Here is a 72,089-nt window from a genome sequence, read left to right on the forward strand (position 1 = left end):
GTGAGTACAGTCAAGCTCCCAGCCGACATCTCGCCTCTATCCAAACTCACCATAACCCTCATAACCCCCGCTCTCTCTATCTCCGTGTGCGCTCTAGTTGACTCTGGCTCAGCAGGGAACTTCATCTCTCAGGCCTGCCTCGACCGTGTACGGCTCCCCAGAGAGAGGAGCGCCCAGGACCTAGCGGTCCAAACCATCCAAGGGCGTCCACTGGGCCGGGGGTGGGTGAAGCACTGTGCACCAATCATCACGCTGCAGGTGGGATTGTTTCATCAAGAGGAGATCCGATTCTTGGTGCTAGAGAGCTCCACGGTCAGCGTGATCCTAGGGAGGCCTTGGCTACAACAACACGCCCCGAGGTGTTCCTGGGACCCCTGCGACATCCTTGAGTGGAGCCCTCACTGCAAGGAGCACTGCCTCACCCAGCTGCCATCCAGAAACCACAAGGCCACTGTGGGGGCCACTTGGGTGGAGGAAGCCACAGCCCCCTCATGGGTACAGGTCCCAGAATGCTACCAGGAGTTCCAGGACGTGTTTTGCTCACGGGCAGCCACTCGCCTCCCCCCTCACCGGCCCTGGGACTGCAGCATCGACCTGGTTCCTAACGCTAGGCTGCCCAAGGGTCGGGTGTATCCCCTGTCGGCACCTGAACAACGTGCGATGGAGCAATATATCCAGCAGGCACTCCACCAGGGGTTTATCACACACTCCTCCTCCCCGGCTGCCTCCAGCTTCTTTTTTGTAGGGAAGAAGGACTGTGGGCTTCGTCCCTGTATCGACTACAGGCAGCTGAACACTCAGGTCGTTCCTCTCCCTTACCCCCTCCCGCTGGTGCCATCTGTGCTGGAGGACCTAAGGGAGGCGAGGGTGTTCACAAAGCTCGACCTCCGCAGTGCATACAACCTGGTGCGATTCAGAAAGGGAGACGAGTGGAAGACCGCCTTCATCACGCCGTTGGTTCACTACCAGTACCGGGTCATGATGGATGAGGGGAAGGTAAAAGCCGTAAGGGACTGGCCGGTCCCTGAGTCCGTCAAGGAGCTCCAGCGGTTCCTGGGCTTCGCCAACTTCTACCGCCGGTTCATCAAGGGGTACAGCCAAGTCACCGCTCCCCTCACGTCTCTTCTCTGGGGGAAGGTGAAGACCCTGGGATGGACCCCAGAGGCCCAGGAGGCCTTTTCCGAGCTCCACCAGCGCTTCTGTCAGGCTCCCGTGCTGCGCCACCCGGATCCTCGGAAGCCGTTTGTGGTGGAGGTGGATGCATCCTCGACCGGCATCGGCGCCGCTCTCTCGCAGTGGTCAGGAACCCCTCGACAGCTACACCCCTGCGCCTTCTACTCTCACAAGCTCTCCGCCGCTGAACGGAACTATGACATCGGCAACCGGGAGCTCCTGGCCATCAAACTGGCCATAGAGGAGTGGAGACACTGGCTGGAGGGGGCCGAGCACCCGTTTACGGTGGTCACTGTCCACAAGAACCTGCAGTACCTGCGGGAGGCCCAGAGGCTCAATCCCAGACAGGCTCGCTGGGCCCTCTTTTTCACCCGGTTCCTCTTCCACATCACGTACCGGGCCGGAGCACAAAATGGCAAGGCCGACGCCCTCTCCCGGATGTTCGGACCCGAGGAGCCCAGTGACCCAGAACCCATCCTTCCCCCTGCACTCATTCTTGGTCCTATCCTCTGGGACCTCGACCAGGAGATCCGGGCGGCCACTCGCCAGGAGCCCGCTCCAAGGGGCTGCCCTGAGGGACGTGTCTACGTCCCCACCCCCTGTCGGAGTGAAGTCCGTATCACCAAGGTCACCGTTTTTGTATAGCGAAAACATATAGCACATATCCTGACAAACAGTGCATACGTATGATGGGGAATGCCCCTGTTATGTCCACCACCAATGATGATTCCGGTGCATTGTCCGAATCCACAGCGGCAGTGGGGCCCTGACTCGTTGGCCTGTACGCAGGGAACCCCAAATGTCTCTGAAACGGTGGGTAAGGTTACATTTGAGCATGTGAGATACGGCGTCCGAGGTACCTCCTCCCCTCCAGGTGGTGGGCCCTCTCCACGAGCGCATAAATGTGGGCTCCGGGGGCATGGTTTGCAGCCCCTGTTGTGTATGTTTGGTGTGGGATGTCCAGAGCTTATACCCACAAAAGAACAGAGTGAAGTACTGGCGTGTGGTAGCCTGTATTATGTGATTGGACAGAAGGTAAGCGTGTTCGGCTGAGTGTTTGCGTCTATGTCCGTATATTGAAGCAACACACAAAGACCAGCGTATCTCATAGTTGTGCACTCGCAGTAGGAACTGGTCATCAAGGAAGTAGTCCTGCTGGTGAACTACATGGAGCCATTGACCCTCCGGGAGGACAAGATCAACATGGTCCAAGATCACTTAGAGAGAGACACAGACGCACATACACACAAACAGGCAACAGGACCAAAGGCCCCAATAACTCTTCTCTCAAGCATACAGACAGCATAGTCACATAAAGACAGCATAGTCACATTTGCAGGCATGCAGTAATGTCGTACGAGTGTTCATGACTACGGCCACCACCAATAGTGGTTGTGGTGTACTGAGTACATCCATCGTGGCAGAGGAGCCTTAATCTGCTGTTTATTTTGCAGCGAGTACCAAATGTCCGAGAAGGTCTGAGCGTAATATGTCTTTGGCAGAATAGCTACTGCCTCCGAGTCATTGTTTTTCCGTAGTATCGGATGCAGCCAGGCAGGCTGTGGCGGGAGGCGTGCCAGGCTGTTTTGTGCCTCACTGGTGTGGGTGGTCCAGATTGGATATCCACAGAAAAATAGGGTAAAATATTGCCGAACCGTGCTTTGCTGAATATTGCGCGATATAAGGTATGCATGTCTTGTCTTAGGCCCGTACAGTGATGCCACCGAAACGCACCGTCGGAGTTCATAGGCGTGGACACGTAAGACCAGTCTGTCCGTGAGGTCGTAGTCCTCATCAGGTTGATGCCAAGCCCCCCATGACCCTTCCTCGAGCATGATATCTGCGTGCGAAAGTATCAGTGGAATAGGACGAGCTTCCTCTTGAAGAGTGACCCACTGATCCTGTGAGGCTCGGGACGGGTACGACCTCCAGGTTCGTTGTGGCTCTCTGTCAAGTCTAAGATATAGCCACCAACGATAAGCAGACAAGTCGATCTCCATAGCCAACCTGCGGCATGAGAAACAGCAAGGACGATAGGGGGCACTGGTTGCTTGGCAAAAGCGGTACGCAAGGCCGTTAGAATCAGGGTCCAGGCAGGCACATGAGTAGTGGCGGTGAGCTGGTTGGCGTGGAGGATGCCGGAACGGGAGACAATCCATTATTCTGTACAAACAGGGACATGGGGGACACGGACAAACAGGGACAGTAGACACGGGACATTATAACAACATACCACAGGTGTGTTCAAGCTCAATCAGTTCTCATATGGATTGTTTTCGTCCTCATCCAACAGCGGACACAGGTCCGGGTCTATATCTACGTCTATCATCTGCATTTGCATGTACTGTCCGAAGAGAGAGTGGACTGTTTTGTCAATCAGAGCGCGTAATAAAGGTATTCCACAGCAGGCAATAAAGGCTATGACTAATAATACTACGAGGATTATCATGCCTATACGCATTAGCCCTGCCATCCAATCTCCTGAGAGCAGCCATTTATACCATGCAGGATCCGGTGCACCCGAGTTCCGGACCATTTGGTCTCGGGCTGCCTTCATACGGGTTAATAGCGCGGACAATGGTCCCATAGGACCTGTGTGTAACGGGATGATAGTGCAACAGTCGGTACCAATCATATCACACACGCCTTGATCTGGCCCACGCATTTGATCTATAGCGAATCTGTTCTCTACAGTCATCAGTGTTGTGGCGTGCAATTGCTCCGAGATGAGCCCCAAGGCGGCAATCGTGTGGTTGATAAAGCGTTGCTGATTGTACCATATGTAATTTATCCACTTCATGTTTCTGTGTGCTTGTACATGCGGCAGCAGGACGGTCCACATGGTTGAGGTGCTCTCAGAAAGTGCTCTGTGTTCTTCTGGGACGCCTACTGGTTCTCCTTTCCAGTCTATATATATGTGTGCGTTCGCTGACCAGGCCGGGAGCACAGAGGAGTTGGTGTGCTCCAAATATTTCGAAGTGTCACGCCTAGCGCGTGAGGTATGAGAGGGGGCTTGAGTCATGAGGAGGTCCAAGAGAGAATCATTTAATGCCAGCACTGTAAGGCCCCCTTCTAGTACAACTGGGGCACATAGACCATGCCACATCCGGGGGAGCGTTTGGAGTGCTGTGCCATCCCCACAGTACCAAAAGATATCAGCCAATGGCAGTGTGCCGAATCTAAGACTGGGGACGGTCATTAACCCTGGGATGGCCGTCTCACACCCATATTCTGATGTGTTACATGGTGGGAGCACATTTACTATGGGATGATGAGCATCTAACGTATCTTTACAGGCCACCTTCGGAAGGAATCCCACCCACACCGCTCTCTTTGAACGAATACATAAGGGAAACTTTTGGTTAGGGCGCATTCTAACTGTCATATCTGTTGGGATTGGCGAGGCCACAGGTTGATATGTACAGGACCTACTTATATTGCCCATCCATCTCGGCCCATGTGTTGTGGCCGCTGACCCTAGCAGACAAAGCGCTGGGCATAAGTGTGTATCATTATACGGAGGCTTATCACATTCATCTACTCCCCTAACGGGCATCACGTAGGGAAGTTGTTTGGACCTATCATGGCACACCACACAAGTATCATTGGTGGTGACCTGATGGGCAGAGTCTATCAGCCACTGGCGGTATAGGTTGCCCCCGGCACCGTCGGCCGTCGTGTTGTACTGGGTAATACCTGTTACTGTGACGCAGCTCTGGAGTTCGTCCCTTTCACCTGACAAGGCGAGACCACGGTTCCCACATTTGGAGCCCGAGCTACCTTGGCATTTGGCCCATAAATATATACTGGCTTGACGAAACTGAAAGCCTGGGCTCCACGCTGGGACGTAAATTCGAGCTTTATAGGTTTTATTAAGAAATGTGGTTTTCTGCAACGAGGAAGGATGGGTAACTGAGGCATGGAAACTATAGTACCACAATGCATGGATCTGCCTGCAGTAACCGCCGTCTGCGTTGTCTGCAGGGCGGCCAGTTACAATAATACTAGTCAGTGGATCTGTTGTCATCTCACCTGCACGCCTTATTTGGATCTCTAGGGTCAGAGTGTAGAACATCGATGTTTGGTTTTTTGCCCACTCTGTTGGGTTGGGAACTGATGCTGGAAAGGGACCTGTGTAATCGAATGAATACATTACAAAATATACCGTGTTGTTTTGTACTTTCCTCCGTTTAGTAGCATGGGCGAGTAAGCCTAAAGCGCATTTCATGTGTCCGTCTATGGCTGCCTCGGCCGTGACGTTGTTAACTCCTGCCAGTGTGGGATAGGACCCTTTTCCCTGAAAGACCGTCCACCCATTAATGGTGGCGGAACCTGTACTTCTTCTGGGTCGTGTGCCTGTTTTGGAGGTGCTAGACGATATTAACTCATTTTGGGTGTGGTTATTCCCTAACTGTGAATCATAAGCCTGAGCATGTGCCGCCAGAAACCCTACTGCGATTGCCACATTTAAACATAATGCTATTACACAGGCTACATAGAAAAGTTGTGTCGTCAACTTGTCTTCATTTCGTTTGCCAGTTCCGTCAGATTTACCTGGCGGATTACTTTGTGTGTCTTTGCTACGGGGTGGGGATATTTGCACCATGATGTACACGGATACCGTTTACTCTCTAGTTGTTCAATATGGACTGGAGCTCTTCGAGATTTATGGTGTCAAATGGACCCCGGGGAATGTTCGGGTCACCTGCGTATGAGTGATCTGAGTGTACGTCGTCTAGTGAGGTGTCTGAGCCTCCTGCTGGGCCTGTGTAAACTCGCGGGTTTACATCAACTATGTCTTCTACGGGAACCGAGGGCGGTGTTAGGATATCTTCTAGGGACGGGATGGCAGCGGCTTCTTGTTGCACGCGGGCGGCCTCTCGTTGTGACCGTGCTCTAGCTTTGGCACGTGTTCCACCCGCTGGGCCTGTCACTGGTGTTGGTCCATAAGGGTCAAGCTCGTCCTCGTCGAATATGGTTGCCCTCGAGTTGATAAAAGGGTTTCCCAGTCTTTTCCCGACCTTGGCGTCTGTCTCGTTGGCTGTTGCCCTGCCCCAGACGTCGAGGGTTGCTCTTGGTCGATTGGTTGTTGCCCTTTTGACTTGGACGGTTGCTTTGCGGGCTTTTTCCTGGAAGAGGGCTGTTGGGCTTGGGGCTGTTGGGCTTGTGGTGTTTGCTCTGTGTCTGAGGCTGAGGGTTCTTCTTCTATGTCTGCAATGGCTGTCGCACGACAACAGTGATTGAGGTGATACCAATACTCCTTACCTTCAACCTTGACTGCTGTGGGAGTAGCTAACACTACTTTGAACGGTCCTTCTCTTCTTGGCTCCCTCCAATGTTTTCTCTTGAACACCCTGATGTATACGTAGTCTCCTGGCTCTACCTGGTTAAGCGGCTCTCTTACCGGTGTCCCGTGTGTTGCCGCACCCACCTGAGGATACAAGAGTCTGTGTATTTGGGTTAAGTGCTTTACATAACTTGACATTTCGCCTTCCATCTGCTCCAGTGAGGGACCCTTATAGGGCCCTCACGTATATGCCACAGGCATTGGCCTTCCTGTGAGCATCTCATGAGGTGTCAAGTGTGTTATGTGGTTTGTCTGAGAGCGCATTTTCATCAGTGCTAGTGGCAACGCTTGTACCCAATTCAAGTTAGTACTATGGCATATCTTGGCGATTTTCTCTTTTAGGGTTCCATTCGCTCTCTCTACTTTGCCTTGGGAGCTAGGGTGGTACACACATCCCAACTTTTGTTTAATGCACAATGCCTGTGCAAGGGACTTAATCACTTTGTTTACAAAGTGAGGTCCGTTGTCCGAGCTCAGTAAATCTGGGATTCCAAACCTAGGGATTACTTCTCTGCATAAGAACTTAGCCACTGTCTTGGCATCGTTTCTGGCGCAGGCCACTGCCTCAACCCATCTGCTGAACACGTCAATTACTACTAGAATATACTGCTTCCCTTCCGCCTTTTCTGCCATATCCACGAAGTCCATCATTAAGTGTCTGAAAGGGCCTCTAGGTTCTGGGATGTGACCTATTGGAGCGGTAAAATGCTTCCTAACATTTCTTTTCGCGCATAATTCACATGTTCTTAAAGCCTTGTCCACCATGCACGCCAAATACGGAGACCACCAATTCTTTCTGATGGTGTCTATTATTACCCTTCTATTACAGTGATCTATCCCGTGTGCTTCTTTTATCAGCATTGGTAGCAGCGCGGTGGGAGCTACCCACAACCCTTCTCCTCCTCTCCATACTCCTGTGTCTTTATCTTTGAAGGCACCTCGTTTTTCCCACAGTTCTACCTCCTCTGGGCTAGCTGTGTCCTGAGCGTCCCTTATGTCTTCAGCTGACATTATTTGTGGACGTCCTTCTGGCTCTTCCCCAACCAAGACAGCCATTAGACACCTCTCACCTACTGCTGCTCTCTTAGCTGCCTCATCTGCTGCAGTATTTCCCTTTGTTATAGTCGTGCCATCTGTCTTGTGGGCTCTGCATTTTACTATAGCCAGTTTCTTAGGTAACTGTATGGCTGCTAACAACTCTGATATGGCTGGCCCATGCGTAATGGTTGAGCCATCTGCTCTCTGGAAGCCGCGCTGTGCCCATATTGGCCCGAAAACATGACACACTCCATATGCATAGGCTGAACCAGTGTATACCGTACATGTCCTTCCTGCACCTAACTTGCAAGCTGCTGTCAGAGCTTTTATCTCTGTGCTGAGCATGGTTGAGGGACCGTCACCTCACTAACCGTTCGGTATACATTTTCAACTAGGTCATATTCTACTACTGCATATCCTGCTCTATTTCCGTCATTTGTGCGATAACATGATCCATCTACGAAAAAGATTTGTTGTGCTCCTAGAAGTGGTTGAGAGTCTAAATCTGGGCGGGCCTTTAGAAACTTTTCAGACTCTTCTGCGCAGTTATGAGGTGTCCCTTCTCCAGGCAGCACCATCCTTTCTGCTGGGTTTACTGTGTTACACCTCTTGATTGTCAATTCTGGTGCTGACAATATTACATCATATCCAGTGCGCCTGGCATTGGTTATTACAAATGCTTGGCTTGTCAGTAACGCGTGCAGTGCGTGTGACGTGTACAGGGTCACCGGGTGACCCATCGTAATGGTGGAAGCTTTTTGATACGCAAATGCGGCTGCTGATATGGCACGATAACAGGGCGGCATACCTTTTTCGACATTGTCTAGGGCTGTGCTGAAATATGCAATGGGTTGTTTTCCCATGCCTTGTTGTTGTTGCATCAGCACAGCAGATGCAAACCCTTGCCGTTCTGACACATATAGGTAAAATGGCTTACTGTAATCTGGACTAGCCAGCGCTGGGGCTGATGCTAGTGTGCATTTCAACATCTCAAATGCAGCCGATGCCTCTGGTGTCCATATCAGCTGTGCATTGGGTTTAGTCTGATCTGCTGTTTTTATCATGTCTCTAAGTGGTTGGACCTTTAGGGCAAAGTCACATACCCACGGTCTACTAAAGCCTGCCATGCCCAGGAATGACAACATCTGTCGTACGGTTTGAGGTCGTGGTGCCTCGCGTATAGCCTGCACATGAGCCGGTAGTATTTTTCGTGATGTCCCTTCTAGAACTCTTCCCAAATATTCCACCTTTTTCCGGCAGAATTGTAGTTTTTCCTTACTGACTTTATGCCCATTGTTTGCTAGGGCTTTTAGTACTTTTATTGAGTCCTTCAAGCACTGTTCCTTTGTTTGGCTACAGATCAGTAGATCGTCGACATATTGAACCATAAGACTTTCCATTTGTAAATTTACCAGATCTCTAGTCAGTACTTGATTGAATATTGATGGACTCTCACAGTATCCTTGGGGCAACCTCGTGTATGTATACTGTTGCCCCCTGTAAGTAAATGCAAACAAGTGCTGAGATTCAGGGTGCAGAGGGACGCTGAAAAACGCTGAACACAGATTGATTACTGTATACCACTTTGTTCCTTCTGGAATGTTTGATAACAGAGTGTGTGGATCTGGGACCACTGGGGTCTCGGCTACTACTATTTGATTAACTGGTCTCAAGTCGTGGACCAATCTCCATTTGTCTGAGTTAGGCTTTCTGACCGGAAAAATTGGAGTGTTGCACGGACTCCTTGTGGGGATCAGAACCCCTGCTTCCACTAGCCCTTTGATAGTTGGTCCTATCCCTTCTTCTGCCTGTTTGGACAATTGGTATTGTCTCTGATAAGGTAAAGGAGCGTTAGATCTAACCTGTATTTTTGCTAGCCCTGCTGATTTGACTAAGCCTACATCTGTTGAATGTTTAGTCCACAATTGCTCAGGGACTTTACTTAGTGCTTCTTCTACTTCTTTCTCTGTTAACTCTTCCTCATCTGCCACTTGGGGCATCTGTACCTCTACTTCTACTCTTACTTGTATTTTTGTCTGCTGACTTACTAGCATAGTAGTGGCTACTACCTGCTCTGTTCCTGCATAGTCTATTTTCATGAATTTTCTATCTTCCGACACACGCATCCTATGGTTCCTAGTTGCATTCCACTTTGTCACCTTTCCTGCTTCTCTCATCATGGGCCCTAAATCTTTTGATTCAAAACCTCGCCCGATCATTAGGGAGATGTGGGAGACCGCATCCCCAACTTGGTACCATCCTTGGATCTTTTCTGGGAGTATGACATACGCAGCTACTCCCTGTTGGCCAACTATTATGCTGCCTGTATTAATGTCGAACTTTCCTCCTTCTAGTCGCTCCTCCCATAGTGATGCATATTCCTCGTCTTTCCCCCCTTCATCATATTTTAGGGTACAATGCCATGGTCCTCTGGCCTCACAACAATCAGGACGGGTGTGATCCAACCATGGCTTCCATTCAGAGTATTCGTGCCATATTTTTGACCTATCTTTGTCTTTGACTTCCAACCAATATACCTTGTCCAATTCTGTTATTTCTTCTTCTTGGCTCTCTACTAGGTACTGTTGAGCTAACATCTCTGGGAGTGTTATCCACACCCCTGTTGGCCCACAGTGTATTTTGGCTCCTAACTTGCAGAGTACATCTCGTCCGAGAAGGTTAGCTGGAGTATCTGGAGAATAAAGTAATGGAGCTTGGACTACTATTCCTTCTACAGTAATCCATTGTGGCTTGGTAAATCGTAGAGTCTGTGTTTTTCCTGAGAAGCCCACTGTCTTTATTGCTCTACATGTGAGGGGAAGCTTTGAGCCTTCTTTTCCAATGCTTGTAAATGTTGCTCCTGTATCAATCAGGAATGGGGCCTGTACTTCATTTCCAATTCCCACCATAATTGTTGGTTCTTGTGCAGGGTGCAATGAGGTGGTACACTGCACCAGCTCCCCCTCTGGCTTCTCTAGGCCTCTTCACATTCCCCCAGGAGCTGGGCCCATCGGGCTTCCTCCAGGCGGGATTGGGGCCTGTCCTTGAAGTCCTGGACCCATCCATTGGCCAGCCCAGTTCCCAGCCCCTTGTTGTGCTGGCACAGGTGCCTGTTGCATTCCGGGTTGTCCGGTTCCTTGTTGAAACATTGGAGCAGGCATTTGTGCTGGAGTCTGTTGTCTCCCTTGATTCCCCATGGCTCCTCCTGGTGCCCCATACTGTAAATAGGGACAATCTCTCTTCAAATGGCCTGGGTTATTACAGTTCCAGCAGCTTCCTCCTTGTCCTCCTGTTCCCCAGGCTGGTCTTTGTGGAGGTTGTCTCCCTGGGCCTCCTCTTCCTCGACCTCTGCCTGGTCCCCAGCCACGCTGTTGAGGAACATACTGGGGATTCATGGGATAGTTCATCGGATATCCCATTGGGTATTGCATCATAGCTGGAGGCGGCGGCTGTGGTTGTGTCATCATTACTTGTGCTGCTCCTTCATTCTGAGGCGGTGCAGTCTGCATAACAGCTGGGGCCACCATAACTGCTGCCTGCTTTGAGGTGTATTCCTTCTATTCCTTTTTCTTTTTCTCATGGTTTTCTTGTTTATTTCTTGCCAGCTCTCCCAGCTGTGCTTTGTGGAGCTGCACCAGTAAATCTTCTGCAGCCTTCTTCGCCTCCCTTTTTCTTTTTCTGTGTAGTTCTGTGTGATGTATCACGTTGGCCTCGAACGTTGCCCATGGCATGGTGTTCAGTCCCACTACTGTTTCCAGCTGGTCTTGAACCTCAGCTGGGAGTGCTCTTTTCAACATGAGTTTGAACAGTGTCTCACTTGCTGGTGTCTCGTCCCATGAGGCTCCCATTTCCTCTCTCCAGGACTCCTGGAGTTTCAGAATGAACTGGGCCACTCCTTCTTCATCTTCCAGCTTTATTTTTTCCACCTTTTCTGGGTCTGCCTTTGTTGGGTAGGCATCCCTTAACTGATTCCACAGGCGGTTTCTGTATGGATTAAGACTCATTCTGTCTGCTCTTGAATCCTCTGCTTCCTTTTTTAGTCCTGCAAGATCGAATATGTCAGTCATTTTTGCCTTCCCGACTGTTTGACACAGGATCGCTTTGAGGTCACCCAGGGCCAAGTTCTGTCCCATTGTCTGCTCTTCAAACTTCGTGATCCATCTTTGCGCTCCTTCGCACACATTTGGCAATCTTTTTATTAGTCCAGTCATATCCATGAATGACCAAGGTACATAATGCACATCTCTACCTTTAACTATCAGAGGGCACTGCGTCACTTCTTCTGGTTCTGAGTGTTCATCCTCCCCGCGTAGATCCTCAGACCCGTCTTGTTCCCCTCCTTCTTCTTCAAGGTCTATGAGGTCGTCCGTATGTTCCTCCTCATCTCTGTTTTGATTCCGATTTCGCGATCGCGTGGTCATGTGACGCTGCCTCTGCAGTTGTTCCCACTTCATCTTATCTTTCTTTTTCCTCATAAAGGGGCTGGCTCCTTTTTCTTGGCCCATGTCCCTCATGACCTTATTCAACTTATCATCTTGGTCTGTCAACCTTTTTTCCAGACCTCTGCACATGGCCCGTGTGGCTTCTCCCCTCTCGTACTGTTGGCTTCGTAATCTCTGTTCAGCACGCCTTCTGTCCTCTCTCAACTCCTCTTTCAGCTCTTCCACCCTCATTTCTAACCGGGTTCTCAGTTCATGTGCCGTTTCCTCCGCTGCCTGGCTTCGTTCCAGGGCTTTTTCGAGTGCTCTGTCCTGTCTTCTGCCAAGCTGCAAGCCTTCTTCATCTAGAGGGGTCAGCTGCACTTCTCCTTCCAGCCTTACTTTCACCCTTCCCACTTCGTGCTGCTCTTCTTCCACTGAGGCTGCCCTTGGGGTCTCTTCAGTGCCTTTTTCTATGTCCATCGAGACGATCGTTCGTTGGCTGCTCTGTTTTCTCTCCCTCCAGGAGTTTCTTACCTTTGATGGCAGGGGTGCTGCTATGCGGCTGTAGGTGCTGCGGGCACTGGTACTCCCTCACCCATTGTGTATTGAAGTGCTCTGGGTCATTTTCCCAACACAATTGGTCATACCGATAATCCTTTTTTTCCTCCTTCAGCCTCTGTCTGGGAGCGCTCAGGGCTTTTGGGCTGTCCATCTTTCCGTCTTCCCCTCCTCTCTTCTTTTTGCTGTTCGCTCTCCCCTGAGGAGTAGGCATATGATTCTTCGCTTCCTCCCTCAGTTTCTCTTTCTCCCGTTGACATTTGTCTTATGATTCCTTTAACTTGTCCTCCGGTTATTTCCAGTTCTATTTCTTTGTCCCTCATTTCCTGTTGGTAACACTGGGTATACACCGTGATACTTGGGTTTGTATTGTTCATTGTAGGGTGGGGGTTGGAGCTGCTCCACACATTCACCTGATGGTGGGGCTGTTGCCTCTTCTTTCTTTTGTTCCCTCATCAACTCTTTTTCTTTCTCCTTTTCTTATCTCAATTTTTCCCTCCTTCTCTTTCCTTCCTGTTCAAACCAGTCCACTATCTCCCATTTCCTCATCGTCTTCTCTTTATTTTCTTTTTTCATATCTCCCCAACACTCTATTCTTTCTTTCATCTTCTTACTTTTTCCCTCTTCGAATGTTCCTCCCTCTGGCCAGTGCAGCTCTCCTTTTGTCCGGTCTCGCCACTTTTTCATGTACTTTTTGATTTCTTTCTCAGCCTCTTTGTGTTTTATTATTATGATCGCAGCTGGAGTGATCAGGCATTTCTCTTTCTCCATCATGCACCCCTGTCTCGCCCTCGCGGCACTATCCCGTGGTCTTGGGGCTACCGCTGTCCACGTTAATTGGACGTTTATTCTTTTCGCGTTCAGTCGCGGTTGAACTGGGTCTTTCCTAGTTCGGCTCTCAAGAGGATTTATTTTATCTACGAGAATGGATATTGCAAACCCTCTCTCCCACTGCACCAGACGTTTTTCCACCGACACCAGTGCCGTCAATCCTGAGCAATAGTTAAACTGTCTTGGACGTTCCTCAAATAGCTCTACCAATGACTCGTCGTCTTCGTCAACTGCCTCTGTTAAAAACTCACACAGCGGTACTTTTGCCTGTTGATCTCCTGGGGTGTCTACTAGGGCTCTCAATACTGGGCTTAACAGCCGAGGCTTCCAGATCGCTTTTATTCTTTCACGCCAATTGTTATATGGAAAAAGAGTTTCTAATGTCCACAACCCGTCAAACCTTGTCAGAGACCACAACTTGGTTGCTATTTGCTCGTCAGACTGGTGCCTCTCTACACCGTTCCTGTCTTTATACACTCGTTCGTCCCAGAAGTGTGTCCTTACCCCTCTAGTTTCTATTTCTAAATCTGTTTCTCCCTCGAAGTCTGAATCCGAACCTAATTCTTCATCACACCTTAAATCTATATCTCCCATTCACCAATATTTTTCCAGCGTGCCACCTAGTCCCCTATGTGTTTTGTTCTGTCTGTTGTGTTGTATTGTGTTACTTACCTCACTCCAACTTACTCCATAAGTCCCATAAAGCACTTAAGTGCCCACAATCCGATACCTAAATCCCACTCAATTTGTCCGCACACTACTCCTACAGCTATAATTACCTCTATCACAATGAGCAATTCTTCCTCCATTCGGGTTATGGGATCAACAATATTTCGCCACCACTTTCAGCACTTCAAACAGGATCTCTGCCATGCGACTCAGCACTTTATGTATACACAACAACAATTCCATACACATATACTTTTTTCCCGTATACTGTTCACCGTATACTGTTCACCGTATATTATTCACCGTATACTATTCACCGGGGGCCCCCCAGCCCTACCAAGCAGACCTGTCTCACCTGACAGCGGTGTGTATCTTTTTCCACACCTGCCCATGCAGCCACGATGTGTGAGTTTAATAGCACTCACACCCCGCCGGTACCCGCAGGAATTTTCACTTCAAGATCTTCTCTTATCCAGGCCTATTCACAACACTGTATATCCAATGTAAATGACAGTATTTACTCACGATATTTCGTTGCATACACACACAATCAACAACCCCCCTCGATCACTTGTGGGGATTTCCCTTTTTACTACTTCTCATCCAGCTCTCTTATCTCACCCTTAGGGGTTCTCGAGCTCAAGGGCAGCTGTCTACCTCCTTCACCAGGGCCACCCTTCCCCTGTTGGGCCACAGACACACTATACACAGACTTTTGAATATAACAGGCGTCTGCTTACCTTTTATTATGGCCGGCCTCTGTAGCCCCTCTGAGAGAGTGGTCCCAGCTCCGGACGCAGATCACGCTGTTCCTCTATCGAGCCCCACGTTGGGCGCCAATAAATATGTCGGAACTTAGAGCCCGCCTCCAAGCAGACATATCACAAGGGTGATTTATACTTATAACTATATCTGATTATATCTAAATCCTTCTATTAATACTATAATTAATATTGATAATATAATGAGAAACTTTTTCAGACCTGGATGAGAATGAGCAAAAACTTCTTTATTGCAGTCAATCGGTCATCCACTCCATTGAGCTCAAGAAAAATCGTTAAGTCACAAGTGACAAAAGAAAAACCCAACAGAAAACATCCACATGTAATCAAAAAGATTCTTCCCTGTAAAACAAAAGACTCAAAGTATCAAAGGAATAAAAGAGCTGCAGCTTCCAAAAGATGGCTTCACCGTCCAAAAGAGCTACTCTCCCACGAAAAAGAACTGCACTCTTCAGTGAAATTCCCCTCAATATATACCCTGGCGCCTCTAGGCGCCTCCTCTCTTCATCTGCATACTTTTGGGCAATTTCTCATAATATCCTGCCTTTCTGAATTCCCCTTATTTCCCGGAATCATCACCTGACCTTTACTCGTATGCCCATGTATGGATTTTCCTTTCTTCTTAATTTCCTATTATTTCCGGCCTTTTTCATCATTGTTATTAAAAAATATGCTCAAGAGAGCTCTACTTCCTAGTTGGTATCACACTTGTCGCTCAGCCCTTCACGACGGACGTCTCGTTGATTAATCCTTTTTTTCCGACCACAATGAGTAAGTCTTTCTTTTCGTACTTTTGTAAATTCTTACTGACTATGTGTTAACTACATAAGTTTTACCTATGTTAAAAGTTCCTACCTATACTTGGTTATACTGTAAATCTACTGTTGCTTAGCTGTATTGCTGTAATGCTATTGTGTATATGACTTGAGTCCTTAATGTTGACTCTCTCAAGCTTGGCTAAACTTGTGACCTTTATTATGATCTCAGTCTGGCCTTCAGACTGGGCTTGCTCATTGCATACTTTAAGCTTTTAGTTCCTCTATTTCTTAACACGGGCTACTCCCTTTTCCCTTAGGTTCTCAACCTCAGGGTCAGCCAATTCGTCCTGGTCACACCATCTGGATTTCTCGGCCTACTCCCTATAGGAGGCCAGTTCCTACTGAAGTGTTAACCACTTTCCGTCGCTATCACCTGAGTCATCTATCTCATGAGCTCTGCTCCCTCCTGGAACGATTATGTTCCCCTACACTTCCTGAGCAGCCTCTCACGCCTTTTCACATTGTGCAAACGCCTATGACTCGGTCTTTCTCTACTCAAACATTCCTGCCTCCTGTTCTGGTGGATCAAAGGACACAAACTGATGGTTGTCCTCATGCTGAACCCTGCTGCCCTAGGCTGACAACACCTGCCTCTCCTCCTCCTGCCTCATCTCCTCCCTTCGCCTATATTCGCCCTCTCTCTCCCACTTTGGCTTCTTCTCCCTCTAACTCTGAGCCTGGCTCCCCAGGTTATGTTCCTTCTTCCCCTTCTCCTAGGCCGGGGTCTCCAGACTACACTCCTACATCTCCCAGGCCTGATAGCTCTGGGTCTCACTATTATTATTAAGTTTATTTGTAATAAACTCCTTCTTTCCTTTTTATACCTTCTACGTCTTGTGTGGTTTATCTATTCATTAGTTATATATTACCTTAATCCTATTATAACATCTGGGACCTGTTCCCATGTATCTTATGATACCAATTATAATACTCTTAAAGCATGATCCCTACTTTGTCTTGGGGCACTTCATAATCTAATATGACCTCCTTTTTGGGGCACGTCTGATTTTCACAACATCACCTGCCCCGGTCGGAGGGGAACACCTGTATCCTGGTGGCAGTGGATCGGTTCTCCAAGGCCTGCCGCCTCGTGCCCTTGAAGGGCCTGCCAACCGCCCTCTTGACCGCGGAGACACTCTTCCATCATGTCTTCCGGAACTTCGGCCTCCCGGAGGAGATCGTGTCGGATCGTGGGCCCCAGTTCACCTCACGGGTCTGGCGGGCCTTCTTCCAGCTCCTGGGGGTTTCAGTGAACCTCTCGTCTGGCTATCACCCACAGTCCAATGGCCAGGCGGAGCGTAAGATCCAGGAGCTAAGCCGGTACCTCCGGACCTACTGCGGTCGGAGCCAGGAGGACTGGTGCCGTTTCCTGCCGTGGGCCGAGTACGCCCAAAACTCGCTCCGCCAAGACTCTACGGGCCTCATCCCCTTCCAGTGTGTGTTGGGATTCCAGCCTCCTCTGTTCCCGTGGTCCGACGAGCCGTGCGACATGCCCTCTGTGGACTACTGGTTCAGGGAGAGCCACAGGGTCTGGGTGTCGGCGCACACTCAGCTCCGCAGGGCCGTCCGCGAGACCCGCCGGCATGCCGACGCTCGGCGACTGGAGGCGCCGCATTATCACCCAGGGGATCTGGTGTGGCTGTCCATGAGGGACCTCAGGCTGAGGTTACCCTGCCGCAAGCTGAGACCTCGGTTCATCGGGCCATTCAAGGTGCTCAGTCAGATCAGCGACGTGGCATACCGGCTGGAGCTGCCACCCAGGTACCGCATTCACCCCACCTTTCATGTGTCTCTACTCAAGTCCTGTGTTTCGCCAGTGTCTCTCCCCCCAGGTGACCCCGCGGTGCCCGCCCAGCCGGACGTCGTAGACCAGCCCGGGGTTTACGTGGTTCGTGACATCTTGGACTCCCGTCGGCGCCGGGGTCGCCTCGAATACCTGGTGGACTGGGAGGGGTACGGCCCGGAGGAGCGTGCCTGGGTGGCCCGTCAGGACGTGCTGGACCCTGCGCTGCTGGCGGACTTCCACGCCGCGCACCCTGGCCGCCCAGCACCCCGTGCCAGGGGCAGGCCTCGTCGCTGCTTTGCCTCCCAGGGGTGGTGTCAGGGAGCACGCTGCTACGTCTGCCGTGCGCGCCCCGCCCACTAGGAGCTCCTCGCCAGCATACTAACCACACACACCTGACACTCATCTACACACTCATTTCACCGCCTATAAATACACTCACGTCACACACTCTCCCCGTCCTTTATTATCGGTATTGCTTCCGATGTTATGCCGAGTGGAGTACTTACCCCCGAATCCAGCCCAGCGCCGCGCTTCTCCTGAACGCGCACCTTCCCTTTCTTTCACGAACTGCCTCTCGTCAGTTCCGGATATTGTGGGCTATAATCCCCAAAGGGATTATATCCGGCAGTCCTTTAGTACTTGGGAAATGACCATTATAATTACAGCCTAATGTAATTGTCTGATTTATCTCTCCAACAATAAATATTTTCATCTTCATATACCAAGAATCAAGTAAGGATGACTTACTGTGAGAAATAACACTGGTAACTAAACTGTCATCCCAATGAGTCAGGAAGTTCCAATATCATGTGGTGACTCAGCTATAAAGATTTTGGGTTTTCCAACAGAAAGCCAATGATTTAAGCCCCAACACTATCATACTGCGTCTGCTGAGTTCTTAAGCAAGGCCCTTTCACTATTAATCAGATTATGGACTCATGCATACCTTTGTGTTTAAATGTGTGCACAAGCTCGACTTCCTGTCCCAGAATGTTTGTCCCATTTGTGCACAAACCCTTTAGCAGGTTGAGCATTCTCAGCCGGATGGGTTTCTCCAGGTCAAACTGGGCTGCATAGAATAGCTTGCTTGTCTGTACACCCTGGCACACATGAAGAAAAAAACACATAAACAAAAATCAGGCTATCATGAAAGATTAATATCAAAGATTAATATATTGCTGACAAAGCTGTTTCATTCTATTTTATTGCAAATCCCAGTAAACGTGCTATAGCTGATACACTTAACACAAACACGTATAGATATTTGTGAAAACATCAGAATTTTTGGCATCCAGTCTACATTAAATAGCATTTTGTTTCAGTTTATTGAAAAAACAAAAATGACTCCATCCAAGGAAAAGGTATAATTGTGTCCATTGTTATTCATGTGCAACAACTTGGTTTATAATGGTTGCTAAAATATATTTTTTTATTAGGACCTGTTATTTCTTATTAGCTTTGCTTTATTCTACAAATACAGTATTTTACATTAAAGTGAAAAAAGTAAAAATTTTTTACAAAGGTGTACAAACTGTCCAAAATCTGTGTGTATTTATGAAACCTTAGACCCACACCACATTGACTAATATCGTTTGAAATATTGCAAACCATATACTGTAGAGTTATATAGCTGAGATGGACATATTGTAAACCTAAAGTTTTTAGAGTATATTTATATTTTTTTTTTTATACATATTGCCTTTTTGCTGTTAGTCAAAGTAACAGATTTTGTCCTCCTGAAGGCTTCTTTTGAACAGAATCTTAATGGATTATAGACGACTCACAAGCTATAAACAGGGCCAAATAAACATAGATGATGTGAACAATTTGTTCAGAGTCTGCAGCACAAATGTGTCAAGAAACGCTTCATTGGTCAATCTTTGAACAAAAACTAAGGAGCATATTGTACATGTTTGGCATGAAGCTAGATAAATGACTCACAACATGACACAGCTTTCAAACATGCTATTCAGTCCACTAAAGGGAAAACAAAGCATGTTCCCAGCTGAGATAATGCCCCAAGGTACTAAGTTATATATGTCCAGCAAGTGCTCTCATATCTTGCAGATGCGCAAGATATTTCTTCAATCCCCATGGCATGTTAGAGAGCCAAGATTTTTATTTTTATTTATTTATTTATTTTTGCATTCGAGGTCATGTTTAGCATCCCTTACAGTATATACTGTAAGAAATTACAGAAATTGCACCCAAATTCCACTCCAAGGTACACATCTAAAAGAGGTCATTCCTAAAATGGCTTACTGTAAGTATCATAAGGTAATACGTTTAGGACTCTAAACGTATAAACTTGATTCAATTATAAATATGGGAACGGCAGCAGAACATTAAGCATCACCACGAACAAAGGGTCTACGTGACTGCGATTGCCATTTAAAGTGACCATTTGGTTGATAACAACTGTAACAATACCAAGCCAAGGTCTGCGTGACCGCGGTGACCGCGATTACCATTTAAAGGGACTGATAACAATTGTAACAATAACAAGACAAGGTATACGTGACCGTGATTAACATTTAAAGACATCTGGCTAAATAACAAGGTGTGACCCAGCCATTTGGGAGACACTCAGTTCTTACGCTCAATACACATTCAAAACAGAACTTCATTTCAACTACAAAGAGGAAAACTGTATAAAATGCGTGAGCAGGATTTGCTCTGGGTTTTTATTCACTCCGATGAACCCAAAGTACGTCATGTATTTTGTCACTGCTATGCTGGAATAAACTTCTTGTTCTTCATTAAGATCTTCAACATCATCGTCTTATTTTTACACTACGCATTTTTTATTTCTTACTTTCATACTTACAATCATGTTTTGTAGTAAAAATTAGTGCATTAGCTAGGATATTAGGTATTAACTAGGACAAAGTCATTATATTGTATTCTCTAGCAACTCTTGCTGGTGTTACAGCATCTAGTGATGTTTTCCTACTGTTTACAGTATTATATATACTGTCTATTGATGACACTTCTGCTTTAAATGTGAAGTTACTACATGTGAAGACAAAAGGCGATATAACAATACTCGACTGAAACTGGGGCTAATAATGGAAACTTTTGTGTATGTGGTTTCTTTAGCCACACCCTAGAACTGCTAAAAAATAAACAATTTTTATAACTTAATTCCTGGCAATGTCAAGGTCAGATTTCACTCTATGGCAGTTTGAAAAGTATCACAGATTGTAGATGATAAAGAAGGAATATACAGTATTGTAACTTGGAAAGTGAAATACTGTAAAAGAGGTGTGGCAAGTGATTGAAATGGAAAACAGGCATGAATTTGATTAGAACAGATGACAACAAACACTGATCTTATCACACAAGTTCAAGAGAAATGCCAAAAAGTCAAATCATCCAAGGCATATGACTTTCAAGGAAATGAACTTCTCTTTCAAGATTAGTTACCATGTAGTCATGAAAAAAAAGATTACATAATAGTTTTTATTTATTGATCATAGAGGTTCAGTAATATTGTTTAGTTGATTAAATTCAGCATTAATAAAGAAAATAACTATAGGCTGTATGCCTTTATTTCTAAAATTTGCACAGATAATATGTGTGTGTGTTAGTGTGTTTTGAGGCATACCTTCCATCTCTCTGTATATGTGTCATAAAAAGCGTAGCTGGTAGCGAATATCACAGTTTGAGAGGTTAAACAAGCTGCTCGGTTGACTCCACTCAATGTTCAAGTAACCCAGATGACCTGGATCAGTGATCGTTATGTTTTCTGGAGGATCCACTGGAGAAAAAGTGTTGTATGCAGTAAGAGAAAGTGATTGTTACTGGGTCATTATTAACTCTTTTTAAGTCAAAATGCAGACTCACACAGCACTGACAAATCACACAGCTCACCTGAGATGTCTGCTACGGTGGCTGAGTGTGACATATGCTTAGTCAACAAAGCAAAGTGACTAATTGCATCCAGGACAATGTTTGGTTCAAAATCATCCTTCAGTAATGCACTTGTGATCTCCTGAGATACACAGAAGAGCCAGTTAAATTGTAATGTGAAAGATGTGTTTTTGATAGTGAGTTTTTTAGGATTTGAAATTTAAAAAGGACGTCGTCGTCTAAAAAGCCGCTGAAGGAGAAGGTGGTGTTGATGTACGGTGAAATATTCACTAAAGTCGACTCTGCTAAGGCGAACAATTGCTTCTGGGACGAGCTGTTTTTAATGAAGGTGAACCTGGAATATCTAGAAAACAAGCTGGAGGCTCTGGATGGAGACGAAGTGATGATGATTAAGGAGAACATCAACAGCTTGTTCCATCACTGCATCCAGGCTTTGGAAGAAGATCACCAGATTAAAGTAGTAAATGCTCTGTAAATGCAGACGAACGAAGCCATTCTGCTTGCGCTCTATGAAGAAGTTCACCTGAACAGGAATTTCATTACTGTTCTCGCACAAAGTCATCCGGAGATTGACATTGCGACAACGCCGGTCACGCCCACCCCGACTACTCCTACAACCCCGCTTGGTATCACCCCTCCTTCTTTGGATGTGATGCACAACCCTGAGCTGCCGCTGGACCGCAACCTTCAAACGAACAACCTGCTGTTCACGTTTCTCAAATATTCCTCCATCATCATTCAAGACACCAAAGACGAACACCGACTCAACAGCGCCCGACTGTGCCTCATCATCCTCACGTGTATAGCCGAGGACCAGTACGCTGGCGCCTTCCTCCACGATGATAACATGAACTTTCGAGTAAACTTGCACCGAATGCCAATGAGGCACAGAAAGAAAGCGGCAGACAAGAACATCCCGTCTCGACCTCTCGCCTGCGCCGTCTTGGACCTGATGGTCGAGTTCATCGTCACTCACATGATGAAGGACTTTCCTATGGATCTCTACATGCGGTGTGTTCAGATCATTCACAAGCTCATCTGCTATCAGAAGAAGTGTAGGATTCGGCTGCACTACACTTGGAGGGAACTTTGGACAGCCCTCATTAACCTGCTGAAGTTCCTGCTGTCGAACGAAATCACCTTGTTGTCCAAACACAACATCTTCCAATTGGCTTTACAAGTTGTCCATCTCTTCAACATGTTCATTACGTATGGAGACACATTCCTGCCAACTGCCAGCAGTTATGATGAGCTGTATTACGAGATCATACGCATGCACCAGGTATTTGATAACCTGTATTGCATGGTGCTCAGAGTCTCCACCAACGTCGGCCAGTGGAAGGAACCGGCGAGCAGTCACGCACGCGCTGGTTAACTTCCGAGCCATCATCAACCATTTCAACCCGAAGATCGAGTCCTACGCCGCCGTTAACCACATATCACAACTGTCAGAAGATCAGGTGCTGGAAGTGGTACGCTCCAACTACGACACTCTGACTCTGAAGCTGCAGGATGGTTTGGACCAATTCGAGCGCTATTTGGAGCAGCCCAAAGAAACAGCCTTCTTCAAGGCGTTGGTACGCTCCATCAGTCTGAACGTGAGGAAGAACGTTTCTCTCAACACCCTGAGTCAGGATGTTCTATTGAAGGAGTTCTCATCGATATCTTGAGATCTTGACACAACCACACGTAACCTGTAACCAAGGGGGGAACAAGCAAGTCATTTCCAGCCTGTTCCCATCTCCACTGGCAAGTTTTGCTGGAAATCACACCTTGGAATTTCACACAGGGCTGAAAGTGTTTAAATCAGTTTAACACACATTTTCTTCTTCAGTATAGGTTTTTTTTTGTTGTTGTTGTTTTTATGGAATGTTTTTTTTCCAACAATGTATTTGATTCTAATTAAATCAGTGTAACACGAGACACATATGCCTTGATCCTGCTGTGAGGTTTTGTTTTCTCTCAGAACGTTAATTGAACAGATGAATCATCTCGAATAAGCATCCAGAGCGCATTAGCATTATGAGTTGAACTAATAAATCTTGCTAATAATCTTAAAGGTTCTTCAGTTCAGGTCTTCAGTGTTGTCTACATATTATTTTTAAAAGATGTGACATTTGATTGATAAAGAATCTAAGCAATGTTCGACGTATTCACATATAACACCCTTCAGCCACACCCACTACCCTTCTAGGCTTACTGTCCTAATTTGTTACCTTCTCTGGACATGATGCAAAGTCGTGGATACCAACCTGGTCACCACCCAGGAGTCACAATAGTTCTTGCCCGTATAACCAGAGGAGAACCCGGATGTGCACTTGCTTCTTGGCTAAACAGATCTTTCACTCAACTCCACCGGTCATCCATGTAAGTCTAAGCAGTTAAGATGACGAGATCAGATCTTTATCACTCGGTACTCTGAATCCTCACCAAATAGTAAATGCTAATTGACTCGATATCATCCAAATCATCGTTTACAAGTAAAAACACTTAAGAGCAGCCTAAAGTAAAGTAGACTTGAGACTTTTTCCTTTATCCAGACATGGCTAAAATAACCCGTAACCGTAACAACAAAAACATCAATCATCACTCATGTAACTACTGTTATTTTTTGGACTGGACTGTTCTTCCTGGAGTCATGATTTAACACCCCATCCTGAAATCCTGAATGTGTTTGAAGATCTTCAGTATATTTTTGGTTTGGTTTGGTTTTATAAAACATTATTTGATTATCTGTTGGTGTTGGTTCTTTTTTTTTTTTTGTTCCATGACTGTTTGTTACAAATCAGGTTTTGGGCATCATGCAGAACTGCTTGATTTTTAAAAGAAATCTGGATATTAAACACATTAACTGAGTTTATGTACATAGTCTGTTAGTGAACTACTCAATTTTGACAATATTTAAATTGGAATAATTTTGGATGAAAAATCAGTTCATATCGTCAGGGGATCCCAGGAATAAGGTTTGAACCTAAGGAACATCTAAATTTTTATCTAAAGGTCAAACCTCATTAAAGAAATGCTTAAACTTTAAGCAAGCATTCATTCAAAATGTGCATAGTGAGCTAAGTTAAGGAGCTGTGACACATTGTTATTATTATTATTATTTTGTCTGTGTGTTTGTGGGGGGGGGGGGAAGTACATGTAGTTAACCACATAGATAACCACATGCCACGCTAAGGAAATGGACCAAATTACACAAGAAAACGTTTTACAACACTTAGAAAAATCAGACAACTATCAACAAGTTATTGTACAAATCATTTATGCGTATTCTTGATTTAAAATCATCTCAGGGTACAACGAAGGTCTACATCATCACTCTAAACCGTCTAAAGACCTACCAGTTTCTGATGCTTTGGGAATTTTCTAAATGTATTTATTTTTTGTTTTTTTATCATTATTATTATAATTATTATTATAATACATGTATATAATAAGGCTGAACCCAGGGGCGTGGTTATCCGAGGCGAAGGGGCGGAGCTTTGTCTCAGAGTAACTGCGCCATTACACTTCCTGCTGTAACGGTTTGATACAGGAGGAATATATGTGTATATGTAGACAGGGGACATTTTAAACACGGTGTTTAAACCCTAATGAGTTAAATACCGAATATGTGGCGCTCTGAAATGTGGAAACACTTCAGTTAAAGTATCAGATGTGTTTATATGAGGAACAGGAAAGGTAAGAGGAGTTAGCATCATGATAAAGTACAAGCTAATCTCAAACTAATCCAATTGTGTGTAATTCCTTACCTTCTTATCATGTATTTGTGTTAAACACTCTCTCTCTCTCTCTCTCTCTCTCTCTCTCTCTCTCTCTCTCTCTCTCTCTCTCTCTCTGTCTATCTGTGTGTGTGATTGTGTGTGTGTGTTTGTGTGTGTTTAGGATTTTATTAGTCTGAATCTACAGAAAGATAAAGATGGCGACTGCAAGCAGTAAGTTATATTTCAAGGAACAATTTTATCAATATAATTTGAAGATTGAAGATTAATCTAATTTTGTGTGTGTGTGTGTGTGTGTGTGTGTGTGTGTGTGTGTGTTTTCCCACACAGATGAGTTTAAACTCATTGGTCCCAGAGCAGAGTTTAAAGACTCTGCTGTCACTCTCTCATGTCGTCTGTCTCCTGAAATCAGTGCTGTTGACTTGGAGATCCGGTGGTTTAAGGAGACAGACTGTGTTTGTGTTTATAAGAACAGTAAGGTGACAGAGGGGAGAGGTTATAAGGGCAGAGTGAGTCTGTTCACTCAGGAGCTGGAGAGAGGAAACGTCTCCTTACAGCTGAGAAACTGTATAGAGTCAGATAGAGGACATTACCTCTGTCAGGTCACTGATGGAGACAGAACAGAAGAGATTACAGTAGAGATGAGTAAGTGTTCCTGATCTCCACACTGTATAAACTCCACATCATCATCTGTGCTTCTCATCTCAGTACATAAACACACTCAGTATTCAGTGTGAGATTCAGTATACAGGCTGCTAATGTGGAGTGAAGATCATTTGAGTTGAATTAACAGTAACTCTATTTTTCACTCTTCTACACACCTGCACAAGGGCTTAAAAGCAGCAGCTTGTACAAATATGAAGTAACTAGGGATTTATTTATCTAACTTTATTTATCTATTAATGAGATTAATAAGATTGACTAAATATCAGTTTAAACTGAAACAATCAAATACTTTTTTTTTACATCAGAGAGGAAATTAAATAACACACTAAATGTGACATTTAAATTATTACAGTTTCTGTATATCCAGTAGATCAGACTACATCACTGCCAAATACAGCACTAAGAACCAAACTACACACATTTAGGTTAAAGGTAGAGGAAAAAACACAGTCTGGCTGATGATTAAGACTTTTGGTGTAAGTATATCATTCTAGTGGCTAATGTGAGATGTATAACAGATTGATCCCTGAGGCACTCCAGATTGAACAACATTAACCTCATATCTAAATCCACCCATGGCAAAAAACTGCTTCCGATCATTGAGGTAAGACTTAAACCAATTTAAAACAGTATCAGAGACACCAAAAACAGTTTCAAGATGCACTGAGATCAAGAAGGATCAAAACTGAAAGACTGCATCTGAAGCAGTTAACAAGTCATTGGTAACCCTGACCATGGCAGTTTCTGTACTATGGGATTTTACGAAAGCCAGATTGCAAAGGCTCAAAGAGATTGTTCTCAGTTAAATGAGAAATTAACTGAGTAGCAACAACTCGCTCCAAAAGTTTAGCAAGAAAGGAGAGATTAGATATGGGACCGAAATTAGCAAGGTTCTCAAGGTTCTAAGAAGTGGCTGCTTTTATTTTAAAGACCTCTGCAAAAAGACAATACGTGTCAAGTGTAGAAAATATTGAAAACATAGAACCAGAATAACAAGGAATAAAAACAGCAGAAGAAGACAATAAAGTAGAAGTACAAAAACCTCTACGAACATTTTCAACCTTTGTGCTAAAGAAATGCAGGAAGTTATTACAGAGATGATCAGAAGCAGTAACATTAGTGAGAGTTTAATGATTTAGCAATTTGTTAAAAGAATTGAAAAGTTGTCTTGAATTTCCTTGATTGTCATTAATCATATTAGATAAATAATCAGATCTGGCAGAAACAATACCAGCCTTATATTCTTGTAAGCAATCTTTCCATATTTGATCTTTCCATATTTGATCACTCCATTTTACGACAAGATGTCTTCATCATACACAAATCTTCATTATACCAAGGAGCAGGACGTACAAATAAAACAGAGCGTGACTTTTGAGGAGCAAATAATTCCAGGCCAAATAAGAGAACAGAATTTAACATGGAAACCCTTGTCTCTAAAGGATCAGATGGAGAGAAACTACTTAATGAAGAGTCAATAAATGCAGTAAAGTCAGAAGTGTCAATTAACCTCCATTTCCAGTACAGTTTCCATGTTAGTGAATAGAACATGATCCAAACTTTTATTTAATTTACAGCTCCACAGTCATTTTATGAGCTCAGTTCATCTTAATATCTCCTCCATATTTTCCCTACAATAAATGTGTTTTATAAGATTTATATGGTGATAATTAACAGGACAGTGTTGATGAGGTTGACTAAGGCAGCTAACACTAACTCAGATTCATACTAATTTATTGTGTGTATGATTTTAGATAACACTAGCAGTAGCTTGTTAAGGTTAACCAGTCACTAGTTTTTAAATGAACTGCACTGACAGAATGAGTGGAGAATAAGAGCGAACTTCTTCATTCAGATGAGTAACGTACTGCAGCTCAAATCAGTAATTCATGAGTCAAAGCTCTAAAACTTTTTTCCTAACAATGATAAGATTAATATTCCTGTGAAAATTATAACAGTACAGTTTAACATGTTACATTTTTAATACTAACACTGTATTAACTTTGAGGTAACTGATGCAGTGTTTTGAGACATACTTCAGGTCAAATCTCACAGCGTATGTTCAGTGTCCATCAGCAGTATTTGCTTGTGATTAAAATATGGTGATGTTCAGCATTTTCACTTCATATGGAGTGTTTTATTCAGCAGCTGATCACAGATCTGTGTTACTGCACTGAGTAAAAACACCTCATGAAGTCTTTCATTATTTAATATAAACTATTTATAATGATTCACTATCTGTTGTTCTATTTTATTAAAATAGTTAAAATTGTAGCTGAACATCTTTGAAAGCACAGAGTGAAGATTGTTTATCAGCTGTTCTGACTGTAAATCATAAGTTTTTCTCATTGTATTTTATCTAACATTACATTTCTCTCTGTTGTTTTACATGATACTTCTCACAGACCCGGTAAGTAAATAACTCGACTTCACACTAATAGTAAAAGCTGATATTTTATAAACTTCTCACATATATTACATTTTAATCCAGGAATCAAATAGAAACATAAAGATGATTTACAGATCATGTTTATATGAAGGAGACAGATTATGAGGAATACACCTCCTAAAGTTTAGGTCAGATCAGAAGTCTACACCCGCTCTTGAGCCAGAGTTTGCAGAGAGACAACAGAAATAATCACACGGACAGAATAATAGTTAAGAATGTGAATTCTCCTTTTATCTATAAGTTGATTTATTCCACTTGGAAATTGGACAATAGTTGACAGCGTCAATATGCCATTTACAGCAAACAAACTCTTAAATGAACTTAATAATTGTAATGAAGAGTCAGGGGCAGGTGGATTTAAATCCATGTGCAAACAAATTCACATCACAAATCCAACAACAATAATTCAGACATTAATACAATAATACAAATGTTTTTTTTCCTCCGGCCTGTAATACCAATTTAGACCCCAGTTCCGTAGCACTCATAGCCCTTGTTTATTTAAATCCTAACTATTCTAATTCCTAAACTAGTCCAGTTTACAAACACTGCTTTTGACCTCGTTCTCCTTCCTTTATCACAGAACTTGTACATTCACATTTAATATTTATGTCACAGTAACAAATCCAATACCCTTTACATCATTATTTTTAAAGACATGCAGAGATCAGAAAATAGGATTTTCCAATAAATCGCAAGATATTTCTCTTCCTTAAGGGGAACTAGCGGTATATTAGCACAATGCTACATGATACAGATTTACTGTGTGTGATGACTGATTGTTGTCTAGTTTTCCTCTTTTTTATTAAGACACACATCAGCTGTGTTTTAACCAGAGTAACAGTTACTTTCCACATTTTCACATGGAACAATTCACATTTGTAATCATGCATAAAATCCTCACACTGTTTTATTTACTTTCACAGCCTGAACTGTTTGGTGAGTATAAACCTCTTTTCTGTGCTAGTGATGTCTTGATGCTGCATGAATAATATATTTATTGTTCAGATGAAATAGATTAGACTGTGCTGTGTGTTCAGAGTGCAATAGCACATAGATATCTGAGCATCATGAGCATAGTGTAGTGAACACAACAGACTGTGATCTCTAACAGAACATTCATCATGCTGGTGTCTAGTTTGTCATTTAGTGTTGTACAGACACAGAAATCTGACCTACACACTGATACTGAGAGAGAAAAAGCTGAAGGTTTTATAACAAACAGTCATTAGTGAACACAATCTGATCTACTGAAGCTAATAATCAGAGACTGACTCATTATCAGTTTAAACTGAAACAATCAGAGACATTTTTACATCAGAGAGGAAATTAAATTACATATCAAACACATCCAGTAGAAACTGGTGATTATAGCAATAAGAACCAAAACCACACAAACCCCAGGTAATATTGGTCTGTTAGTTTGTTCTGTAGATTAATGAGCAAAGAAACTCCGATATTTTCTACACAATGAATAAACACCATGTATAACGATTAAACATAAACCTCAGTGAAAGTCTGTAGAGATCTGAGACACAGAACAAAAATCCACCAGCATGACCTCAGAGTCTTTATCCAATAGACAGATAAACACACAGATAAAGTTCAAGAGCAAAGGAGCAGATTCCAGTTTGTTAAAAAGTAGATGATGGTCAGATGAGACAAAGACTAAGCTGTAGCAGAGTGATGAAAAGAGGAAAGTGTGAAGTGAAAAGAAAACTGTTCATGAACCAAATCAAAGCAGCACTTCTGTGAAACATGGAGACATGGACATTTATAGAAGACAGTAGAACTTGTCTTCATTTTTCCCTGATACAGATAGAAATGGGGTTAAAATATGGTGATGTTCAGCATTTTCACTTCATATGGAGTGTTTTATTCAGCAGCTGATCACAGATCTGTGTTACTGCACTGAGTAAAAACACCTCATGAAGTCTTTCATTATTTAATATAAACTATTTATAATGATTCACTATCTGTTGTTCTATTTTATTAAAATAGTTAAAATTGTAGCTGAACATCTTTGAAAGCACAGAGTGAAGATTGTTTATCAGCTGTTCTGACTGTAAATCATAAGTTTTTCTCATTGTATTTTATCTAACATTACATTTCTCTCTGTTGTTTTACATGATACTTCTCACAGGGAGGGTAAGTAAATAACTCGACTTCACACTAATAGTAAAAGCTGATATTTTATAAACTTCTCACATATATTACATTTTAATCCAGGAATCAAATAGAAACATAAAAATATGTAATAGATATAAAAAGTTTACACATCTCTGTTGAAATGGCAGGTTTTTGTTGTGTAATAAATGAAAAGATGAAAAATTATATCAAACTTTTCCACTTTTATAGTGAAATTGCAACTTGTATATTAAAGTTATTTTAAGGTAAAAAAACAAAGAAAATGTACAATAACCCGGTTGTATAAGTTCACACACCCCTAAATTTATACTTATTTGAAGCACCTTTAGATTTTATCACATCATTCAATCTTTATTAAGAGTTATAACAAGAGAGTTGTTATCAGTTTAACACATCGTGACTCAGCAATATTTTGCCTTTCTTCCTTGTAAAAGCATTCTGACTCTGTCATATTGTCTGGGCATCTCCTGTGCACAGCCCTCTTCAGGTCACCCCACAGATTTTAGATTGGATTTGGATCTGGACTCTGACTGGGCCATTCCTAAACCTTGTGCTTGTTTTGGTGATGACATTCCTTTGTTGATTTGTGTTTGTGCTTCGGGTCGTTGTCCTGCTGAAAGGTGAAATTCCTCTTCATCTTAGGTGTTTTAGCAGAAGCCCTAAAGGTTTTGCACCAAAACTGACTGGTATTTGGAGCTATTCATTATTACCTCCAGTCTGATTAAAGCCCCAGTTCCAGCTGAAGAAAAGCAGCCCCAAAGAATGATGCTGCCACCTCCATGCTTCACTGTGGGGATGGAGATCTTCTGTTGATGTGGTTTATTTGTGCCAAACATATATTTTGCTATTATGGCCAAAAGGTTCAACTTCAGTCTAATCAGACCATAAAACATTATTCCACATAGTTTTGAAGATTGGATATATTTTGTTGATAACTTTAGCCAGGCTTGGATTTTTTTTGCATAAAACAGACTTCCATCTTGTCACTCTAACCTGTAGTTCAGACATATGAAGAATCTTATATTAGGCTTCTTGACAGCCTCCCTGACCAGTTTTCTGATGGGCTTCTGAATAATATTAGAGGGTTTAGAGTAGGGATGTACCGATACCACTTTTTCTCTTCCGATCCGATTCCGATACCAGTGTTTGCTGGTATTGGCTGACACCGATACCGATACTGATCCGATATCTGTGTTCTTTTCTACCTTTAAAACTAAAGAATGTATACAACTCGCTTAGTTATTAAGATTTATTTGTTTCTGGCAAAGAAATACAATAATGCACATTACTGAATGATAAATGGTTTTCAAGAAACCTTAAAATGTATTAATGCAGTAGCAAACAGTATTTTTAAAAGTTAGTGATATAACAATCTAAACCATATATACTGCAATTATTAAATTAAATTATTTTCTGAAGAAAAGGCAATATTTTAAAGTGAATCTTAAATGAGAACTCTTGAAACACAATGCAAAATGTATTACGCATTGAGGTAAATGGAAAGGGCGCCTGCTAAACTTGCCTGTCTGTCGCAGGCGGTTGTGCAACATATTGCCCATAAAATGTATTATATTTATTTTCATTAATGTAATTTAATATATAAGTGTCTTTTTCTTATAAGTACAAGCAATAGTCTATGATGTTTGCTGTTCATTAATCAACCACCACAGGCATGGGCATCGTAAATAAAAAGTGGGCGTGTCCTGTCCCACACACATATAATGGTTCCGACGCCCATGGATTTCAGGAAGCAGGAGCGTGGTCAATGCTGTAGGTAAAACGCGGAATGTTTAATTTATTAGGGCATTCCTCAAGTAGAATGGATTTGACTGGCGGCGCTAAATAATAAAAATAATAGTAATAAAAAAAGATTTCTGCGCTGAATAGAGACGGTAAAAGTGTGTGGGCCCAATATTATTGGTCTTAAAAAGTGGGTGGGTCCTGTCTCACCCACATATAATGGTTCCGACGCCCATGACCACGGGTATCGGATTTGGATCGGTCACGCACCACCGATACCCGATCCACTCAAAATCCTTGGATCGGCGTCGATACCGATCCAAAATATCGGATCGGTACATCCCTAGTTTAGAGGGTGTTGATTATTGTCTTTCCAGTGTTCCATGGTATATTCTATGTCTTAAAATTTGTTTGTAACCCTCTCCTAATTGATATTTCTCAACAATGAGTGTCAGGAGAATAAAAACGGACCCAAGTGCAGGATAGCTTAACAGAAACGGGGATTTAATAACAAAAACCACCGAACAGCAACACTGACTCAAGTCAGGACGACAATTGGTCGATTCTGAACACTGCAACATTAGCAATTAGAAAAGGGTGTGCAAACTTATGCAACAGGGTTAATGTACATTTTTATTAAAGAGAGATAAACAAAAGGAGATCACGCATCTTCTCTAATCTACTGCGACATGTCACATGCTGTCGTAACCAGTATATAGACGAGGCAGCAGTAAAGAACATCATTCTGTTATCTGTTCAGGTTTTACATTGATAAATGTCTGTGTTTATAATTAAAGGAAGTGAGAATCTGATATTCTGTATATTCCTTTATCTACTACAATAGCACAGAGATATATTACAAAATATTTCACTATATATTTAAAATACACAGGGGGAAATGCACAAATACTGACATACTGTATATTGGTAAAGACATGCAGAGATCAGAAAATAGGATTTTCCAATAAATCACAAGATATTTCTCTTCCTTAAGGGGAACTAGCGGTATATTAGCACAATGCTACATGATACAGATTTACTGTGTGTGATGACTGATTGTTGTCTAGTTTTCCTCTTTTTTATTAAGACACACATCAGCTGTGTTTTAACCAGAGTAACAGTTACTTTCCACATTTTCACATGGAACAATTCACATTTGTAATCATGCATAAAATCTTCACACTGTTTTATTTACTTTCACAGGGTGAACTGAGACGTGAGTATAAACCCCTTTTCTGTGCTAGTGATGTCTTGATGCTGCATGAATAATATATTTATTGTTCAGATGAAATAGATTAGACTGTGCTGTGTGTTCAGAGTGCAATAGCACATAGATATCTGAGCATCATGAGCATAGTGTAGTGAACACAACAGACTGTGATCTCTAACAGAACATTCATCATGCTGGTGTCTAGTTTGTCATTTAGTGTTGTACAGACACAGAAATCTGACCTACACACTGATACTGAGAGAGAAAAAGCTGAAGGTTTTTGTTTGAATGTGATTTGATAACAATAACTCTCTATTAAAGTTACTGATCCTGGCTAACATTACTGTAGTGAACAGAACTACAGAGAGATGTGAGTTAGAGAGTCACACTTGATAATGCTGCATGAAAGAGATTCGAACAGAATGGAAGTAAGTCATCTGGGGAATTTGTTTCTTACTGCATTAATACTGAAAGATCCTGAAGAGCAGAAAGAGAAGAGAAACAATACAGTACAGGATCAAAACAGACTTTTTAGGAATGTTTACAGCTAATATTACAGGATAAAATACAGAAATACTGAAAATTACAATGCATTTTTAATAATCTCAACAAAATTATTGTGCTTTTTTCCCCACATCCTCCTGTAGTTAAAGACGTCTGTGTTTATCAGGTGAGTAAACTGTTATAAAATATTACATTCATTAATGTCTTACTGATGATAGCAACATTAAAAAAAAACATATGTTGTAATTAGACCAGTGATCAGTGAGGGGTAAATGAGTTACCATGGCAACCGGCTCCCAGTGATGGTTTATTGTGGATAAAAAGTCACATAGGATTGTTCTAGAAACTGTTTGCTAGCAATCTGCTGTTATTACTGGTGTTGTTATGATGTAATTATTATTTCTAGGAGTGTAAACACTTTGGAAACATAAACAAAATAAATGTAAGGAAAATAACAACCTTCATTCCTTTGATGTTTATCTGAAAACTTTTTCTTAAATTTCATTTAAAGTTACACAGAAAAGGTTTAACACGTGTTCAATTTAACTTGAGGATCGATTCAGACAACCTACAACACTAACAAAATGAAGTTACACTAAAACATTTTTTTTCTTTCAGTTTAATGATTGTGTTCTTCAGCTGGCTGCATTCAAACTCAGTGTGTTACTGAATACAATATCAGTTTAAATCAACCTCAATCAGCTCAGTGTGTACTGTTAGTAGTAATACACACACACACACACACACACACACACACACAGTGATCTGAACAGAGAAACACTTCATGTTAATTTAACACTTTATTTACATAAAGTATGGAGTCATGTATAAAACCTTCACACTGTTTTATTCCTCAGAGAGACAGAAAATGGACAGAAGATGAGAGAAAGAAAATGGAGAAATCTGTTCTACTGACTGGTGAGTATGGAAGGAGGTACAAAAGTAAACACACCTGTTCATCTTTACAGCCTGAAGTGTTGTTCAGTAAGCACCTTCTAAAATTCTGATATTCACACTTTATTTACAGTTTTTGTCTATAGTTTTGTAATACATCCTTTATTAAAGATATTATTTACACATTATACAGGTAGTGTGAAGTTTATTAAGGAATAAAATCCATTTGCATAGTTTCTCACTATATATGCTTAAACACACAGACAACACTCAGTTTTATTCTTTTAAATTTATTAAAATAAAATGATTTTCTGTACATGAGCCAAGAGTACTATGGCCTTTTTTTTTTTCGGCTTGGGCTACTATTAGAAGAACATTTTGTACATCTCCATGTGTTCTCAGATGTAACACATGGAGATGTACAAAATGTTCTTCTAATAGTAGCCCTCTTTGTATTTTATCTAACATTACACTTCTCTCTGTTGTTTTAAACAGCTTCTTCAGAGGAGGTAAGTAAATAACTCGACTTCACACTAATAGTAAAAGCTGATATTTTATAAACTTCTCACATATATTACATTTTAATCCAGGAATCAAATAGAAACATAAAGATGATTTTCAGATCATGTTTTTGTGAAGGAGTCTGATCAGTAAGTGAGATTCCACTTCCATCAGTCAGCTTCTTTCCCACAATGCACCTGTGTGTAACCTCAATTCAATTCAATTTATTTGTATAGAGCTTTTAACAATTCGGATTGTTTCAAAGCAGCTTTACAGAAGTATGGAAACAGAAGAGAGAGAAAAAATAAATAAATAAATAATAAGAATAAGAAAAAATAAATAAATGAATATTCACAATTAAAGTTTAAAATTAATTTAAAGAATATTGACTTAAAATACTATATATCTATCCATATAACTAATGAGCAAGCCGGAGGCGATGGTGGCAAGGAAAAACTCCCTGAGATGAAATGAGGCAGAAACCTTGAGAGGATCCAGGCTCAGAAGGGAACCCATCCTCATTTGGGTGACACTCTACAGTAAATAATGTAAATGTAAATAATGTCCTTTCTACAACAGTTTATAATTGTGCCACCGAGAGCTCCTGAGGAACTCCTGGGTCATTGTAAACTCTGAGGTCATCACAGACCTGATTGCTGATAAAGACTAGACCATACAGCTGACTGACACAACATTGGTTCAAAGCAGGCATGACAGTCTCGGGGCGGCTCCATCCACAACAATCCCATGAGGCACTGGCTGACCATGTAGATCAATACCTGTCAGGGTGACCACTGGGAGACGAGACTCCAACCAGGAGTAGAACATCAGGACTGACGAAGTAACTCCGTAAGAAGAGACGATCAGGCTAGGAACTCGGAACACCGTGAGCTCAGGAGGTGCATATATAGCTCCCGATTATATATTGTTAGGTATGATTGTAATCAGGTGATGGACAATGTAAATTAAGTGCAACGTGCAAGCAGGGACTCTGGCAAGACTAGCTATGGCAGCATAACTTAAAGGTTAGAGCCAGAAGGTGTGACAGACATGAGGTCTTCCTGGGATGTAAAGCGTCCCACCACTCCACAGTCTGCAAACCTGAGCAACTTGTGAGGGTGGTAAGCCGACAGCATCCAGCCATCCCTGTTCACCAAATGCCCATGAATCATCCAGATTACTCCTTTATCTGCTATGATGAAGTTCTGTGGGGTCAGATGGGTGATCCAATTATGGATGATAATTCTGGGAGACTGTTGGTAAATCTCTTTGCAGTAGTGGATGTAAATGTACTTTTATAATGGCAAATTGCAAATATCGTGTCCGAAGCTCAATTTAAATGAAATGAGATAGTGGTCAGAGATAGCTTCTGATTGTGGCACTGTGACTATATTTTCTATATTTGATCCAAGGGTTAGAACGAGATCAAGAGTGTGACCTCCATTATGAGTGGGTTCAATTAAGTTCTGGTTCACCCTTACTGAATCTAAGATGGAAATAACTGCTGTTCTCAGAGGATCTCAAAATGAATATTAAAGTCTCCAACAATTACTGCTTTATCTAAAGAAACAACTAGGATTGAAATGAAATCGCAGATTCACAGAGGAATTCAGAATATGGTCCAAAATGTCTATAAATACCAGTAAGAGGAACTGACTCAGTAGACTTATATTTTGTGGCTACATACAGTATATGAAGTACTTTGAATGAGTTAAACGTGTCTAGATTCTTGCTTGACATCAAGCTTATCATCATGTATAACTGCGACACCTCCTCAATTGCCTGTTAGGCATGGCTGATGTATATAACTACAACCGGTTGGACAAGCTTTGTTTAATGCGACAAACTCGTTTGGTTTGACCAATGTTTCTTTTTAACACAGAACACTAAACTTCTGATCAGTAATAATGTCATTAGCCATAAGAGCTTTAGATGCAAGAGATCTTATATTTAACAGTCCTAGCTGTAGATCAAAGGTGCTGGCTGCGCATTCACTGTGATCTAATTTTATGCTAATGAAGTTACTAAAACAAATGGGATGGGATGGACTTCGTCCCTTCCTAACAGGCCAGCCTTGCCCTCAAAAGTGCTCCAATTATCCAATGAAGCCCACATTGTTTTTGGAGCACAACCTGGACATCCAGCAGTTAAGCGACCATAACCTGTTGTAAGCCTCATCGCCACACCGCATTGGGATGGGGCCAGAGCATACTACAGCATCGGGCATCGCCTTCACCAATTTACACACCTCTACAATATCACTCTTGGTAATCTCTGACTGACAAAGGCGTATATCGTTAGCTTCTATCTGGGAAAACTAGCTTCGAGTACCTATGCTTGCCTAAGACCCTAAGATTACCTGATATGTCTGGCGCCCCCTGGCTCCCGGAATACACCTAACCAGTGCTGCTGGAGCCCCTAAAGATGGAGCCTCCTATAACCAGAGCTCTTTCAGGTTTAATCTGATGATAAGATTATGCTTATCATCTGATAATCTGTGCTAATCTGATGAGAAACCTGAAAGACATGTGAAGGGGAGAGGAGTGATGCTCTTGTGGACAAGCCTTAGCGTTGGCTTTAACTTTGCCGAATCGTCACCCATTCGCCCCGCTGTGAGGGCTCTAATGCCGGAGATGGAGGGTTTCTAACTCCGCCTAAGATATCCAGATTTTCCCCTACAGAAACTACACTACTATTGCTATCGCTAAACCTCTCTAGTATGTGGATGCATACCTCTAAATCTGAGATCTTCTCCTTCAGAGAACTAACTAAAATACACGTATGACAAGTAAAATTAATGCTAATGATGGAGGAAGAATGACTAAACATGCTGCAGCTCACACACTGGACAATACTTAATGTTTACATAACTTTGACTTGGATCAGATGGGAATATTAGAAAGATCTGAAAGAGTGCTTGAAAACAGGAAACAAACCAGCGTCTCCCAAAGAAGAGAAATAAAATTAACTGGGACAGAAAAGCATAGAATTTAGAAAGCTAAAGTGACAATGTAAAATATTAACTAAAAAGAGAAAATAAAAAACAGTATAATTAAAATGCCGAGACAAGCACGAAAACTCGTGAAAAAACTCACTGTAGAGTAATAATGTCAAGTAACCGTGTTGAGTAAAAGACACAACAAACACGCAGCATATAACACACACCACTGACAGACTCCATCAGAATGTTACACAATAAACATAAATCACAGCTTTACGATATTTCTATGCATGTAGGCTGTAATTGCCATCACTTGCTCTGCATAACAAATGTACGCCAATACTTTATATTGGTAAATACATCTGAAAATTGCATATTCTAATAAATCAAGATATTTAGATTTCTTAAGTATTACTAGCAATATATTAGCACAATGCTACACTATACAGATTTACTGTGTGCAATGACTGATTGATTGTTTTGTAGTGTGTAGTAGACACATATCAGCTGTTTTTATAGCCAGAGTAATGGCTACTTCCCCATTTTCACTTGATAAAATTCACTTTTAATATCATTCCTAAAATGTTTACGTTGTATTATTTACTTTCACAGGATGAACTGTCTGGTGAGTATAAAATTTTTTAATACATTAGAGAGGAATTTAAATTAAACACTAAATGTTACTGTGAATACAGTTACACTGAAACATCAGGGATCAAGCTGCTGTGGTATTCTGATGATTTTATATTTAGTGTTTTATCTAATATTTGATTACAGATATTTGTTAATGCACTAAAAACTATAAAACATTCTAGGAAGCATACAATTAAAATGTTTTTTGTTTGTGTTGACTGTATTATGTTTCCTATATTGTTTGCCATCAGCCTCATTGTCTATGACACTTTAAAAAATCATCTCTTCAGACACACACTGCAAACCTTACTTTCCTCTATGCTGACCTTATGATTACAAACACTGTAGCGAGCTGCCCACCCATGACTACAGGAGCATATCCAGAAAAGAGGAAGGAGAGCTAACTGTACCCCACTACCCAGCAAACTACTGGCAAATGTTCTGGATCTTGGACAAAAAGCTTTGCATTTTGAGAGTGCATATCTTGTCTCAGAGTGACAAAGGATTACTGCCTCACAGAACCTTTGGCAAAAGACCTGAGGAGGTGGTGTGTATGTTTTATGTTTTTTAAGAACATACACAAAATTCCTTTTGCTCCTGTGATTTAGAATACATTGTGCTTCTGTCTCGATCATAGTGGTTACTGAGAGAATTTGTTGGAATATGGGGACCGCTTTTTGGAGTGTTGCTACTCTCTCTTCTACAGATCCCTCCCACACCTTCTTTTTGGCAAGTTAGATCATTCTTCCATTCTTCTGGAAGCTGAAACAGGAAGCACCGACTCTCAAAATGATCTAAAATTTTTTAGTCCACTCTGATGATGCTGTCAAGGGTTACTCAGATACCATAACATATATTTCATCAGAAAATGCAAAGAAGTCTTTGTGTGCAAACAAAACATTTTGACTGTACCCTAAATAGCAATGTTTACATTGATAAAACCACCGAGAGACATGTGGCATGGAATTAGCATCACAGACTTTATGGGAAATAAATGCTCCACTATTTACATGCAACCTGTCTACCAGATGAGCCTAATACTTTTTAATAGTTGCTTCAAGATGAACAATCCTGCACTTTACAGAGAGCTCCTTTGGCCCATACTGCAGAGGTTAGCACCTGCTCTGTGGAGGATATGAGATGTTTCTTTTGACAGGTGAATATTTGAAAGGACACAGGCCCAGACAGCATTCCCAAAGGCTGGTTAGCTGTTTTTTTCATGGACAAGTACAACATCTCCCTGTCTGTAGTCGCCACATGTTTTAAAGTGTCCACCACTGTGCCCATACCAAGAAATGAGTAGTACTGTAAAATGGTAAAACTGTCATTCAGAAAACTGCAAAGTATAGAAAAGCACACCGGCTACAAAGAAGTAAGCATGATTTGGCTTGCCACTAATGCTTTTGTCTCACAGATAGCAGCGACAGTATTGTATTCCATCTGCAAATTCTTTACACATTTGCAAGGACCATTTTTATAATCTTTGGAAGAATAAGTTGTCAGTCAACTATTGATTGCAGCAGTCTGGTCAGCAAACACCTGCACAACCGTGAGTTGACCGAGCTATTGGACCAGTTATTGGATGTCTTGTCCACAGTCCTTGGCCTGACACACATGGTCCAGCATGATGTGAAGACCCAACTGGGAGTAGTGGTCCAGTTGATGTACATTGTCTTGCAGCCACACTGCCTCTTCGCTGCTGCCTACCTGGACAATACCATCATACACTCCTCCACCTGATCAGAACATACAGCGGTGTGAAAGTGTTTGCCCCCTTCCTGGTTTTAAATTTTTTTGCATGTTTGTCACACTTTAGTGTTTCAGATCATCAAACAAATTTAATGGCTGAAGAAAAACAAAATTTGGTCTTTGGAGTGGCCTAGTCAAAGTCCTGACCTGAATCCTATTGAGATGCTGTGGTGTGACCTTAAAAAGGCAGTCCATGCATAAAAACCCTCCAGTGTGGCTGAATTACAACAATTCTGCAAAGATGAATGGACCAAAATTCCTCCACAGTGCTGTAACATTCATTGCAAGTTATCGCAAATGCTTGATTGCAGTTCTTGCTGCTAACGGTGGATCAACCATTTATTAGGTTTAGGGGCAAACACTTTTTCACACAGAGCCATGAAGGATTGGATTTTGTTTTCCCTTAATAGTAAAAACCTTCATTAAAAAACTGCATGTTGTGTTTACTTATGTTATTTTTGACTAATATTTAAATTTATTTGATGATCTGAAACATTAAAGTGTGACAAACATGCAAAAAATGTAAAATTAAGAAGGGGGCAAACACTTTTTCACACCACTGTATGTGCCACCATTTGAAGTTCCTGAAACAACTCTGGAAGCCCGGTCAGATGGCAAACCTAAGTTCCACCTGGACTGAGGGGCCATTCCTGGTCTACCTTCCAAAAACTAGCCAGGCACTACAGAGATGCTTTGACCCAAATTTCACCTCCCAAGCTTCCCCTCTCAGACCTAGCTAAGAAAGGCCAAACAGACTGGGTGTAGCAGAATGAAGAGAGAAAGGAGGCAATCCATGATTTAAATGGGTCCTAACAAGGTTGATGTTTTTGTGCAAACCCAAATTCCACCAAATTCCATTTGTTCAAACAGACTTGGTGCCACATTGTCTCAAGACATTAGCAGTAAAGAGAACCCAGTCCTGTATAACAGTAGGGAGCTGACTCTCTCCAAAAACCACTATGCCGCTGTCAGAAAAGAAACCTAGCCATTAAATGGGCCAACAAAGACCTCAGGACTTCTCGTTTCTTGTTGGAACCCTGGGTGCGGGCTCAGCAGGGCAAAGCTGACGGCCTGTCCCAATGCAATACCTTTGGAGTGCAATGACCAAACCAAGAACTACAGCTGGTTCATAGCTAAGGTGGGTGTTGTGACTGCAGCCCAGAGATCTACACACAAAAAGGAAACAGTACTCATCATGTAGCTGCCAAAAACCAAAGTACACAAAGCTCAAAGCTCAGAGGGGTCGCTCAACTACAAATGTCTGGTGGCCAATTACAATTGTGGAGAACACTGCAGAGAGTAAATGGGCATGCAGACTACAATGGATTGAACATGCTTTGGCTCCCTACTTATGTTTTGTCACTTTTACTCTCAGATGGCAATGACACTCCCTGAAACTGCCTTGCCCAGATTTGTCTTCCCCTGTGTCCAGGTCCACTGACTGCACAACTGCCACCAGCAACCACTCAGGCCAACGCAATAATTTTCCAGACCAAAACAGTCACTTATTTTCCTCTTTTTCTTTTGCAGTTAAGAAAAGAAACCTCTGCTCACACTGTATCTGTGTTAAACCTATAACCTTAAACACCTATTATGACTGTAAATCATAGGTTTTTCTCACTGTATTTTATCTAACCTTACTTTTCTCTGTTGCTTTACACAGATCTTCTCTCAAAGGTAAGTAGATAACTCAACATCACACAAATGGTAAAGGATGATGTTTTATAAACTTATATATGTTTATGTTTCACAGAATCTACATATAGGTATAAAACACTTTTCATAAAATCTTCACATTGTTTTATTTACTTTCACAGACTGAAATAAGTGGTGAGTATAAACCCCTTTTCTACATATTGTACAGTTGGAATACATTAAACCATATAGATATATGAACATCATGATTATAGTGTAAACACAACAGATTGTGATTGCAGACAGAACAGTAGTATTGCAGACACAGAAATCTGACTTACATACACATACTGAGCGCTAAATAGCTGAATGTTTGGTTACAAAATGAACAATCCTATTAAATGGAACAATTAGTCAGAGGTCAGTTTAATTCGAGATTTAACTCAATTTTAAGGCATTTTTATTTGTATACACAGATTTTTCTCCTTGTATTTTATCTAAAATGTTTCCTCTGTTGTTTTACACAGGAGATTTAGGAATTCAGGTAAAGGCAAATTTTTGTAATTAACACTTACATCACTTGTCACTCAAATAACACTTTATATAAGTATAAACATAAACACATATAACATAAACACAGTGCACTAACGAGACCTTTTTCCATGACCACTCTCAGTGTCTACTATTCTAATGTCTACTAAAAAAAACACAGAAAATCCAAAATGAAAAATTACAGGCTTATCCCACTTGCATGCATTTCATCATAACTCCTAATGTCAGTAGTGTGGATGGCCATCATGTGCCTGTATGTACACCCAACAATGTCTGGACATGCTCCTGATGAAATGGCAGATGGTGTCTTGTGGGATTTCCCAGACTTGTCTCTAGACTCTCTGGTTCTATTGGTGGCTTCACATCAGTTTGTATATATTGTCTTCTAGTAAGGTAGGTTTCTGACTTTTGTGTACTATCTGCTTAACTCACTTTATTCTAGAGCAAGCATATCATTGGGTATCATATGGAGGTCTGTGCAACCCTCCAAAGATATTCCGAAACAGACCACCACTGACCCACCACCAACCCAGTCATGCAGGATAGAATAGCAGGCAGCATAACATACTCCACACCATCTCCATGCTATTTCATATCGATCACGTGCTCAGTGTGAACCTACTCTCCTTCATGTAGAGAACAGGGCACCAGTGGCAGACCAATTCTGACGATTCTTTTCTGTTCTTTGGCAAATGCCAGTTGAGCTGCACATTCTGGGTTGTGAGCACAGGTCACACTAGAGCATGCCAAGCCCTCATGCCTTATGAAGTTTGTTTCTGACAGCTTGATAAGAAACATGCACACAAGTAGCCTGCTGAATGCCATTTTGTAGGACTATGTCAGTGCTCCTCCTGTTCCTCCTCACTCAGAAGTTTTAACCAGAGAAAGTTACTTTCCACATTTTATACTTGAAACAATTTACATTTGGCATCGTGCATAAAATTTTCACACTGTTTTCGATAACTTCACAGAGTGAATGTGTAGGGAACCTCAAGTATTAACCTCAAGTGATGCTCTGGGGTTGCTTTGCATCCTCTAGCACTGGAAACCTGCAGAGTGTAGAAGGCAAAATTGATTCATTTTTTAAAGTATCAGGAAATCCTAGAAGACACCTCATGCTGTCTGTGAGGAAGCTGAAGCTTGGGCGCCACTGGTTCTTATCCATAATCATATCCATACCTCACATTCCACCAAAGGTTTAGTTGCAGGTCCTAGACGATTCTACAGTGGCCAACACCGTCACCTAGCTTAAAAACCATAGAAAATCTCTGGTGGGATTTGAAGATATTGGTTGCAGAATGTGTGTGTGTGTGCGTGTGTGTGTAATAAATATATATATATATATATATGAGTGCATGCATGCATGTATGCATAATATGTGAGACTAACTAACTGGTCTACTTCTTTTTTTTCACAGACTTTGATGGAGGTTTTCATTCCAGAACTAGTTGAAAACTATGCTGGGAATAAGAACAAAGATGAATATAGGTAACATGACTCTTTATTTCCAAGGGTAGTAAGTCATTCAGAAGAAATCAATTTCATGTCCAAGCTTTTAGGTTTTTATTTATAGTGCCCACAATAAAACACTAGTCATTACTGCAAAGCAAAAAGAGGTTATTTGTATGTATACTGAAAATCGAATCCACTGCCTGCTGCGGTACAATTCAAAATGTTTGGACCTCATACCCATACAATACATGCTTGCAAAACATACCAGTAGCAGTAGTGTACCTGGTGGCATAGCAGGCTTCACTATTCTGAGAGGAAATGTTTTTTGTCCACCCCTAAAACAAACTATTGATTGCTGACAATATTATAGCAGGACATCTTATTCCTATTATTTTCTTATTATTTTGAGGTTCATCTGCCATCATGCTGGTCAGTTTATGTGCAAATTGACCAATCTTGTGTTTGAGATGGATGGGAAAGGGGAAGTGCTGTACAGAATAGTGTCCTGGGACAGCAGTTACTTGGATGGACTAGGACAACTGCAGCCTGCAGGACCTTTGTACAGTATCGCCTGCCATGAAGGCTCTATCCGTCATCTGCATCTACCACATTGTGAGATCTGTAAGTAGACTCATAGCTATCTTTTATAAATTTATGGAAAAATATGAAAGATTTTTATAAACATTAATTGTTTGTGAATACTGTATGACATTTTGCAGTGATGTATTAAATGTTACTTTGAATGACATAATTTGAAATGATAAAGAACAGTATACACTGTACATTAGATTGGTTTGTAATCAAAAACATAAAGGTAAAATTACAGTGTCTTAATAATACCTGGATGCAGAACTATATTCATAGCAAAAGGATGGATTTTTACTATTCCTCACAGTCCACTGTCAGGCGAAAAAGATCAATTACATCCAAACTAATATTTCATAACTAATATTTTTTACTGCTGTAAAGTCAGTTCATGAGAATGATTATATGTGAGATATAAACTATGTTATTATACCATAGCTTTTTAGATTTGACAAATGAAGGAAAAAAATCTAAGTATTTATTAGAAAAATTTGCCTTTCCTGGACTGTTGAAAGATAAAGCTTTGGCCTTTAAAATATTTGGTCGTTTAGGTAAGCACTGTCTCAGAATATGATGCTATCTTCAACAAACAAACAAACAAACAAAAACCCTCAGTGTGGACATACAGTATTGTAATTACATCAAACTGTCAGAGAGTGGCAAACTCTGTCCTGTATGTGTAACTCTCTAAATAGCGCTTTCTAAATAGTTTGGTTATCAGTAGCATCTGAGGTCTGATTACAAATTTGCACATTGAAAGTAACTCAACTGTAATTATGAAATTAAGTGCATACAATAATAAATCTAGTATACCAGATCCCCCATTGTCAGAAAATTTATTTGTAAACTACTGGGGTAAAATATTATCCAAATCATGTTGTCATTATTATCTATCATGCCTGGTTCTGTTTCTTTATATGTTACAGGTACAGATGAGGTTAAATTGAGTACAGCACATGTGACTGGTGGTAATGTGGAACTTATTCAGCCACTAAAAGTAACAAACACACATGTCATCATAGACATTCAAGGTCTCTCCTTATTCGGCCTCTTGAAATGTATCTCCCTAAAATATCCCGTCAAAGCCCAAGTGATTTTGTTCTATAAAAAAAAAAATGGAGATTCCGGGATGAGTAAACTGCATATGCATCTTTTGCCAGGCAATGTGCCAGTTGAAGAGGTAATCAGCTTTAATAAGTAGTGTTAAATATTTATTTTATTACATGATTTGGTCATCATGGGAAGTGACTAAAATATGTACTGCTGTTTTTCTAAAAATCTATTTCTAGATTTTAGCTTTTAAAGTGAACACTATTTCATTTGGTTTCCCTTGAAGGTGCACAAACGGCATAGGAGCATGACATACATTGAGACAAGCTCCAACTGTGAACTGACTTCTGGCAAAAAATACAGGCCATGTTGTAAAGATACTGACCATGAATATGTATTACAACCCAGGGTAAGGTACAGCTCATACTTATATGAATCATAGTTGACCTTGGTTAATATTCATTCTGAAATAATCTCTGCGTTACATATTTCCTTAGATTGTGAAGTTTGAATGTGACTATGGCCCAAACTATCATCCTACATTTGAGATGTTATGTAAAACTGAGGTTGATAAAGTCACTGTAGGTCTTTTGGATAAAAATAAACAGGAAGTTTGGGAGCCCCGTTTGGTCTTGCTTGCAGGTAAGCAAATGTTTTTATATTACCACATATCTAAAGAAACTACCAGGATATATAAAATATGGGTAATTAGGAATATTGGGCTATTTCAAGGATAAAAGACTTCATTATGAGCGTAATTATTTGCTGTTATTTTGGATTTTTGTGGAATCAAGAGTAAACAGGACCTAAGTGTAATCAGTTTTGAGTGAGTAACTGAATAAAAAAATGGTTGATTAAATGTTGGTTTCTGGCTTGTTTGTGTGTATATAAGGTATCAATGGCAGTCAAGTCAAGTGGTTTCACAGTTACTAAATACTTTATTTTTGCTCTAGGTGTGCATTAATTAGGTATTGTTAAAGTCTTATTATCTCACTTGCCAAAACAGGTACAGATGCAGCCACACCCACACCCACATCAGATACCACAGATAAGGCTGCATGTAAATTTTAGTTTTTAGTTTCCCACTGTAATTAGGACACTCAGCTGTCTTACACATTAAACAGTCCTGCAAATGTAACATGGAACATTTCTAAAAACACAAAAAAAAAATATATACATTATTAAAATGTGTAACCTTTACATTTGCATTTTAGGTGCTGACTTTATGGATCGACACATGGACCAGCTCATTCAGAGAGTTTCTTCGGTAATGGAGATAGCAGACTGTTTAAAAAGCAAGATGATGATTAGTGATGAAAAGTACAATAAAATTCATGCAGCATCAACATCATGTGAGCAAATGAGGCTCCTGTACAGTTCTCTCAATGCAGGAGGAAGAGTTGTGAAAGCAGAAGCCTATAAAGTCCTTAAGGAGAAAGAGCCTCACTTAGTGGATGAATTGAATCGATCCTCCCAATTTTAATTGCACAATTTTAATTGTATAGACATTAAGATGTTTGATATATATTTTTATGATTGGGTTTTTAATTTGTTATACAGTATTTCCTAACAGTTAAGAGTATATCTTGTATGTAGAACAGCATCATAAATGCATCTATTGTATTATTTTGCACTCCAGTGGTTTGATGTTATGCAAGTTGCACCACATATTGACATATCTTCTACATTGCATAATTTAATTGCATTATCTCAATCTATAAACTGAGAAAGGTTCATGTGGATATGTGTATCCTTAATGTTTACATTAACCCTCCTGTTTTCCTTACCTGAATTCCTATGCAAATTAGGAGCGCCGAGTCAACTTGACCTTGTCTGTTTTGACTGCTTATAAAAAATGAAGTATATATGATAGCCTTTTATTAGTCTAACTTGTTTCCAACATATTAACATATATTTTGCAAAAAAAAATTAATATTTGGTATAATAAACCTTATATATATAATAAACCAAACATGCCTCATTTTTTAGTAAAAAAAAAAAACAGAAATTTTGAATTATTTTTACTACAGAGGCACGAAAGTTGATGCACAATTACAGGCTGGTATATTTCAAAGCCAGGAGTAATAATAATAAAGCCAAATAATAAAACCTGTTTTTTTCCAGGTCAAATTGATTTGAATGCTTATAAATCAAAAATTATACAATTATCACCATTCTGTGTGATCAGCCTTACATTTGGTACATTTGTGTGTGCGTGTGTGTAGCATCATTTTGCTAGATCATATTTTGCCCTCTGCTAGGCAAAGGCATATCAAAAGTGTGAAATATTTACAAATATGTAGCTTTTTTTTTTCTTCCTGGAGGCCTAATGAAATGCAATGCCCTATTTGTGTGTGTGGTGTGTGAGTGTGTGTTTTGGGTGCATGTGTTAGTGGACATTTTTTGTGCCTGTATGTATGTTCATTGCGCTGAAAATGTGTGACCTATTGCCCCACTAAATGTGGCCGGGTCCAACTGACCCTGGAGGATCCAAAACGCAAGTATATAGTGGTCCGAACATAGTTCAATGAAAATAGACAAAATTAATTTTTAGTCTATAGTTTAATCTATAAAAAATCTAAAAAAAAATCTATAGTTTTAACAGGGGTTTATAGTTTTATCATCCATTATAACTTGAAATGCTCACTTGTTTTGTGCCACTGTGACCAAAGACAAATGGTCAGAATACTTGCAGTGTTTTTTATTATAATCTCTGTGTGACTGCTGATTAGATGGGCATCTAAAAGCAAACACAATGAGGATGGCAAGGGCTACAAAAAGGAAAAGAAAGCCAGTGCTACAGTATATGAACCATTACTATGTATACCATTAAGTACTTTATACTAGTATTTAAGAAATAAAACTTCAGTCAGTATGTTTTTGGTGTCTGTTTTAAATTTATTTTTTCTTAGTTGTATTTTTAGAAACTTGCTTGAAGATAGAAAGGAAAAAACTAAACTGCTTGTATGAGCTATTTGTTTATTTTTGTTTGTGTAATGTTGAAATTTAGTTTATTTGTTAAGTAGTTTATTTTTTTTGTCTTTTTTGTTCATTTATGTTAATTAGAATATGTTTACTTTTCTTATTATTCTTCTAATTTGATTGGTTAGTATTTCTTTTCTATTGGGTTAGGCCATGTGCACCTAGGGGATAAAAGGGCTTTATTTGTGTCAGCCCAGAATGCACCTGGGTGGGCCTATGTTTTTTTTTTTGTTTTTTTTTTAAACCAGTTTTGTCAAGCCAGTTGGGCACAAGGAGCAGGAGATGCAAAATTGTTTGTTTGCCTGCAAACCCTTTAATAAAGCTCACCAAACATGTCATCTGGCTTGGACTCAATCCTTTAACTGCGTAAACCACAACCCATGGTGTATCTTGGTGATTACTTTGGAGTTAAGTTTGATTCATTTATTTGATTTCATTTGACAAATGATCACTACACTGCTTCATAGAGATTCCACAACATTTAGTTAAATAGGATAAAATAATGACTTTTCATCACTAAATAAATTTTTTTTATTACGGTTATTGCCAAAAAAGTATTAATTTCAGGGTGGAAACAATAACAAGCCTCAATACATCACCTGAACATAAATTATTTTAAGTGAAATCCCGCTGTTGACTATACTTTGTTGTAATACTTACTGACTGCAACAAAATGCTGACATTGAAAACTCCTTCTGATAAATTTAAATAAAACCCTCCATAAATAAATCTGTTTTCTGTACACAAAACACAAGACAAAGAAAAAACATTTTAACAGTACAACATTTACATTCATTGCCTTGTACGAAGTCTCTTATGATAAAGCTGGATATTACAGCTGTGTTTCATCGGTACATTCATCATAACTATCATCCTCATCAGTAACCCCAGTTAAGCTAACTGTATCAGGCACAGGATGTATAATAACAGTGGTAGTTTGCAAGTTAAGAGAGGTGGCCTGCTGTGCAGTGTGGAGTGTGCTGTCTGTTTCGGTGTGACACGAAGCCAAAGTGTGTATCTGAGACTGATCTTGAGAAATCTCGATAACCTCAGCATGTACATCAGAGACACCAGGGTCAGTGGTGCACACAGCATCTATAGAGCGAATTTGTCCTGTTAACATCTGAATGATCTCTGAGGCATGTTTCTGTTCTGTTAGGATCCTCAAGGTGAATCTAGGATTATTGTTTGGACTTGAATTGGCAGGTGGAATGATCTCAACTTCTGCCATTTTCCTGAGAGATAGAACATGAGAGAAAAACAAGCGGCAATCAAGTGAGTGTGTGTCAGGTTGGCATGTGTATGTGTAAACGTGTGTATGTGTGTGAGACAGTACTCGTGTGTATGACGACGTCTTAAGATGCAACAGACAGCAACGATGGCAATAATTGTGAGCAGCAGGAAAACCACAAATATGATGAAAATATCAGAATTTAGCCACTCGGACATGGAGCTCACCCTAGTGTCATCCATCACCTACACACACGACATACTTTTTCTCAATACACAATGGTGTATAGCAAAAAGCTAGAAATTAAGTGTTTTGTGAGTTTTTCTAAATACCTCATGCATAAAGCCGTTTTACAAATTTAGCTTTACTTCAATTCCTGTTCAAAGCAACCAATAAAAAAGGTAAGTTACGCTTTATAAACGGCTTCAATTCTCACTGTAACTAGACCCGCTTACTTCCTTTCAAAAACAAACTCAACCGTTAATTTTCGGCGGTCCGATCACTAAACGACACTGTGAGTCGACTCCCAGCGTATAACTCAAAACGGCGATTGCAAGAGCTGACTCAAAGAACCGAATCAGTTGTTTTTTTTTCCTCAGGGAAAACTGCAGAGATGAATAAGGCAAGAAAGTTGTTGATTTGATCGCTTTTTTTCAGTCTGTCAATATCAATATAACTTTTATTTAACCTATCGTATCAAAATCTTTTTGAAAAAATGTTCAACACACATTTCTAAAAGTAAAATTACCTCAGTGCAGTTCATAGAAATCTACACTAGATGTCGCCCTTGGCTACGGCAGTTCATTGGAACGAATGCGTCAATAGAGCCGCCATCTTGGAACAGGGGACCCCCTCCTCTTTAATGCATCAGCGTCAATGTAGGCAAAGGTCTAACGGAAATAAAATCACCATGAATCGTCATGAATGCGATTTTATAGTTTGTTTTTTTTGGTTTGTTCCAACGGTCAGACGTGCATTTATCATTGAGTCCAGAGAAAATGTAACGTTTTGATATTAAGATAATCTACTTTTTCAAAATATAATGCTATAATGCTGTTTATCACTTGATAATCTACAAACAGATTCTAATTATTTTATTTAATACCATGTCAGCAATCAAAGCTATTTTCATGGCAAAAATTCAATTACAAAAACACATAAAATATAAACACAATAAAAACAAAACAAATATACAAACAAGTCATATTATACAATTTATTTTTAATTAACATACGATAAAAAATCCAAAACATTTTCAGGCATAATGTCATTAAATGTCCTTAAGTGAAGTAACTTGATAAAAGAGCATTCTACTTGTGTTAAGTCCAGGACAATCTAATAAAATATGTTTGACAGATAAGGAAATCTTACAAAACATACATAAAGTTGGGTCTTCACCTAAAAGCAAAAAAGCATAGGTCAATTTTTAATGTCCTTATTAAGAGCTTTGGAATCTACAAACATTGTCTGTTTTCCTAACTGTCAAAAACTAATGGGTAACTAGCATGGATTAGCTGTGGTCGTTAACCAAGGACTGAAACAAACCAACGTAACAAGAAATATAATTTCGTAACATTCAATATCATAAAACACATTCTCACTCGTGTAACGTAATCCCTTGCTGTCTGGTTTTTAGATTTCGTTCATTTGAACATCTAAACGCAGCACAGAAGTCCGGCATCGTCCATGAATTTGAAGTAAAAGACCCCTGTTCCAAGATGGCGCATTTTTAGAACCCCAAAGCGACATCTAGGTGTAGATATCTATGAGTGTCGTTCACCAACTAGCTAACAAATTACCTCAGTTAACTAGCAGAAAGCTTACTGCAGAAAGCGAAGAAAGGCTTACGATAAGGCAAGAAGTAGGACGCATGTTAATATAGGATCAGCTTTCCAGGGCTGGAGAGAACTGAAGGAGCGGGAAGGCCTGAGATGGGACACAGAGGTTGCTTTTTTCCTTCTTGATAGGTGAGTAATGTTGGTTTTGCTTTGTTTCATAGAACTAATATATGCCCTTCTTTGCATGATTATGCTTGTGTCATTTTTGCTTGTTTGTTTATCTGCAATCGTATTGTTCTTCACTTCAGCTATGATAAAGACACATTTCTTTCCATTAGTTGCCTGGGTTACATATGTGTTTATGTATGCGTGGGCGGAGCTATCAATACAGGGATGGGACCCATTTCGGTTAGGGGCGTGTTTATTATTTTTTTTTTGTGATTTCAAATATCAACATTGGCTTTCAAACATCGTACACACCACCTTTAAATAATTACAATATATAGCTTATATAGCATTACCCAGCAGGGGGCGCCCCAGACTAAGGTTAATCTCTTTAAATGTCACACAGCAACTTACTCACAGTAAAGAATATGACAAGCTACAACCTTTCTGGTTGATTTCCTTAATTCAGGTAAAATATATGTTTTCATTTATCCTCAACACTTTGAGCACCTGGAGAGCTATAACCTGAATTTCAACCCTAACCACCTGTATTTGAGGAAAAATATACTACATCAGCAATAATAATAATTACTTATTTACAATAATTGAAATTTAGTTTTGACTACATGTAGTAATAAAGTGTTTTTGCAATGTTTGCATTGTACAAATTACAAATGTCACAGTCATGTTTATAAGCTCAGTTCATCTTAATATCTTCTCCATATTTTTCCTACAATAAATGTGTTTTATAAGATTTATATGGTGATGATTAACAGGACAGTGTTGATGAGGTTGACTAAGGCAGCTAACACTAACTCAGATTCATACTAATTTATTGTGTGTATGATTTTAGATAACACTAGCAGTAGCTTGTTAAGGTTAACCAGTCACTAGTTTTTAAATTAACTGCACTGACAGAATGAGTGGAGAATAAGAGTAATTTAATTTAAAAATTAAACAGATTATTCTCAGTAAGTACTTTCAGATGGTAAATATCTACTTGATAAAATGTTAAAGTACATGAAATTTATCTTAATGATTCTCAGTGGTGCAACTTGTCATATCTTTAAATGCATTTGTTTTAAGTGTAAATTAAACAGTGAAAATTATTATTTATGTATCATACCTTTATGATCTCATCTAACTCTTCCTTATGAAGAATGTCTCTCATTCTGATTGGATCTTATGTTTTCTAGTGAGTGAAGAGACCCAGCAGGACCAATCAGGAGAAGCAACAGATTTTTGAATCCGCCATGTGAGTAACTTGTAATTTAAAAGCAAATGTGTCTCATAAGGTCAATAATTCCAGATAGTAAATATTCACTTAATACAGTATATGTAAGTACATGAAATATACTGCAATAAAACGTAATAATACTACTATTTAGCTGTTGTTAGGAAGTGTAAATTAAACAGTGTAAGGTAAGTTATAATGTATAAGACAGTGGTGAAAAAAGAAGCAGATTTAGGCGAATAAATTTTGAATTTGATGACAGTGTAAATATCAATATCGTAGAGCTGATAAAGAACATAGGCAATAAAAAGTAATGAAAAAATATCAAATATGTAATAATGAAAAATCTGCTAAATATGTATTGATCCTGAGCAGTGTGACAGAAAAACATTTACCCTATTGTGAGTTTGGCATTGTTGCTGGGGAGGATTAATGACATTTCTTCTGTCCGTCACAGTGAAACTAACATGGGAACTAACATGACACTGGTGCTGCCTAGGCGGATGAGGTCTGGGAAGAATGCAACAGGAAACACCATCCTGGACAGAGAGGAAAGGACTGGTCAAATGTAGATACAGTACACCATCTAAAACTTATCCAAAAAGATTAATGGCTGTAATTAGTGTAAATAGTTTTTCAGTTTTTTTTGTCATTTTTCTAAACTGTTGCCTTGTGCTTTCATTATTTTTATTTTTATTATTTTATTTTTTATTAAAGGCTGTACAATAACTAAACTAACTATACGATGATTTATATTTAGTATCTTGTTTAAACCTGTTTATATACCACAAGTTGAAAAAAAGAAAACAATTACTAATATTTGATGTTAATTTTTTAACTATACTACTACTCATAGTCATCATGTACTTTCCCTCAAATTTCCACTTGAAATGTCTTAATGATTTTGTTTGTAATAAATCTGACCATTTTTCAGTTGCTCTTTTTCTCTTAGAATTAAGCATAGTGTTTTTGTTTTTTTACTGTCTATATAATACAGCAATACAGGTGCATCTCAATAAATTAGAATGTCATGGAAAAGTTAATTTATTTCAGAAATTCAACTCATAGTGAAACTCATGTATTATATAAATTTAGTACACACAGACTGAAGTAGTTTAAGTCTTTAGTTCTTTTAATTGTGGTGATTTTGGCTCACATTTAACAAAAACCCACCAATTCTCCAAAAATTACAATACTTCATAAGACTAATAAAAAAACATTTTTAGTGAATTGTTGGCCATCTGGAAAGTATGTTCATTTACTGTATATGTACTCAACACTTGGTAGGGGCTTTTGCGTTAATTTCTGCCTCAATTCGGTGTGGCATGGTGGTGATCAGTCTGTGGAACTGCTGAGGTGGTATAATTTCAACGTTATAGCATCTGTTGCAGTGTTCATCCAGTGAGTGGTGAAGCCAAGGTAGCCTCTCATTCTTCTGTCTGACCAGATGTCCACAGTGACAGACAGATTTATAACTGTGGCCATTTCACTTATTAGTTTTGATTGTCTCTCAGACACCACAGTGTCAAGTCTTGAGGTGGTGGTTCTGCGGCTCACTGCAGTATATTTTGTGTCCATAATGGATAGAAAGTGAACGAAGTGCTTGTTGTCAGTGATAGACAGGGGCATGTTGTGTTAAGAACACACCAAAATACTTACACTAAAAATGTATTTTTATTTGATAAACAGGTCATGACAAAAATTGGACTTGGACACATTTATTAACATCAATCTTTATCCTCATTTCCTTTCACACCCATATATGATGGTATCCACAGGAAATTTACCATAATTCCAGATCGTCTTATTCTAAATAGACTCTGCATCACATCAATTATCATATCTTGCATCGCTGTTGATATTCCACTTAATAAGCTATTTAAAACCGAAAAGGGAGTCTGTACAAATACTGTTCTTGTTGGCTGTACTTCTTCTATCCACTAGAGCAGAGGTATTCAACTAAAATTTAAAGAGGTCCAGTAGGAGAAAGTTTCTTGAAGCAAAAGTCCGGAAGATCATAATGTCTAACTAGTTAGTGTGATATATATTTAAGTAGCCTAGTAGTTGTATCAACATCTGCAAGCAATCAATACCTGACTGTCAAATCAAATAAATTCAGTACAATTCAAAAAGCTTGACAATATTTATTGTCACGTAACATTGAACTGAACAAATGTATGACTGTAGATATGAATAACGTTCTCTCATTTAATAAATAAAAGTAGGGAAACATTTCAAAATAAGAGAAAATTATTAACTATTAATAAAATTATTATTATATTTTATATCCCACACCCCCACTTTTTGCTCAGTGAGAGAACTGAGCTCTAGCTTGGCTTGGCAGGATGTTAAACCTGGGCTTGAATGGAGTCAGGGCCGCTCTCATACACATGTGGAGGTGCTCATTAGTGACCCTGGAACCATATTTAGATTGGATTATATTCATTGTAGAGAAAGCTGCCTCGAAGTTGTATGTAGAGCCAAACATGGTCAGGATGTATAGGGCTACTTTCCTCAGACCTGGGAAAGCTGTCTCAGGGACGCTGTCTCACTCGACTGTTTCTCTCCCTTTCTCCGTCACACTCGTCTGTTTCTCTCCCTTTGTTTTCTACATGTATCGCTATCTTTCTCTCATGTGTAACTTTACTCTAATTCTCTCTCATCTGTCTTGCAGTGTTGAGTCGCAGTGTTTACTTCAGGAATGCACAGACTTGATTGGCTGAGTGGTATCACGTGGGATGGTTTAACTCGCATGCAATTGGTCTGTGCGTTTCCACTACCACTACCGTAAAGATTGCAAAAGCTGTGCCGTATAAAATAGAAGCGCTTCGTCAAGTTTTAAATCATAACCTTTTGTTTTGGCTGTAGGTCCGGGTCCATATTGGACAGCTTCTGGGTCCGGACCCGGACCGCGGTCCGCCTGTTAGTGACCTATGCACTAGAGTGCTAGAAATATTGCTATTATCTCTGCAGTAAAAACAGATACATGATCTGAAATTCGTTTGTAAATTTTGACTTTGAATTGGGGAATATATACTGCTGATGCTGTTTCTCCAGGTTCAGGATCTTTAGAGCCATCCATGTATATTTGTAATATGCTATAATATGATTGTTCAATGTATTGTCGCACTGCTATATTTGTTAACATATTTCTTTCTTTATGTTTTTCTTTATATAACTGAATGTCAACTACTGGCATAGGGAAAAGCCAAGGAGGAATTGCTGAAGTTGCCACGGAAGGAGCAATATTGATGTCACTAATTCCCATATTCTGTGCTTCCTCATTTGCAGTCCATCCAAAGCTTGATAGTTTTTTATACTCATATTCCCAGCAATTCTTCAAAACTTTCTTAACTGGATGACTATCCAAGTGGCCCTTTATATTGATCCAATATCTCATCTTTAGTGACGTGACATACGGCTAAGTACAGTGACCCATACTCAGAATTCGTTCTCTGCATTTAACCCATCCAAAGTGCACACACAGCAGTGAACACACACACCATGAACACACACCCAGAGCAGTGGGCAGCCATTTATGCTGCGACACCCGGGGAGCAGTTGGGGGGTTCGGTGCCTTGCTCAAGGGCACCTCAGTTGTGGCCGGCCTGAGACTTGAACCCACAACCTTAGGATTACGAGTCAGACTCTCTAACCATTAATAATTTGAGCCTTCGGATTTCTTGAAGCATTTCACCCATCTCTACATGTACTGCTGTTATTGGAGATGTTCTTATTGCTCCACAACATATCTGCATAGCTTGTGATTGAATTGCCTCGATCTCTAACAGGTGTGTTTTAGATGCAGAACTATACACCATACTGCCATAGTCAATAGCTGCTCTTATCAGTGCACAGTAAATCCTTTTAAGAGACTGACGACATACCGCCATTCAACTCCTGATAAACACCTCATTACATTTATCGCTTTTTTACTTTTGTCTACCATTTTCTGAATATGAACTCTAAAATTAAATTTTGAATCCATCCACAATCTAATTACTGACACTTGCTCCAATTGCTGATCATACATTTTAATATTCATTATACGATTGATTTTTCTTTTTGTAAAACAGGTCACCTGAGTTTTTGCTACAGAGAAATGGAAACCCCATTCATTAGCCCAGTTTTCTACTTTTTTAACAGCGTTCTGCATACAGTACACTTCTCCACATGCCCCACATTGCGGCCCCTTTTCCACAGTGCGCTGTCATCTGCATACAAAGACCATCCTATCCCCGTGTCTATCTGATTAAAAATATCATTGATCATTAGATTTAACACAATAGGACTGCTAACACTTGAGGTGTTTCATTCTCTATTTGATATATCTGAGACAATTCAGACCCCACCCTAACTTGTATAGTTCTTTTAAACAAGAAATTCTTGATCCAACTATATGTTCTTCCTTTTATTTCCATTTTTTCCAATTTTATTAAAAGTCCCTCTTTCCATATCATGTTGTAAGCTTTTTCAACGTCAAAAATACTCCTACTTCCTTATTTACTTGTGCCTTTCTTATTTCAGCTTCCAAACAGAGCACAGAGTCCATTGTGTTTTGCCCTTTCCGGAAACCACTTTGATATGGTGAGAATTTTATTCTTCTCAATGATATACATCAATCTGCTCATTACCATACATTCCATTAGTTTGCAAATGTTTGAAGTTAATGCAATGGGCCTGTAATTATTTGGTTGTGTATGCTCCTTGCCTGGCTTTGCTATTGGTAGCATGCTTCCAGTCAGCTGGTAACTTCTCTGACTCCCACACCTTATTAAAATACTTAAGATTATACTTAATGATGTCTCTGATAGATGTTTTACCATCTCATAACGAATATCATCTCTTCCTGAAGTTTGGTTAACCCCTGCAAGCGCTTTCTTCAGCTCATATAGAGTAAACTGAAGTAAATCTAAAGTACATCCAGATAGTCCTTTTTCTTCCAATAGTTGAGGGTGAAGCTGCAGGATGGTTTGGACCAATTCGAGCGCTATTCGGAGCAACCCAAAGAAACAGCATTCTTCAAGGAGTTGGTACACTCCATCAGTCTGAACGTGAGGAAGAACGCTTCTCTCAACACCCTGAGTCAGGATGTTCTATTGAAGGAGTTCTCATCGATATATTGAGATCTTGACACAACCACACGTAACCTGAATCTACAGTATAAGGGGGGCACAAGCAAGTCATCTTTGTCTACTAAATTTCAAGCCTGTTCCCATCTCCACTGGCAGGTTTTGCTGGAAATCACACCTTGGGATTTCACACAGGGCTGAAAGTGTTTAAATCAGTTTAACACACATTTTCTTCTTCAGTATAGTTTTTTTTTTTTTGTTTTTATGGAACATTTTTTTCCAACAATGTATTTGATTCTAATTAAATCAGTGTAACACGAGACACATATGCCTTGATCCTGCTGTGAGGTTTTGTTTTCTCTCAGAACGTTAATTGAACAGATGGATCATCTCGAATAAGCATCCAGAGTGCATTAGCATTATAAGTTGAACTAATAAATCTTGCTAATAATCTTAAAGGTTCTTCAGTTCAGGTCTTCAGTGTTGTCTACATATTATTTTTTAAAAGATGTGACATTTGATTGCTACAGAATCCAAGCAATGTTTGACATATTCACATATAACACCCTTCAGCCACAACCACTACCCATCTAGGCTTACTGTCCTAATTTGGTACCTTCTCTGGAAATGATGCAAAGTCGTGGATACCAACCTGGTCACCACCCAGGAGTCACAATAGTTCTTGCCCGTATAACCAGAGGAGAACCCGGATCTGCACTTGCTTCTTGGCTAAACAGATCTTTCACTCAACTCCACCGGTCATCCATGTAAGTCTAAGCAGTTAAGATGACGAGATCAGATCTTTATCACTCGGTACTCTGAATCCTCACCAAATAGTAAATGCTAATTGACTCGATAGCATCCAAATCATCGTTTACAAGTAAAAACACTTAAGAGCAGCCAAAAGTAAAGTAGACTTGAGACATTTTTCTTTATCCAGACATGGCTAAAATAACCCGTAACCGTAACGACAAAAACATCAATCATCAATCATGTAACTACTGATTTTTTTTTGGACTGGACTGTTCTTCCTGGAGTCATTAACACCCCATCCTGAATTCCTGAATGTGTTTGAAGATCTTCAGTATATTTTATGGTTTGGTTTGGTTTTATAAAACATTATTTGATTTTCTGTTGGTGTTGGTTCTTTTTTTTTGTTCCATGACTGTGTTTTGTTACAAATCAGGGTTTGGGCCTCATGCAGAACTGCTTGATTTTTTCAAATCTGGATATTAAACACGTTAACTGACTTAATGTTCATAGTCTGTTAGTGAACTACTCAATTTTGACAATATTTAAATTGGAATAATTTTGGATAAAAAAATCAGTTCACATTATCAGGGTTTCCCAGGAATAAGGTTTGAAATCAAAGGAAAGGAACATTAGAATTTTTATCTAATTTTTAAGGTCAAACCTCATTAAAGGAATGCTTAAACTTTAAACAAGCATTCATTCAAAATGTGCATGGTGAGCTAAGTTAAGGAGCTGTGACACATTGTTTTTTTAATAAAACCTACTACTCACAATGTTCACATGCACATTGTATTCTGTTCATAACTGGAGTTACTAAATTGTATTAGAAAAGAAATAAAAACTGTTAATGACTGGTCTTATTGTGTGGTGTGGAAGCCTGAATTTCTTCCTGATGCTTAGCATTGATTGCAAATGATCTAATTATATCTAATTATATCTAATTATATAATAACCACATAGATAACCACATGCCACGCTAATGAAATGGACCAAATTACACAAGAAACATTTTACAACATTTAGAAAAATCAGACTATCAATAAGGTATTGTACAAATCATTTATGCGTATTCTTGATTTAAAATCATCTCAGGGTACAAGGAAGGTCTACATCATCACTCTAAACCGTCTTTAGACCGTAACTCTATTTTTTGTTTTTTTTATTATCATGATTATTATTATTATCAACATTATTATTATTATTATTATTATTATTATTATTATTATTATTATTATTATTATTATTATTATACATGTATATAATAAGACCTAATAAGGCTGAACCCAGGGGGCGTGGTTATCAGAGGCGAAGGGGCGGGGCTTTGTCTCAGTTCTCTGTAAAGAAGGTGAAAGTGAAAATAGTTTTCGACTCTCAGACAGAGTCACTGCGCCATTACACTTCCTGCTGTAACGGACTGATACAGGAGGAATATATGTGTATATGTAGACAGGGGACATTTTAAACACGGTGTTTAAACCCTAATGAGTTAAATACCGAATATGTGGCGCTCTGAAATGTGGAAACACTTCAGTTAAAGTATCAGATGTGTTTATATGAGGAACAGGAAAGGTAAGAGGAGTTAGCATCATGCTAAAGTACAAGCTAATCTCAAACTAATCCAATTGTGTGTAATTCCTTACCTTCTTATCATGTACAGTATTTGTGTTAAACATGAGGACTCTCTCTCTCTCTCTCTCTCTCTCTCTCTCTCTCTCTCTCTCTCTCTGTGTGTGTGTGTGTGTGTGTGTGTGTGTGTGTGTGTGTGTGTGTTTGTGTTTAGGTTTTTATTAGTCTGAATCTACAGAAACTTATATTTCAAGAAACGAATTTATCATTATAATTGAGAGACAGAACAGAGGAGATTATAGTAGAGATGGGTAAGTGTTCCTGATCTCCACAATGTATAAACTCCACATCATCATCTGTGCTTCTCATCTCAGTACATAAACACACTCAGTATTCAGTGTGAGATTCAGTATACAGGCTGCTAATGTGGAGTGAAGATCATCTGAGTTGAATTAACAGTAACTCTATTTTTCACTCTTCTACACACCTGCACAAGGGCTTAAAAGCAGCAGCTTGTACAAATATGAAGTAACTAGGGATTTATTTATCTAACTTTATTTATCTATTAATCAGAGATTTACTGAATATCAGTTTAAACTAAAACAAAGACATATTTTTTACATCAGAGAGGAAATTTAATTACACACTAAATGTAACATTTAAATTATAACAATTTCTTTTTATCCAGTAGATCAGACTACATCACTGTCAAATACAGCACTGAGAACCAAACTACACACATTTAGGTTAAAGGTAGAGGAATAAAACAGTCTGGCTGATGATTAAGACTTTTGGTGTAAGTATATCTGTCTAGTGGCTAATGTGAGATGTATAACAGTCCAGAGAACACAGATTAGCTCGTCATGTAGTCAGCTTAGCTCCTGCTAACATGCTGTGTTTGTATTTCTCTACTTCTGTAAGTCTGTAAATTCAGAGTGGAGACTAATATCAGGAGTTACAGGTTGTAGTGTTGGACTTTTCCAACATGATTTGTTTTAAAACTAGCACAGTAAGGTACAGACCTGGAGAACACAAACTGCATTGTCCTTATAACTGTGTTAATAACATGAAATGAGAAACTGAACGACTCCCACTACAATGTAGACTCTCATCTTTCATTAGTCTTGTTTACACACAAAGATTTTTACCAGTATGAATGAATTCAGCCAGACTGCAGATTCCTAATGAACTGTTTCTGTGTGTCTTAAAATGGGCTCTTTTCATTTATATACATGTTACATGTGATCTGATTCAAATCTATCTTAGTGCTCAGAGCTCCAGGTTAGTGCTTCTGAATGATTAAATCATTTATCACTATATTTTAAAATAGGAAGTATTAATCAGGGAAGAATCGATATCACACAAACACACTCACTATTACTTTAAACAGATTAAAATCTCTAACACGAGCTGTGTTTTCTGTACAACATTTTATTACATTATTCAATCTCACATGTACAGAACACACAAGCTGAATCCCATAAAAAAATAATGTGAAGCCAAAATGCCTCTGACGCCCTCTAGTGGCTGTCTGCAGTACAATTATTAACTCCTCAAGTTCCCTTGTTAGTGAATGGAACATGATCCAAACTTTTATTTAATTTACAGCTCCACAGTCATGTTTATTAGCTCAGTTCATCTTAATATCTCCTCCATATTTTCCCTACAATAAATGTGTTTTATAAGATTTATATGGTGATAATTAACAGGACAGTGTTGATGAGGTTGACTAAGGCAGCTAACACTAACTCAGATTCATACTAATTTATTGCGTGTATGATTTTAGATAACACTAGCAGTAGCTTGTTAAAGTTAACCAGTCACTAGTTTTTAAATGAACTGCACTGACAGAATGAGTGGAGAATAAGAGAGAACTTCTTCATTCAGATGAGTAACGTACTGCAGCTCAAATCAGTAATTCATGAGTCAAAGCTCTAAAACTTTTTCCTACCAATATTATGATAATGATTACGATAATATTAATATTCCTGTGAACATTATAACAGTGCAGTTTAACATGTTACATTTTTATTACTAACACTGGATTAACTTTGAGGTAACTGATGCAGTGTTTTTAGCTTCCCTGTGATTGGATCTGGGTTTTAATACATGACGACACCTCAGTTTTCTGACATAATGATTCACTATCTGTTGTTCTATTTTATTAAAATAGTTAAAATTGTAGCTGAACATCTTTGAAAGCACAGAGTGAAGATTGTTTATCAGCTGTTCTGACTGTAAATCATAAGTTTTTCTCATTGTATTTTATATAACATTACATTTCTCTCTGTTGTTTTACATGATACTTCTCACAGCGGTAAGTAAATAACTCGACTTCACACTAATAGTAAAAGCTGATATTTTATAAACTTATCACATATATTACATTTTAATCCAGGAATCAAATAGAAACAAAAAAAATAAGTAATAGATATAAAAAGTTTACACACCACTGTTGAAATTGCAGGGTTTTTCTGTAATAAATGAAAACAAGAAAAATCATATCAGAAACTTTTCCAGTTTTATAGTGAAATTTATTTGAAATTATAAATTATTTTATTAATAATTTTATTCTTTTATTTATAAATTAATTTGAAATTATAGTGAACTTATATATTAAAGTTATTTTAGGGTAATAAAAATAAAAATGTACAATAACCCAGTTGTATAAATTGACACACCCCTAAATTTATACTTATTTGAAGCACCTTTATATTTTATCACATCATTCAATCCTTTTTAAGAGTTATAACAAGAGAGTTTTTATCAGTTTAACTCATCGTGACTCAGCAATATTTTGCCTTTCTTCCTTGTAAAAGCATTCTGACTCTGTCATATTGTCTGGGCCTCTCCTGTGCACAGCCCTCTTCAGGTCACCCCACAGATTTTTGATTGGATTTGGATCTGGACTCTGAGCTTGTTTTGGTGAAGTCATTCCTTTGTTGATTTGTGTTTGTGCTTCAGGTCGTTGTCCTGCTGAAAGGTGAAATTCCTCTTCATCTTAGGTGTTTTAGCACAGGGGTTCTGAACCTTTTGCAACCTGGGGCCCCCCAAAGCAGGTTTATTACAGCCCCCCCCCCACACACACACACCACCTTGCAAAGATAGATAGATAGATAGATAGATAGATAAATAGATAGATAGATAGATAGATAGATAGATAGATAGATAGATGTTATTATGAGTAGTAGTAGGCCTATCATCATTACTAGGTTATTGCTATATCATTATATGAGGTTACATAATTTATTATTATTATTATTATTATTATTATTATTATTATTATTATTATTATTATTATTATCATCATCAGTAGGCCTATTATCATTACTAGGCTATTGCTATAATTGGGAATTGGCACCAGACCTCTGACATTAATTTATGCTTTATTATTGTTATTATTACATTTACATTTACATTTACAGCATTTGGCAGACGCCCTTATCCAGAGCGACGTACATAAGTGCTTAAATCTCTAACATTGAATACATTAATGCTGGCTCACTAAGTTACATACTTAAGATACCATGAGTTTAAAACATTTGTTCAAAGTTACAATGAAAGTGTCAAAGGTGTGTTTTTTTTTTTTTGTTTTTTTTAAAATGCAAAAGATAATGAAAGAAGTGCTAGTTGAAGTGTTTCCTGAATAAGTAGGTCTTCAACCGCCGCTTGAAAATAGCCAGTGACTCAGAAGGGGAGATCAGATCGTTGTGCAAGGATATAGCAAGATCATGACCTGGGGATGAATCACCTGGGATGAAGAGCAGCTCAGTTTTGCTAGGATTAAGCTTTAACTGATGAGCAGTCATCCATGATGAAATTTCTGCCAGACATGCAGAGATCCGGTCAGAAGCTGTGGCATCTGCGGGTGGGAAAGAGAAGATAAGTTGTGTATCATCAGCATAGCAGTGGTAAGAGAACCCATGTGAAAAGAAAGAAACTAGAGAAGTGATACCGGTCTGTAGTTACTGATGTCTGATGGATCCAGAGCAGGTTTCTTCAGGATGGGAATAACCCTTGCTCTCTTGAAGGTAGTTGGTACCTGACCAGATGCTATGGATCTATTGGTGATAGTTGTAATGAAGGGCAGAAGGTCTTGCGAGATGGTCTGGAGCAAAGTGGAAGGGAGTGGATCCAATTACTAGGCCTAATAGTAGGCATATCATCTGCATTTTTTACAGAAGCTTGCAGGTAGGTGATGTTAATGTGAGACCTGTGCCTGCTTTCCCTTGCAAAGATCCTCAATTCTTGGCTCAATGTCTGATAAACTTAGCCTCAAATCATGATTGTGGTATTTCGTTTTGAGTGCAGTCATTTTTGAGAATCCTGCCTCACACAAATATGTTGACGCGAAAGGAAGGAGAATCTTCAAGGCGATGTCACAGAGTTCAGTTTGTGTTATAATTAGTGCTTGAAGTGGGGGAAAAGGTGGCGGTACTCTCTGTGCATTGGCAAATCATGACATTTTTACAATGAAAAACAAAATTTGGAGATATTGCTGTTACAACAACAATTTATTGTTATTTATTAACAACATAAATGTTACATGTAAACATGTTTGTGTGTGCGTGGCTGCGTGCGTGTGAACATTTCTTTACAAAGACAACTAAACATTTTCCTTTTAGAAGTTGGTCATTAATAAACTTGATAGTCTTGAAGTTTGTTAAGATGGCGTACAACAATTGCATCTAGATGTTAAACAACAAAAACAACCAAGAAAACAGCCCTGATCTTGTCTTTTCAGTCATATTTAGATATGTTTACAAGACAGCAAACATAATAAATAAATAAATAAGAAGTAGGCCTACACTCGGGTTTTACAGTTCAAGTCACTTACATTTTAGACGAAATATTGACTGTTTTGGTCTATTTTAGCAGCGAAAATAGATCTGATGAATCCAAACAAAGATCACAGCATAGCGCGTCTCAAAGAATGATGCTGCCACCTCCATGCTTCACTGTGGGGATGGAGATCGTCTGTTGATGTGGTTTCTTTGTGCCAAATATATCCTTTGCTTTTATGGCCAAAAGGTTTAACCTCGGTCTCATCAGACCATAAAACATTAGTCCACATAGTTTTGGGAGATTGGATATATTTTGTTGATAACTTTAGCCAGCCTTGAATATTTTTTTTACAAAACAGACTTCCATCTTGTCACTCTAACCTGTAGTTCAGACATATGAAGAATCTTATATATTGGGCTTCTTGACAGCCTCCCTGACCAGTTTCTGGTCTTCTGAATAATATTAGAGGGTTTAGAGGGTGTTGATTTTTGTCTTTCCAGTGTTCCATGGTATATTCTATGTCTTGAAATTTGTTTCTAACCCTCTCCTAATTGATATTTCTCAACAATGAGATCCTGTACCTGCTTTGTCAGCTCTTTGCAGCCCCATGGCTTTTCCAGTTACTAAAATGAACAATCCTACAGGAACAGCTGTACTTTATTTGGTGTCCATCATTCACTTTAATTGACAGCAGGTATATTCTAGTTGGTATTTAACAAGATTTTGAACGTGATTGGTCGATTCTGAAAACTGCCAAATTAGCAATCAGAAAAGGGTGTGCAAACTTATACAACATGGTTAATGTACATTTTTATTAAAGAGAGAAAAACAGAAGGAGATCACGCATCTTCTCTAATCTACTGCGACATGTCACATGCTGTCGTAACCAGTATATAGACGAGGCAGCAGTAAAGAACATCATTCTGTTATCTGTTCAGGTTTTACATTGATAAATGTCTGTGTTTATAATTAAAGGAAGTGAGAATCTGATATTCTGTACATTCCTTTATCTACTACAATAGCACAGAGATATATTACAAAATATTTCACTATATATTTAAAATACACAGGGGGAAATGTACAAATACTGACATACTGTATATTGGTAAAGACATGCAGAGATCAGAAAATAGGATTTTCCAATAAATCACAAGATATTTCTCTTCCTTTAGGGGAACTAGCGGTATATTAGCACAATGCTACATGATACAGATTTACTGTGTGTGATGACTGATTATTGTCTAGTTTTCCTCTTTTTTATTAAGACACACATCAGCTGTGTTTTAACCAGAGTAACAGTTACTTTCCACATTTTCACATGGAACAATTCACATTTGTAATCATGCATAAAATCTTCACACTGTTTTATTTACTTTCACAGATTGAAGACATGCGTAAGTATAAACCCTTTTTCTGTGCTAGTGATGAATAAACACCATGTATAACGATTAAACATAAACCTCAGTGAAAGTCTGTAGAGATCTGAGACACAGAACAAAAATCCACCAGCATGACCTCAGAGTCTTTATCCAATAGACAGATAAACACACAGATAAAGTTCAAGAGCAAAGGAGCAGATTCCAGTTTGTTAAAAAGTAGATGATGGACAGATGAGACAAAGACTAAGCTGTAGCAGAGTGATGAAAAGAGGAAAGTGTGAAGTGAAAAGAAAACTGTTCATGATCCAAATCAAAGCAGCACTTCTGTGAAACATGGAGACATGGACATTTATGGAAGACAGTAGAACTTGTCTTTATTTTTCCCTGATACAGATAGAAATGGGGTTAAAATATGGTGATGTTCAGCATTTTCACTTCATATGGAGTGTTTTATTCAGCAGCTGATCACAGATCTGTGTTACTGCACTGAGTAAAAACACCTCATGAAGTCTTTCATTATTTAATATAAACTATCTGTTATATTTTATTAAAATAGTTAAAATTGTATCTGAACATCTTTGAAAGCACAGAGTGAAGATTGTTTATCAGCTGTTCTGACTGTAAATCATAAGTTTTTCTCATTGTATTTTATCTAACATTACATTTCTCTCTGTTGTTTTACATGATACTTCTCACAGGGAGGGTAAGTAAATAACTCGACTTCACACTAATAGTAAAAGCTGATATTTTATAAACTTATCACATCTATTACATTTTAATCCAGGAATCAAATAGAAACATAAAGATGATTTTCAGATCATGTTTATATGAAGGAGACAAATTATGAGGAATACACCTCCTAATGTTTAGGTCAGATCAGAAGTCTACATCCGCTCTTGAGCCAGAGTTTGCAGAGAGACAACAGAAATAACCACACGGACAGAATAATAGTTAAGAATGTGAATTCTCCTTTTATCTATAAGTTGATTTATTCCACTTGGAAATTGGACAATAGTTGACAGCGTCAATATGCCATTTACAGCAAACAAACTCTTAAATGATCTTATTAATTGTAATGAAGAGTCAGGGGCAGGTGGATATAAATCCATGTGCAAACAAATTCACATCACAAATCCAACAACAATAATTCAGACATTAATACAATAATACAAATCTGTTTTTTTCCTCCGGCCTGTAATACCAATTTAGACCCCAGTTCCGTAGCACTCATAGCCCTTGTTTATTTAAATCCTAACTATCCTAAATCCTAAACTAGTCCAGTTTACAAACACTTCTTTTGACCTCGTTCTCCTTCCTTTATCACATAACTTGTACATTCACATTTAATACTTATGTCACAGTAACAAATCCAATTCCCTTTACATTCTTATTTTTAACAAAATGCAGAGTTCAGAAAATAGGATTTTCCAATAAATCACAAGATATTTCTCTTCCTTAAGGGGAACTAGCGGTATATTAGCACAATGCTACATGATACAGATTTACTGTGTGTGATGACTGATTGTTGTCTAGTTTTCCTCTTTTTTATTAAGACACACATCAGCTGTGTTTTAACCAGAGTAACAGTTACTTTCCACATTTTCACATGGAACAATTCACATTTGTAATCATGCATAAAATCTTCACACTGTTTTATTTACTTTCACAGGCTCTTGAGAGACGTGAGTATAAACCCCTTTTCTGTGCTAGTGATGTCTTGATGCTGCATGAATAATATATTTATTGTTCAGATGAAATAGATTAGACTGTGCTGTGTGTTCAGAGTGCAATAGCACATAGATATCTGAGCATCATGAGCGTAGTGTAGTGAACACAACAGACTGTGATCTCTAACAGAACATTCATCATGCTGGTGTCTAGTTTGTCATTTAGTGTTGTACAGACACAGAAATCTGACCTACACACTGATACTGAGAGAAAAAGCTGAAGGTTTTATAACAGTCATTAGTGAACACAATCTGATCTACTGAAGCTAATAATCAGAGACTGACTCATTATCAGTTTAAACTGAAACAATCAGAGACATTTTTATATCAAAGAGGAAATTAAATTACATATCAAACACATCCAGTAGAAACTGGTGATTATAGCAATAAGAACCAAAACCACACAAACCCCAGGTAATATTGGTCTGTTAGTTTGTTCTGTAGATTAATGAGCAAAGAAACTCCAATATTTTCTACACAATGAATAAACACCATGTATAACGATTAAACATAAACCTCAGTGAAAGTCTGTAGAGATCTGAGACACAGAACAAAAATCCACCAGCATGACCTCAGAGTCTTTATCCAATAGACAGATAAACACACAGATAAAGTTCAAGAGCAAAGGAGCAGATTCCAGTTTGTTAAAAAGTAGATGATGGACAGATGAGACAAAGACTAAGCTGTAGCAGAGTGATGAAAAGAGGAAAGTGTGAAGTGAAAAGAAAACTGTTCATGATCCAAATCAAAGCAGCACTTCTGTGAAACATGGAGACATGGACATTTATGGAAGACAGTAGAACTTGTCTTTATTTTTCCCTGATACAGATAGAAATGGGGTTAAAATATGGTGATGTTCAGCATTTTCACTTCATATGGAGTGTTTTATTCAGCAGCTGATCACAGATCTGTGTTACTGCACTGAGTAAAAACACCTCATGAAGTCTTTCATTATTTAATATAAGCTATTTATAATGATTCACTATCTGTTGTTCTATTTTATTAAAACAGTTAAAGAGTGAAGATTGTTTATCAGCTGTTCTGACTGTAAATCATAAGTTTTTCTCATTGTATTTTATCTAACATTACATTTCTCTCTGTTGTTTTACATGATACTTCTCACAGAGGAGGTAAGTAAATAACTCGACTTCACACTAATAGTAAAAGCTGATATTTTATAAACTTATCACATATATTACATTTTAATCCAGGAATCAAATAGAAACAAAAAAATATGTAATAGATATAAAAAGTTTACACACCACTGTTGAAATTGCAGGGTTTTTGTGTAATAAATGAAAACAAGAAAAATCATATCAGAAACTTTTCCAGTTTTATAGTGAAATTGCAACTTATATATTAAAGTTATTTTAGGGTAAAAAAAATAAAAATGTACAATAACCTGGTTGTATAAGTTTACACACCCCTAAATTTATACTTATTTGAAGCACCTTTAGATTTTATCACATCATTCAATCTTTATTAAGAGTTATAACAAGAGAGTTGTTATCAGTTTAACTCATCGTGACTCAGCAATATTTTGCCTTTCTTCCTTGTAAAAGCATTCTGACTCTGTCATATTGTCTGGGCATCTCCTGTGCACAGCCCTCTTCAGGTCACCCCACAGATTTTAGATTGGATTTGGATCTGGACTCTGAGCTTGTTTTGGTGAAGTCATTCCTTTGTTGATTTGTGGGTGTGCTTCAGGTCGTTGTCCTGCTGAAAGGTGAAATTCCTCTTCATCTTAGGTGTATTAGCACAGGGGTTCTGAACCTTTTGCAAGCTGGGGCCCCCCAAAGCAGGTTCATTAAAGATAGATAGATAGATAGATAGATAGATAGATAGGTAGCTAGCTAGCTAGCTAGCTAGATAGATAGATAGATAGATAGATAGATAGTTATTATGAGTAGTAGAAGGCCTATCATCATTACTAGGTTATTGCTATATCATTATATGAGGTTACATAATTTATTATTATTATTATTATTATTATTATTATTATTATTATTATTATTATTATTATTATTATAATTATTATCATCATCAGTAGGCCTATTATCATTACTAGGCTATTGCTATAATTGGGAATTGGCACCAGACCTCTGACATTAATTTATGCTTTATTATTGTTATTATTACTAGGCCTAATAGTAGGCATCTCATCTGCATTTTTTACAGAAGCTTGCAGGTAGGTGATGTTAATGTGAGACCTGAGCCTGCTTTCCCTTGCAAAGATCCTCAATTCTTGGCTCAATGTCTGATAAACTTAGCCTCAAATCATCCTCGATTTGTGCACGATTGTGGTATTTCGTTTTGAGTGCAGTCATTTTTGAGAATCCTGCCTCACACAAATATGTTGACGCGAAAGGAAGGAGAATCTTCAAGGCGATGTCACAGAGTTCAGTTTGTGTTATAATTAGTGCTTGAAGTGGGGGAAAAGGTGGCGGTACTCTCTGTGCATTGGCAAATCATGACATTTTTACAATGAAAAACAAAATTTGGAGATATTGCTGTTACAACAACAATTTATTGTTATTTATTAACAACATAAATGTTACATGTAAACATGTTTGTGTGTGCGTGGCTGCGTGCGTGTGAACATTTCTTTACAAAGACAACTAAACATTTTCCTTTTAGAAGTTGGTCATTAATAAACTTGATAGTCTTGAAGTTTGTTAAGATGGCGTACAACAATTGCATCTAGATGTTAAACAACAAAAACAACCAAGAAAACAGCCCTGATCTTTTCAGTCATATTTAGATATGTTTACAAGACAGCAAACATAATAAATAAATAAATAAATACATAAATAAATAAGAAGGAGGCCTACACTCGGGTTTTACAGTTCAAGTCACTTACATTTTAGACGAAATATTGACTGTTTTGGTCTATTTTAGCAGCGAAAATAGATCTGATGAATCCAAACAAAGATCACAGCATAGCGCGTCTCACAGCAACACTCAATCGTGTTTTGAATGATTCAGTGATTTGAACGAATCGGTTGAGTCAAAGCTTCAGTGACCCTCTCAAAAACACCTGTCTCATTCTTGATGAATCGGCCGTTTGAACGAATCGTTTGAATGAACGACTCAATGACTCGCTTAAAAAAACCGCTTATCACCTGTATTTCCGCGCTCGCTATCGACAAACCAGTCCAAACACATTTCAATTTTTATTCAGGAGTTATGTATATACAAAACGATAACTTTTGATGACAGTAGTTTAGTGATAAAAAATTGAACAAATTTGGAGCTATTCATTATTAAGTCCAGTCTGATTAAAGCCTCAGTTCCAGCTGAAGAAAAGCAGCTCCAAAGAATGATGCTGCCACCTCCATGCTTTACTGTGGGGATGGAGATCTTCTGTTGATGTGGTTTCTTTGTGCCAAATATATCCTTTGCTTTTATGGCCAAAAGGTTTAACTTCGGTCTCATCAGACCATAAAACATTAGTCCACATAGTTTTGGGAGATTGGATATATTTTGTTGATAACTTTAGCCAGCCTTGAATATTTTTTTTACAGAACAGACTTCCATCTTGTCACTCTAACCTGTAGTTCAGACATATGAAGAATCTTATATTGGGCTTCTTGACAGCCTCAATGACCAGTTTCTGGTCTTCTGGATAATATTAGAGTGTTTAGAGTTTGTTGATTTTTGTCTTTCCAGTGTTCCATGGTATATTCT

The 72,089-nt window shown here is 39.5% G+C and overlaps 1 protein-coding gene, 1 long non-coding RNA gene and 2 pseudogenes across 3 annotated transcripts; 3 read left to right on the plus strand and 1 right to left on the minus strand.

Moving 5' to 3' along the window:
• Positions 1 to 18,346: 18,346 nt before the first annotated feature.
• LOC132841375 (interleukin-13 receptor subunit alpha-2-like) lies at positions 18,347 to 21,439 on the minus strand (annotated as a pseudogene).
• Positions 21,440 to 21,771: 332 nt separating this feature from the next.
• Positions 21,772 to 23,014, plus strand: LOC132841376 (armadillo-like helical domain-containing protein 3; annotated as a pseudogene).
• A 1,779-nt stretch (positions 23,015 to 24,793) lies between these two features.
• Positions 24,794 to 28,111, plus strand: LOC132841232 (uncharacterized). Of its 2 annotated transcripts, XR_009647878.1 has the most exons (4): positions 24,794 to 24,980; positions 25,185 to 25,234; positions 25,352 to 25,666; positions 28,093 to 28,111. It is a non-coding gene; the product is annotated as an uncharacterized LOC132841232 (long non-coding RNA). The 2 variants fall into 2 exon arrangements; XR_009647877.1 differs by lacking the exon at positions 28,093 to 28,111 and having other exon boundaries at positions 25,352 to 27,886.
• Positions 28,112 to 38,691: 10,580 nt separating this feature from the next.
• On the plus strand, positions 38,692 to 49,048 carry LOC132841197 (uncharacterized). The gene is made up of 11 exons (XM_060863464.1): positions 38,692 to 38,699; positions 42,120 to 42,133; positions 42,274 to 42,286; positions 42,619 to 42,635; positions 44,061 to 44,131; positions 44,505 to 44,716; positions 45,607 to 45,860; positions 46,017 to 46,139; positions 46,228 to 46,372; positions 46,737 to 46,776; positions 46,943 to 49,048. Exons 5-11 carry the CDS (start codon positions 44,067 to 44,069, stop codon positions 47,211 to 47,213), a joined length of 1,110 nt encoding a protein of 369 aa, XP_060719447.1. The 5' UTR covers positions 38,692 to 38,699; positions 42,120 to 42,133; positions 42,274 to 42,286; positions 42,619 to 42,635; positions 44,061 to 44,066; the 3' UTR covers positions 47,214 to 49,048.
• Positions 49,049 to 72,089: the final 23,041 nt, after the last annotated feature.

Source organism: Tachysurus vachellii, chromosome 26 (genome assembly GCF_030014155.1).
Source record: "Tachysurus vachellii isolate PV-2020 chromosome 26, HZAU_Pvac_v1, whole genome shotgun sequence".
In the NCBI taxonomy this organism is placed as follows: domain Eukaryota; kingdom Metazoa; phylum Chordata; class Actinopteri; order Siluriformes; family Bagridae; genus Tachysurus; species Tachysurus vachellii.

What these genes read in the sequence shown, in the direction of transcription:
- LOC132841197 (XM_060863464.1), top strand. Translation starts at nt 44,067, where the DNA reads ATGGAGGTTTTCATTCCAGAACTAGTTGAAAACTATGCTGGGAATAAG. An exon ending in TCTACCACATTGTGAGATCT is followed by an intron (nt 44,717 to 45,606) that starts GTAAGTAGACTC and finishes TATATGTTACAG; the next exon opens with GTACAGATGAGGTTAAATTG. An exon ending in AATATGTATTACAACCCAGG is followed by an intron (nt 46,140 to 46,227) that starts GTAAGGTACAGC and finishes ATATTTCCTTAG; the next exon opens with ATTGTGAAGTTTGAATGTGA.